Below are 72089 nucleotides of genomic sequence, written 5' to 3' on the forward strand. Positions count from 1 at the left end.
TTTGAATGGTGTGTTTTATGGTTCAGCACAACAAGAAAACGGTCTATATGTGCTAGATACGAGCAAACACATTTATAACATAAATACCAAAAAGGCTAAAACACAAAGCGCATGGAATTACTTCAACGGAAAGGAATTCTACAATCATTTGACTTAAAGAAATTGATCAATGCGAATCTTGTTTACTTGGCAAAATGACAAAGCAACCTTTCTCAAAGGTGGGAGAAAGAGCAAGCGAACTACTAAGGCTAATACATACGGACGTATGTGAGCCTATGAGTACAAAAGATAGAGGTGAGTTCAACTATTTCATAACGTTTACAGACGACTTCAGTAGATATGGCTATATTTACTTAATGAAGCACAAGTCTGAATCGTTTGAGAAATTCCGAGAATTTCAAAATGAAGTAGAGAATCAACATGGCAAGAAAATCAAATCTCTAAGATCGGATCGAGGAGGTGAATATCTTAGCCACGAGTTTGATGACCATCTATAAGAATGCGGTATTCTTTCTGAATGGACTGCTCCGGGGACACCTCAATGGAATGGAGTGTCGGAACGGAGAAACAGGACCTTACTCGATATGGTCAGGTCAATGATGGGTCAGGTCGAACTTCCTTTACAGTTCTGGGGACATGCGTTGCAAACTGCAGCACTCACACTGAATCGTGCTCCGTCAAAAGCTGTTGAAAAGACTCCATACGAATTATGGACTGGGAAACTTCCAAAGTTGTCTTTTCTGAAGATTTGGGGTTGCGAAGCATATGTCAAGCGATTAATTTCGGACAAGCTACCACCAAAATCTGACAAATGTTTCTTCGTTCACTACAACAAAAACATTAATTAACAGCACCTATTTAATAGCGTTTATCAAAAAGCGCTATTATTTGAATGAATTAACAACACTTAATTTATTTTACACTGTTGTTATTGAAAGCAATCTTAATTTCCACTAAATATAATACAGGGCTTTTCTGTAAATGATTTTAGCTTGTTATTAGTATTTATCAAAAGTATTATGAAATCATGCATAAAAACAATCATCACTTTTCTTTAACTATACAGATTAGTATTTATCAAAAGCACTCCACCCCTAAAACCAAAACCCTTCCCACGTTCTACGACTTCTACCTCTTCCCTCCTTCTCCCACCACGATTTACACGGTTAAGGATCTATTGCCAATCGAATTCAAGAGTTTAATCCCAATCCGAATTCAAAAGTTTAATCCCAATCCAACTCGACTCAAAGCGAAATTTCTCAAATCCAAATTTACAGATTTCACTTCAATCTAAATCCAGATATTTTCATATTTATCTTCTTCTCCAGCGAATGTTTCTCGGCGGAGATTAATATCTGGCGAACATTTTTCCCGGCTTCTTGTGGTTGAATTATCAATTGTGAGTTTGAATTATCAATTGTTTAAGGTTTCTTACTGTTCTTTGTTAGGGTTTGTGTTTTGCTGTTTTCCCCCAACTTTTATTTGTTCGATTTAGAGTTTGAACTAATTTGTACTTGATTAAATTCTCAAATTATGTTCATTCTTGTTGATTAAGGTTTCCCACCATTACCGATTTAGGAGTTTGTTCAGCATCTAACACCTTCTCAATCGAGTGTCCTGCACAAGGTAAGAATTACGTTTCAGAGCTTCCATTTTTATGCGACTACTGCATTCTTATAAATGCTGATTAGAATTTTTTTCCCCTTTTTCTTTTGCCTGTGATGGTAAATTTAGGAAAGCATGTTAATTATTTCGTATTTTTCTTTGGTATTTCTTGAGTAAAAAAACAGTCTTGAACTACGATTCATGGAAGAAATTGGGGAAAACAATAAGACTGAGTACTGTTTTGTATCAACAGATTATGATTGTCGATTCATCGAATGATTACTTAAATTGATTTTAAGTTGTTTGATGGTATTTGTATTTATCTTGTCTCACTAGCATATGTTATTCCATTTTTCATTCTTTAGTTTTCTGTTGTATACATTTGGATTTTATATGCTAACTTGAATAGTGCTTATTATTTTGACTCATAGGTATTACGGCTTGCTCGTCAAAAAAAGAAAAAACCTACTAACTCATGTCACATCTATTTTTGACTAAAATAACAATTTGATAACCAAACAACCAAGTACCATCAAAGACTATGTTCAAAGATGAGTGTAACAAGTATTTTGGAAGATATGGTGTATAACAGGTGATTAGACATATGACTTGCAAATATTTCTATCTGGATTCTGGTATACAACATACTGTAGTAAATTCTTTGTGCATTTGTGCTTATATCGACACAAACTGAATTTTAGTTTGATGCCTTACTGAATTCTTGTGTACATATTAGGAATTACGTAAAGGGATTACTGCAGGGAAAGTTAATTTGAGCGAGAAACCAACCAATGATGAACCTTTGGTTTTTGCCAACAAGCAGGTATGATACCTTCAGATGACTTAGTCTAGCATGTTCTGTTGCTTTTTCTTTGGCATTCATCTTGTATTTTTTGAGTTTGTTTCTGCACGTCTGTATGATTATTTCTGCACTCACCCATTTTTTCTTTTCTTAGGAAGCAAAAGGCGCGTTTAAGTCACTTCTTGAGTCTGCAAATGTCCACTCTGACTGGAATTGAGATCAGGTATGGAGCTGATTTTTTTTGTGAATAAATGAAATAGTGTTAGGTTATGATACATATGACAAAACATAAATCATGCGGAAAAACCTTAATGCCAAGAAACATATTATTTACACATAATCAGTTAGCATAATTTAGGTGCATACACTTTGTAGCGTGCCCTCCCTAGCTGCGCCCGAACCGAACAAGAACAAGTCTTTAGGACTCCAAGTGTCGTCCCTCCGTAGAAAGTCCATAGCACGTCCGGATCCGCCTTAAGATTGACCAACTAGAATCCCCCTAAAGGTACTATAATTTTCGGCTAATTATGGGCAAAAATGTGGCTGCTTTTTCTGCTCAAAAATCATTTTTTATTGTATGAATACTTGTTGAAAAACTCGTGTATAAATTAATGACCCTAGGCATATATTTATAGAACCTTGGAAAAGATTTCGAATCCTGTTAGAATACTAATTAATTAATTAGAATCCTTTTAGAATTCTAAATAATTAATTTAATCTTTTAGGATTAGGATTTAATCAATGCACGAATTCCGAAAAGGTTTAGGATTCGTATAGCACACACACACGTAGCGCACGAGCACCGCACGCCCATGCGCAACCCTCGCGGCCCACGCTGAGCGCACGGCACACAGGCCCACTGCACGCGGCCCATTTGCTGATCCGTGTGCGCGCGCCAAGCCTTGGCTGGGCCTGGCCTTGCGCTGGGCCTAGTCGAGGCCTTGGCGTGTTTGCTTGATGCGTGTGGCTTGCTGGGCGACGACCTGGCTTCGTGCTGGGCCTTCGTCTAGCAAGCCTCGTCCGATGCTAATTCGTACGATACGTTTCCGATTAAATTCCCGATTCCGGAATTCATTTCCGATACGAACAATATTTAACATTTCCGATTCCGGAATTAATTTCCGTTTCGAACAAATATTTAATATTTCCGTTTCCGGAATTATTTTCCGATTCCGATAATATTTCCGATTCTGACAATATTTCCGTTTCCGGCAATATTTCCGATTCTGGCAATATTTCCATTTCCGATAATATTTTCCGATATGTACCATGTTTCCGTTTCTGGCAACATCTACGACTTGGATAATATTTATATTTCCGATACGATCCATATTTCCGTTTCCGGCAATATCATCGTTTCCGGAGTATTCATTTACTTGCCTTTGACGATCTCAGCTCCCACTGAAACCAAGATCCGTCGATTCCGAATATCCATAGATGGAGTATTTAATGCCATTAAATACTTGATCCGTTTACGTACTATTTGTGTGACCCTACGGGTTCAGTCAAAAGTAAGCTGTGGATTAATATCATTAATTCCACTTGAACTGAAGCGGCCTATAGCTAGGCATTCAGCTCACTTGATCTCACTGAATTATTAACTTGTTAATTAATACTGAACCGCATTTATTAGACTTATCATTAAATGTATACTTGGACTAAGGGCATTATTTCCTTCAGTCTCCCACTTGTCCTTAGGGACAAGTGTGCATGTCCTAATTCCTTTGTCGCTCGATGCTTGCTCTTGAGCATAAGGTAAGATTTGTCATCCTTATTATGTCCAGAGGTGTTTCTCGGTTTCAGAGTTCAACTGATCAAATAAACAGATAATCATAGCCTATGATTCATCTGAGCACGGCCATGCATTTTACAGTTTCTAGCTCTCCGAGTTGCCTTGTGCAACTTTCAGCATCTCATCCCGATTCATGGGAGGACAATCCCAATCTCGCGATCTTGAGATTAGACTTCGTCTGATAGGTGATTACCTGAGCGTTGCCTTTATAGCCTCCTTTTACGGTGCGCCGGTTGTCAACGTCAAAGTAAGCAGTTCTCAAACAAGTAATCTCAAATCACTCAGGTATTGTGGATTAGTGTCTAATAATTTTAATGAAATTTACTTATGACAGATTTCATCTCTTACAGTAAAGTTTCATAGGTCTATCCGATACTAGTCTTCCCAAAGTAAGTATCTATGCAAATGATTATGACATTGCCATGTCCACATAGTTCAAGAAACAGAACTACTAGTCATCTTGCATTCTAGTCGTCTAACGTTTTCTATGCGTCCATCTTTATAGAAAACTCCGACCAGGGACCATTTTCAACTTTTGACATTCAAGTTCACTTGATAGATATTTCTTAGTCACAGGACTGGTCCTGAAAATCTATCTTGAATATTTCGCCAAATTGAAGGGACTCGTCATTTAATACTAAACCAAGATTAAATGGAATATGAAAATACATTTCATATATGATAAATGTTCAACCCTAATGTTTTACAACCATGGGCCTCAAACCCATCTTTAAAACAACTAATGGAATTCAAAGTTATGCTTGATTTCCAGTGCCACAATGTGAGTGTTGTTTCTCACTTGTTGCATAGGTTTAGTTATCATGCTTTGCCAATCTTAATATCCTTTTTATCGAATGTTCTTCGAAATAGATGATAAGATCTTTTGAGTTTGTTTATTATGTGATCTAGTCTTTCTTACTTTGATAGTGGTTATACGCATTTTGCAATGAAGAACCATCAAGTCAGCAAACATGTGATCCACCCAAGTTCAGTGGAGAACTCTTTAACTTAAACAACCCTGTTTTATTGCTTCTTAGGCAATAAGTACTTTTACTTCAACTGTTTAGGTTGCTAGCGATGCTTTGTTTGGATTTACTTATCCATGCAATTCACAGATATGCGGAAGACTTTCCAACTATATCTTGGAACATAGAAATTATTATTTTAATTTGCCACGCAACAACTCATGGTCTCCAATCCATGTTTCCATTTCAAGAAACAATGCATATAGCTCGTTCTTGCCAATGGTTAACTCCAAAGGGATCTTGCTTGATCCTTTGCCAGTGTTTATGCGTGAAGCATCAATATTTAGCATATCTTTATTTCCTTGAATCAAGAACTACTCTTATGTACCTTTTCAAGTACCATAAGATTTTCTTGATCTCAATCTAGTTGATCTTCACTTAGATCAATAGAGATTGGTATATGTTCGTCATGCCCAAAGTCATACGATATGTTTTTGGAGATCCTCATATTATATCATACATGATAAATTCTTTTACAGAATTATCCTCAATTGAATTCTATTCATGTAACTTTAGCTCTTTCAATTTCAGCAGATACTGAATCCAGCTAAATTCTTTGACATATAATATAGGTTTAAGAATCTCACTTGGATCCTTTGATGTTTAACTTAGTAAATGCTTATACATAGTTCAAACATTATTTACTTCGATTTATTCACATGGGTCGAATATCTCCATTGGAGTCTTTCGTGTTTGATTTGGTAAATGCCATTACTTAATCTAAAACAATATTATAAGATCTTAAATAGATCTTAATACCCAGTATGTACTAAGTTTCGCCATGGTCCATCATTGATGAATAATTTCAAATCTAAGTCATTAGCATTTGAATGTTATTTCATAATAGAGAGATATGTGTGTGATACACATAGGACCAATTAAGTTTTACGTACTCCCACTAAACTTCTTATATATCTTTAAGAATTATGTGCATTTATGGAACTAAAATACTTATTAGCTTCACTAAAATACAATTCCAATTCCCAATTTCTTGCTTAAATTTGTACTTAGATTTCATAAGCTAGCTTTCCTTTTCAAGCATTATTTGGATCCACAAATCCTATGACTTGCCATATACATAGTTTCTTCCAACATTTGATTGAGGAATACGTTTTGTCATCCAATTGCCATATGTACCAATATGCAATCATTGCATGAATTATAGACTTGAGCATTACGATTATGCATGAGGTTTCAACACAATCCACGCCGTGAATTTTCTTGTAACCTTTAGCAACTAATCTAGCTTTGTGCGTGAACACAATTTCATGTTTGATGGTTTTTATCCTTAAAACAAACTTGCAACCAATATGTGTGAAACTATTCTTGCAAATCAACAAAATGTCAATTTTGTCATCAAAACATTGATTATGTTTTATGGTCTTTAACCATCTAAAACATTTGAGTCTGTATATGGCCTCTAACCATTTTAGGGAATCTAGGTTCGTCATAGCTTTCTTATAAGTTCACAAACTCATTAATCTACATGATAATAGTTTGACTATAAATTGTAGGTTTCTTCACTATCTAATAGAAGAATTGCATAGCTTCAGTGACCTAAACTCCATGCCTACTAGGGTATAGAACATCAAACAATAGAATATCAACAGCCACTTGAAAGTCCTTTGAATACTCTGTTCTCCTTGAAGCACTTGTAAAGTCTTCTAAGAGATGTCTATTCTTTAAAGCCACTTCTAAAATCCTTAAAGGATAAGTGTTCGGATTTTCTGAAGAACTTTGAAAAGCCTCCTGAATGTCCGTTTATGTTTGTTGTTCGCCTCGAAGACTTTCGAGGTCTATTTTCTCCCACTTGTCATTTTGGAAACGAATCTCCAAAAGGACACTATTTCGAGCAAACAAACATTATGTTCTCAAAAATTCGTGGTAGAAACAATACCATTGTGTCTCATTTGAATAAATCACAATGAAACATATATCTATACTTGGGCCTTAGTTTGTTGAATAACAAACACTAAGCTCCCACTGAGTTTAGGAACTCTTTAGATATATTATGAAAAGATATTCTGAAATTACTTTTCAATAGCTTTGACGAATTTGGTTTAGTTTGGTGGTAGTTGAGCATTTTGTTTAGAAATTATAGGAAAATTCTTTATGATTAATCATTGATCGAATCAAGTACTAATTGACTTCGATTATTCCAACTTATATATGCCATATCTTATGGAGCTAGATCGTGAAATTACAACACACAATCATTCATGATCATTTTTGTTCTTAAAGTAATCATCGTCATGATATAACCTAGATCTTTATGATTTCTTGCCATGTGGATTTTATACTTCTGAATCTTTGAACTAGACGAACGGATTCAAACTTATATCACTTTGAGTAAATAAACCAATATTCACTCAAATATAGGTGAAATAATAAAGTCATAAAATCTTTCTTTAGCTTTGAACTCTATTGTCTAGGCGTTCTAACAATAGTTCATATCTTTTGTTACTTTAAACAAGTGAGACTAGCTTGTCTTGAATTGATCTAGAAATCAATCAACTTTCAAAAGTCCATCAAAATAGAGCTTTAGAACGTTAACTTGTTGATATGGTCTAAGTAACAATGCCAAAGATTTGTGGAACTCAAATCAAGAGATTGATTTGAACCTAGTAAAGTTCTTATTGTTAAAGAGTTGTTTGTTTTTAATCAAGCATATTGACTGAACCAGTAAATGACCATTTCATTCAAATAAACAAACAAACAAGCATTGTTTTTGTTCTTCTGAATGTGAGTCTTTCTGTGTTTGAAGCAGAAATTTAGGTATGCTGATTATGGAACAAAATAGCCATTAGGTTCCAGCCTTTGAAAGGACTTAAAACAAACTAGATGACCCTACAACTAATGTAGCATTGCCATGCTTCATTTCCATTTGTAGGTCATTAGTGTATCCTAGCTTCCATTGTTTGAGTTATTACTGAAGTAAGAACCTCAAGCGGTATATGATACCAAGGAAGTTTGATTGCTAGGTCACTTCTCTTTAAATATAAACTTATAGGTAGAAACGGAATCGTAAATTCCTTTCATTTGTTCCTTGTTTTCCTATTTCTTGTATCCTTTCATATAGCCTTAAGAATTGAATTCTCTGGTATTTGACTTTTATACTTTGTTTAGACATGTCCAATGTCACTTCAACAAAGTTCTTACCATTTTATGTTGAATATTTTGCTTCAACTAGATGATCTTACCAGAAGCTTCTAAAGTTCTCTAAGCATCGATATATTCGAATGTCTAGGGACTAGACTCATTCGAGAATTAAATGGTCAAAGATATTGGGTTGTTAACCATTGGTAAAGCTGAGCGTTTAAACTTAGTGCTTTATGATCTCAAAACTACATTGTATTTTGAATTCACAAGCACCAATCTGTTTTCCATTAGATTTTGATACTTGAAAACAACCATAAAAGTCGCTAAAAGAAACGTACATTTTTTTAATTTCTCACTTTCTCTCATTTCCGTGAATCGTTCTTGGATTCACTACCAATCGAGGAAATTTACTGTTACCTTTCTAAAAGGATTTATTGCAGTGCAAGATATTTAATTATAAACAATAATTAAACCATACATTGAAGCATGCAAAGTCTAAACATTTATCATGAGTAATAACTTGAAAATTAAAGCAATCATGCAATTTAAACAAGTCATTAGCATTTTATTCGAATTATGTGTTCCGGCAGGTGTGAATAAAATGATCCCAAGACCCTAAAAACCATTGAAGAATTAAGAACATTATGTATTTTGACTCAATTCTAAAATCTTTTAGGTAAGCAAAAGCCTTTTGCTAATAGTCTAGAAACTACTCTTGGTTGATAGGTACGTCTAAGAACTTTATTAGGTAAACCTATCGAATTTTCCACGACATAAAAGGACTACTTACTCATATCATTGAGTTTCACCAAAACTAACATGTACTCACAATTGTTTGTGTACCTTACCCCTTTAGGATCAATAAGTAACACCTCGCTGAGCGTAAAACTATTACTAGATTGATGTAAAGGTTATCCAAGTAAGTGTTATTTTGGCATGGCACCTTTTAACTCAATTTTTAAACTTTGGAACTTAAGGCTCTTACTATGTTGGTTAGATTTTAAGTGAACTAAAATCCTTAATCATGCAACATAATCAAGCCACAATCTCATGCATATTTAAGACATATTTAAAACCAATAAATAACTTAAAGCATGCATAAGATAAATGTGATCTAGTATGGCCCGACTTCATCTTGAAGCTTCAACTTCAAAGTCCGTCTTGAAAATGGATTGGAAACTCCGTCTTGAATTTCACCGTGGGAGGCGCCATTTTCTTCAAATAGGATCAGCTATAATTAAACTAATTACAACTATTTGATGGTACGCAGACCATTTGAAAAACAAACTTTGGTGCATTAGACCAATTACATTCAAATTAATGGTACGCAAACCATATTTTCTATCCTATTTGGGCCATACTAGTCACTTCATAACCTGCAAAACAGTACATATACAATATATACCATTCATCCATTCATTATCATGAATGGCCCACATAGACATGTTAGTAAAACACATTGTATGCATCACATAAATATTTGCAGCAATTAATCAAGGGCACCAATAATCTACCAATTATTCAGTCCTTATTAATTCTAATCAAGTTGTTTAACCTTAAAGGATTTGTAGACCTAATCAAGAGTTTATGACTAAAGGCTCCCACTTAAACCAATAACTTTATATGCTTTACTAATTTTAAACATAAAAATGTATTTCTAGTCTAACCGGAAACATACAAGTTTAATTAAAATTTAAAGCTCATATAAAATTATAATCTAATCCATTTAGTTTAATTTATTTTTCAGTTGATTTAAACGAATTTAAATTAATCCAAGGTTTAATTTTAGTAAAATAATTAGTATAAATTGAAATTTATAACAATTCTAATATTCAAAATTAAAATCCATGAAAACAATTTAAATTATTAATTTTAAAATTAATTAAAATTATTTCCGAACTGAAAATTCAAATCAAAATTCAAAATGACTCAATCGCAACACGACGAGGACCTTGGGCTTGTCAAGCCCCATCGAGTGCACGACTGATCGCACGGCCATGGCACAATGCAGCAGCAGCTACACGCAAGAGATGCACCGCTCGCTAGGCGCGAGCAATCTCTCGTGACGAGGCAGGGCTCGTTGGTGCGCGGAGCAGTGCTCGCTGGGCGACCCAGCTTGCGCTCTCCCGCGCGCGCGCCTCGACCTTATGCCACGCCCCTTCGCCCACCGCCCATCAACACAGTACACACGCCCAGGCTCCTTGCCTCGCGCGCTCGCCATGACTTGGTTGCTCGCTGCATTCGTACCGCACGGGCGACGAGCTCCCTTGCTCGTCGTCGCGTGCCCGAACTATACAACACCCCTTAAGGGTAACACGTAGCTTCCATTGCTTTGTGCGTGCAACATTTATGGGTGTTTTTCATAAAAATATAAAATTTTTAATTCAAAATTAATGACAAATTCATAAACATATTAATTTCATAATTTTAGGGCAAAAAATCGAAAATTTATTAATCAATTAATTTCCGATTAACATGGATTCAAATCTAGGTCATAAAAATTTAAAATTTAACATAAATTAACAATTTTTATGGTGGTTTTTAATCATTGATACCTAATTAAATTATTAATTAATTATGAAAATCAAATTAATTCTAAATTATTCGAATTTCAACAAATTAATCATAATTACAAATTAGGTTGTATAATTAACAAGTCTACGCATTCAAAGTTGTTAAACATATACTGTAGGTTAATCAAAAACTCAATATTTATCAACAAGAATCGCAAATATTCAATTTAACATCTTAAATTTACAAACTTTTGCGTTCGAAAAACTAAAACCTCAGAAAAGTCATAGTTAGGCTTCGAATTTGGGAATTCTGGGTTTGGCGAAAAATAGTAATTTTGTCAAAATTTGAGAATGCCTTTTACATGCGGAATTGACACAAAAATCACTCGATTTCGTTGAATAACGAATAAACTGCCAAAAATTGCGTAGATATAATTAAATAAACGCAATTTGCAATTAATTAACAATTACGAAAATTAATCACCCCTTTTTAATTCTTTGCAAATTTGAAAATTTTAACCATGTCATGCAATTTAGATTATGAAAATAATAAGAGGCTCGTGATACCACTGTTAGGTTATGATACATATGACAAAACATAAATCATGCGGAAAAACCTTAATGCCAGGAAACATATTATTTACACATAATCAGTTAGCATAATTTAGGTGCATACACTTTATAGCGTGCCCTCCCTAGGTGCGCCCGAACCGAACAAGAACAAGTCTTTAGGACTCCAAGTGTCGTCCCTCCGTAGATAGTCCACAACACGTCTGGATCCGCCTTAAGATTGACCAACTAGAATCGCCCTTAAGGTACTAATTTTCGGCTAATTATGGGCAATAATGTGACTGATTTTTCTGCTCAAAAATAAATGTTTTATTGTATGAATACTTGTTGAAAAACTCGTGTATAAATTTATGACCCTAGGCATATATTTATAGAACCTTGGAAAGGATTTCGAATCCTGTTAGAATACTAATTAATTAATTAGAATCCTTTTAGAACTCTAAATAATTAACTTAATCGTTTAGTATTAGGATTTAATCACTGCACGAATTCCGATAGCTTTAGGATTCGTATAGCACACACACAGGCCCACTGCACGCAGCCCATTTGCTGATCTGTGTGCGCGCGCCAAGCCTTGGCTGGGCCTGGCCTTGTGCTGGGCCTGGTCGAGGCCTTGGCGTGTTTGCTTGATGTGTGTGGCTTGCTGGGCGACGGCCTGGCTTCTTGCTGGGCCTTCATCTAGCAAGCCTCGTCCGATGTTAATTCGTACGATACGCTTCCGATTAAATTCCCGATTCCGGAATTCATTTTCCGATACGAACAATATTTAACATTTCTGATTCCGGAATTAATTTCCGTTTCGAACAAATATTTAATATTTCCGTTTCCGGAATTATTTTCCGATTCCGATAATATTTCCGATTCTGACAATATTTCCGTTTCCGGCAATATTTCCATTTCCGATAATATTTTCCGATATGTACCATGTTTCCGTTTCCGGCAACATCTTCGACATGGATAATATTTATATTTCCGATACGATCCATATTTCCGTTTCCGGCAATATCATCGTTTCTGGAGTATTCATTTACTTGCCTTTGACGATCTCAGCTCCCACTGAAAACAATATCCGTCGATTCCGAATATCCATAGATGGAGTATTTAATGCCATTAAATATTTGATCCGTTTACGTACTATTTGTGTGACCCTACGAGTTCAGTCAAAAGTAAGCTGTGGATTAATATCATTAATTCCACTTGAACTGAAGCGTCCTCTAGCTAGGCATTCAGCTCACTTGATCTCACTGAATTATTAACTTGTTAATTAATACTGAACCGCATTTATTAGACTTATCATTAAATGCATACTTGGACCAAGGGCATTATTTCCTTCAAATAGCACAAACTATGTCCGGTTAGCTTGTCTATGGTTTAATGTTTTATTTAAATATATTACCAGGTTATGAGGGTGATAGTCAATGACAAGAGGTATGGTGCTCTGAAAACATTAGGGGAGCGGAAGCAAACTTTTAACGAGTAGTATTACATTGATAATGCTTTTCTGCAACCTGTATTGCTTTTCTTGGTTTGTTTAGATCTCTAGGTTATCTTTCTGTTTATTTTGTGTTCAGAAGACACTTTTTATTGTTATTAATATCAAGTTTGTTCACGACTTCCTTTTTAACAGGAGGCTGAGGAGCGACGCTTGAGGCAGAAGAAAGCAAAGGAAGAGTTTACAAAAATGTTGGAAGTATGCTGCTTTCCTTCGATGCTTTTTCTCCTGATTTTTTCCATTGCATTGTTTCCTTTTATCATTTTGTTTGCTATGTTGGGGAACGGGCTGTGAGTTTGATAATAACATAATTTTTTTATTTGCTTTAAAGGAGTCAGAGGTACTTACATCATCGATAAAATGGAGGTATATGTTTTGTGAGTGTACCCTTCACAATTAACTTGCAAGCTTGATCTGCTTCCTCTGAATTGAAGCAGATGTTGTGATTCTTATTTAGATTCGTTCTGGTCTGTTTAATTGTTCTGATTAGAGTTTGATGTCATCAGTAAAGCTGTTACTATGTTTGAAGATGATGAGCGGTTCAAAGCTGTCGAAAAGCCGAAAGATCGGCAGGAGCTTTTCGATAATTACTTGGTGGAACTCCAAAAAAGGCAAGTATTGGATTTAAATAGCATCTTGTGAAGGATAAAAGTTCCGAAATAATGTGACTAACAGTTACTATAACGGAGAATGCTAAATATGCTTCCCTTAAACACTTATGCTGTCATGTGGATGATGTGTCACTTTAGCAAACAACATTTAATACCCTTTTTCAATATCAATCTAAAAATCATGCGGTGATTTGAAGAAGTTGAAGTAGTCTGTCTCTTATATAAACCAAACCAAAGAAAAGAGGAGATTGCTTCATGGTACTATCTTATTAAACCAAAGAACACAATAGTAAAATTCTTCCATTTTCTTTTTGTGTTATCTTCGTTCCTCCTCTAGAAATTGAGGCTGAATCAAAAGTTCAACCTAAGCTAATCCCAGGTCTTGGGCGTCAAATATTCAAAACTAATTGATTGTATTTTGCCTGTGTAGTGTCCTCGGCAAAAGAATGTTAAGGATTCTGGTTATTATGTCATGAGATATATGAAGATGTATGTACTTTTCTTTGTTCAATTAAGCCTAGACATTATTATATGCATTGTCACTAATTATGTTAATTTTCTCATTTTGTAGTACTTTCATGATTGCAATGTTCTGAATTATGATCAAGGACAAATTTATGAAGTCAGAGCTCAATTGACGCGTCATGTTCTTCTCGTGTGAATATTGTGATGCATAATTATGTTTTTCGACTAGAATTTCTCTAGAACATTTTAATTTTATTTTATTGGTTTGAAATTAAAAGAAGTACTATATGACAACGATACTTCTTTCTGTTTTCTAGTGTGTTTTTATTGTACTGTGTATTTAGGCATATATGATTTTAAGTTATGTACGAGACATCGAGACGTTTATTTGATATGATAGAAATGAAGTTGGATCTTATATATATTCAATTTGATTACTCTGTGTATGTTCTAAAATGATTTAATATTTTATTACAGGTATTTAATAATTAAAAATTAAAATTTAAAAAGAGTCCGACAAAAATTAAAAAATGCACTTAATCAACAGCGCTTTTTAGTTACACGCTATTAATTAATTTAAATTAAATTAATCACAAAATTTCCCGCCATACTGAAGCTTTAATAGCGCTTATATATTGAATGCCGTTAAATGAGGAAAAAATGACAGCGCTTTTAAAAAGTGCTGTCATTCTTTTAACAGCGCTGCTAATTAATAACGCTTTAAAAGCGATGTCTTTCATTGAAAAAAGCGCTATTAAAAGCTTATTTTGTTGTAGTGGTTGGGTATCCAAAAGAAACAAAGGGGTATTATTTCTACAACAAGTCAGACAACAAGGTTTTCGCTGCTCGTGACGGTGTCTTTTTGGAAAGAAATCATATTTCCAAATTGACAAGTGTGAGAATAATAGACCTCGAAGAGATTCGAGACGAACAACGAACTCAGAACTCTTTAGAAGAAGTTCAGGTTGATGAACCTCCAAGGTCTTTAGAAGAGCTAGTGGGAGTAGTTCCTCAAAACGTTGTTGCCCCTCGTAAGTCAAGTAGAACTATTTTTCAGCCGGACAGATGGACAGGCGTCCTCTTGACTGAAAAATTAGACGTTCTCATATTGGATAGTGATGAACCTATGACTTACAAGCAAGCTATGACGAGCCCAAGCTCCACTAAATGGTTAGAGGCCATGCAATCTGAAATAGACTCCATGTCTGAAAATCAAGCCTGGGATTTGGTTGATTTGTCGGATGGGTTCACACCTATCGGATGCAATTGGGTCTTCAAGTTGAAGAAAGACAAAGATGGAATTGTATACATATACAAAGATAGATTGGTAGCAAAAGGTTACAGGCAAGTTCACGGCGTTGACTACGATGAAACCTTTTCTCCAGTCGCGATGCTTAAGTCTATTTAGATAATCCTTGCGATTGCCGCTTTTCATGACTATGAAATATGGCGAATGGATGTCCAAACTTCCTTCTTGAATAGTGTTCTTGAAGAGACTGTGTTTATGACACAGCCGGAGGGTTTTGTCGATCAAAAGAACCAAGGAAAGGTATGCAAGCTTAAAAAGTCCATCTACGGACTAAAGCAGGCATCAAGGAGTTGGAATAAACGATTTGATGAAGCAGTCAATAAGTTTGGCTTCATCAAGAATCAGGGCGAATCTTGTGTATACAAGAAGGTCAATGGGAGTAAAATTGCATTCCTAGTCTTGTATGTTGATGACATACTGCTTATTGGAAACGACATTCCTATGTTGGAGTCTGTAAAGACTTGGCTTGGGAAGTGTTTCTCAATGAAGGACTTAGGAGAGGCACAGTACATATTGGGTATCAAGATCTATAGGGATAGATCTAAGAGGATGATTGGACTAAGCCAAAGCACTTACATTTACAAAGTGCTAGCTAGGTTCAATATGATGGAAGCCAAGAGAGGCCATCTACCCATGTCACATGGCACATATCTAAGCAAGAATCAGTGTCCCAAAACATTTGATGAGCGTAGAAAGATGAGTGGAACTCCATACGCTTCGGCTATTGGGTCCATCATGTATGTTATGATTTGTACAAGGCCGGATGTTTCGTTCGCACTCAGTGCAACGAGCAGGTACCAGTCAGAACCACGTGAGGCGCATTGGACTGCTGCCAAGAACATCCTAAAGTACTTGAAAAGGACTAAGGATCAGTTTCTGTTTTATGGTGGTACAAATGAGTTGATTGTTAAGGGCTATACGGACGCAAGCTTTCAAACCGACAGAGATGATTTCAGATCACAGTCTGGGTTTGTGTTCTGCCTCAACGGCGGAGCAGTAAGCTGGAAAAGTGCTAAGCAAAGCACTATTGCGGATTCTATAACTGAAGCCGAGTACATTGCTACCTCAGAAGCAGCAAAGGAAGCTGTTTGGATTCGAAAGTTCATCAAAGAACTCGGTGTTGTCCCCTCCATTAAAGGACCAGTGGCTTTGTATTGTGACAATAGCGGAGCCATTGCCCAGGCAAAGGAGCCTAGGAGCCACCAGAAGTCCAAGCACGTACTGCGGCGATTTCATATACTTCGAGAGATCGTTGAAAGAAAGGAAATCGAGATTTGGAAGGTTGGAACTGACGACAACGTCGCGAATCCATTGACTAAACCGTTGCCACAAGTGAAAGACAACACACATGTAGCAACCATGGGAATCAAGCATGTTGGAGAATGGCTTTGATTTTCTAAGTATTGTTTTAGAACATCTGTTAGATCTATGTTTAAAACAATAGGTTTAACCATTTCATATTTATGAAATTTATTATTTCATATTTATTTAATTGTGGTTTAGAATTAAATGATAAGTCCATGTGATTCAAATCATTCAAATGGGATGTCAAGATGGATTCTTCGACAAAGAAACACCCACAAGTGAACTTGAATATTGAAGTCACAAAGGATCCCTAATCCAGGTCATTGAAAGGTGGATGACCAATCACTAATGAAGATTAGATTGCAAGTAGATTACTTAGTTCTATTTCTTGAACTAGAGTGACTGGATGTCATAATCTTTTGCATAGATACTTATTGGATCTTGTATCGGATTGACCATGAGAACACTTTAAGAGATTAAAGTCATGTCATAGGAGTTCTCATTAATGGTGATTAGAAACCATTCCTCAGAACATGAGCGATTATGTCTGCTCGTTTGAGAATTAGTTCGCCTTGATGCTCGCTAAACGTCGCACCGTAAAAGGAGGCTATAAAAGCAGTTATTGGGCGTACTATGAATCAAAGTGAGTGTTCATAGATTGCAAGAATGGATTATCCTCCTATCTTTGATAGGATATGGTGTTGTTGTGTAACAAGGCCTCTCGGAGAGTTAGATACTGTATAATGCATGGCCGTGCTCGGAATGGTTAAGGCTTAACCTTCTGCAAAAGTTTGACAGTTGAACTCTGTAATCCGAGAAACACTTCTGGACCTAATAAGGATGGCTTGGATCTTACCTTATGTTCAGTAAGTAACACTAAGTGACAAAGGAATGTGAATGCACACTTGTCTGAATGACAAGTGGGAGACTGAAGGAAATATCCCTTCACCCAAGGTGCATTAAGTCTAATATCAAGGTTCAGATTAATTGCGAACAATTAATTCAGTGAGATCAAGTGATCGGAACAGCTAGCTGGAGAAATGCTTCCGATCAATGAGTTCTAATGAATATTAAACTCACAGCTTACTCTTGACTGAACCTACAAGGTCACACCAACGACAAGTAACAGATCACCGGATTAAATGAATTGGAAATTCATTTAATAGCTTTTCGGGAATTAGTTGGAAAACGTATTATACGATACGACCTTGCATCGGAATCGTATATCGTATCGCGGATATTCGTAAGCTGGGCGAGACGAATAATCGTATCGTACGACGGTGATTTGTCGTATACGAAACGATAAATAATATATCGGAAATATATTAAATCGCGAATACGAAGGGCATCGGAGTTGCCGACCCGTCGAGCCAAGCACGTAAGCGTGCAAGGCCCAACGAGCCAGAAAGCTCGCGAGCAAAGGAGAGCAAGGCCAGCCCATTGGGAACGAGCACGCAACAAGCAACACGCAGCGACGAGCGAGCAGGCCCATGGCCCGGCTGCTCAGCGCGCGCGCGCTGTGGGCTTCAGCCTGCAGTGTGTGTTGCTGGGCGGCGGGCTGTGTGGTCCGTGTGCTCGTATGTGGCCGGTCAAGGCTTGCTAAGTGTTGACCGGTTACATCACTTAATATAATAGGTCAATTGTATTATTCCAACACACACAATTCAATACTCAAACCCTAGAGTCACAGAGAACCCTAATTCTCTCTATGCCTCCAAAGTGAGTTCTTCCCAAAAGCAAAGTATCTTGATCGATTGTCTAAGCTACGATAATCAAGACGGATCTGGTCGTTTCGGTGAACCAAGTAGAGGAACGACAAGTGGAGTTCTAAGTTTGTGTTCGTTGACAATTTGTGGATAACACGCTTCAAACATAAGTATGCTTAATCTGTGCTTTATACATGCTTCCTGGCTTTGGGGATTGTTTCCGCACATGTTATTATGTTCAACTGTATTCCCCTACAATTCCATGCATTCTTGGACAAGTTTGTAGAGGTTTTCATAGATGATATTCTGGCCTACTATAAGAATGAGGAGGATCATGCAGAACACTTAAGGTCAGTGCTGAGTACCCTAAGAGACAATCAGTTGTATGCCAAATTCTCGAAGTTTGAATTCTGGCTGGAAAGGGTTGCGTTCTTAGGACATGTTGTATCCAAGGAAGGAGTTGCAGTGGATCCTGCAAAGATAAAAGCTGTTAGTGAGTGGCCTACACCTAAGAGTGTCACCGATATTCGGAGTTTTCTTGGTTTAGCGGGTTATTATAGACGCTTTGTGCAAGACTTTTCCAGAATCGCCAAACCAATGACAACCTTTATGAAGAAAGAAGCGAAGTTTGAGTGGAATGACCAGTGTGAGGAAGCGTTCCAAGCCTTAAAGACGCGATTGACAACCGCGCCGGTGTTAACTTTGCCAGATGAGAGCGGTACTTATGATGTGTATAGTGATGCCTCTAAGAATGGTTTAGGGTGTGTGTTGATGCAGAACAGGAAAGTGATTGCGTATGCATCGAGGCAGTTGAAGCCATATGAATCCAATTACCCTACCCATGATTTAGAGTTAGCCGCCATAGTGTTTGCATTGAAGATATGGAGACATTATCTGTATGGTGTGAAATGTAGGATATTCACGGATCATAAGAGCTTGAAGTACAATTTCACACAGAAGGACTTAAATATGCGCCAACGAAGGTGGTTGGAGTTAATCAAGGACTATGATCTGGATATTCAATACCATGAGGGAAAAGCCAATGTAGTTGTAGATGCCTTGAGTAGGAAATCAAGTCATGGTGTGAATGCGTTAGTAGTTGCTAACGAGCTGTGTTAGGACATGCGGCGATTGAATTTGGAAATAGTGAGTGGAGAATGCCTTGAAAGTATGATGAATGCCTTAACCATCCAGTCGTCAGTATTTGATGAAATTAGGGAGAATCAGGCTGGTGATGTTAAGTTAGAGCGGATCAAGGAAAAGATTTCGCAAGGAAAGGAGGTTGATTTTAAGATCCACGAAGATGGAAGTTTGAGGTATAAAGGACGATGGTGCGTACCTCAAAAGTGTGGTGAACTAAAGGAGAAGTTGATGAGAGAAGGTCACAATACACCATATTCTGTTCACCCGGGAGGTGACAAGCTGTATAATGATCTGAAGAAGATCTATTGGTGGCCAAGGATGAAAAACGAAGTGGCTGAATTCGTGGCAAGATGTTTGACTTGTCAGAAGGTTAAGATTGAGCATAGGAGACCTCGGGGAAAATTCCAACCTTTAGAGATTCCAAGTTGGAAGTGGGACTGTATTTCAATGGACTTTGTCACTTGTTTACCCAAGTCAAAAGGTGGAAATGACACCATTTGGGTAGTGGTCGATAGGTTGACTAAGTCGGCAGTGTTCATACCAATGAGAGAAACCAGGAAAATGGAACAACTTGCCAAAGCCTACATCAAGCATGTAGTGAGATTACATGGAGTTCCTAAGGAAATCGTATCAGATAGAGATTCTAGGTTCCTTTCGAATTTCTGGAAGAGTGTGCAGAAGAACTTTGGTACGACATTGAAAATGAGTACAGCGTTCCACCCAGCCACAGATGGACAAACCGAAAGAACTATTCAAACCTTAGAGGATATGCTAAGAGCTTGTGTGATCGATTTCCAAGGTGGATGGGAAGATAGCCTAGATCTAATTGAGTTCTCATACAACAATAGCTATCATGCCAGTATTGGAATGGCACCACTCGAAGCCTTGTATGAACGAAAATGCAGAAGTCCACTATGTTGTAGTGACATTAGTGAAACCGTTGTATTAGGTCCCCAATTGATAGAGGACACTATGAATCAGGTTAGGACTATTCAATCCAAAATCCAAGCCGCGCAAGATCGCCAAAAGAGCTACGCAGATTTAAAGAGTAGGGATGAAGAGTTCCAAATAGGTGACAAAGTGTTGCTAAAGGTTTCACCAATGAAAGGTGTGATGAGATTTGGGAAGAAGGGAAAGCTTAGCCCAAAGTATATAGGCCCATATGAGATCCTAGAACGGATAGGGAAGGTAGCATATAGACTAGCCTTGCCCATGGACTTGCATAGAGTGCATAATGTGTTTCATATATCCCAGTTGAGGAAGTATGTCCCGGATAAGTCTCATGTACTACAACCAGAGACCATAGAGTTAGACCAAAGTTTGACCTTTGAGGAAAGACCTGTCAAGATACTTGATAGCAAAGTGCGTAGCACTCGAACTAAGGATGTTAAGATCGTTAAAGTGTTGTGGTCTAACCAAGAGTCTGAGGAAGCTACTTGGGAAGCGGAGGAGGAAATGAGAAAGAAATATCCCGAGCTTTTTCCCGAGGTTAGTTGAGTTACGGGTCGTAACTCGTTTTCTTTAAGGGGGGTAGAGTGCGGTAGAATTTCGCGTTTTTTTACCTTATTTACCCCAATTTATCCTCTAGGATATGCTTGAATCGTTGTTTCCAGTGAAGTTTCATTGTTTATTGTCATGTTGAATTACTTAAAGAGTACATCAACTAAAACGTTTTGCAAAGAAAACGCACTAAAGTCTCAAAATAGTCTCAAGTTTATTTTTAAAGTTGTGATTTCCGTGCCCAAGTTTCGGGACGAAACTTCTTTTAAGGAGGGTAAACTGTAATACCTCGTATTTTTCTATAATTATAAATATATTTTATTATATTTATAAAGCATTTCGTGTATTTTTATAAATTAATTTCATTTGATGAGAATTAAATGCGCTTTTTATTTTTAATTAATTTAAATATTAATTATTTGGATTATCGTATTTTTATTAAATAAATTCAATAAATTTATTTAATCGAGAATTGTTGGGTCGTATTTCAAAAACCAATTTAATAAACTTAAAGCCCGATCGTTTTGTTTTAATCAAACCCAACAAAGCTTGCAAGGAGTAAACTTAAATGAGCCCGGTAATGAGCTCAACTCATAATTCCCCTAACCTAGCCCACAAGGGAGAGAAAACCTATAAATAGGTCCTCTCATTAAACCCTCACAAAACTTCCAGCACTCCCTCTCTCTCCTCTCTTTCTCTCTCCTTGCGGCGCCCCACACTCCCCCTCGTCCGACTTCTTTCTTGCAGCCCAAGGCACGAGTTTGTGCCGTGTGTGTGTGCCCAGCCCCGTGCGCCCAAGCCTCGCTGCTGCTGTGTGTCGCGTGTGTCGCGTCCCTTCCCGCAGCCCCGCAGCGCTGAGCCTCGTGCTCGCTTATGCTCGTGTGTCGAGTGCCCCGCACCAGCGCCCCTCTCTCTCGCCCTCGTCGCACGCTGCCGCGCTGCCTGCGTGCTGCGGTGCGTGTGTTGTTGTTATTGTTGCGTTGCTTGTTCGACGCACACACGCACAACACAATTAATTGTTGTGTGGGTGTGTGTTGTTAATTGGGATAATCAGATTTTGTTTTCAAAAATATTAAATTTCAGTTTTAAATTGATTTAATTATTGTGATTAGTTTAATTATTTGAATTGTTTAGATTAATTAAAACGGTTGTGAACACCGTATTGGGTTATTATTATGTTTTAATTAAAGAGATTGGTTTTGATGATTGAGTTTATAATTTTCAGATTTAATAAGTTTATAAAGTGTTGATTTTTGAAGTCAAAACATGTTTTCGGATTAAACCACTGTTAGGGTTTCGATTTCAAATTGATTGAGCGATTGATTCACATAATTTGATGACAATTTAAATTATGGGAATCAACTTAAATTTTCAGATTGTTTATAAGCTTTAAAAAGTTGGTTTTTAAGGGTTTTAAAGCTAAAAAGTCAATGTTTTTATGTTAGAACTTGAGTTGACTATTTGAGACTATTAAATTACCAATTAATGAATGATTTCTAATTAAACTAAGAGCTTTAGAATCTTAAATAGTTGCTGGAAATTTAGTAAACATGGATAATAATAGTTATCTTATTTTGTTTATAGGAGTTGATTTCTAGTGAGTCGTGATTCGCACAGTGGCCCCCGTACTTAGGTATTCCAGGTACGTACAAGACTAGGGTGACCACCCATCCCTTGAGGACTTTGTGAAGTGAATTGAATGCGAATCATGTGAACTTATATGTCGTTGTGAATTCATGTTGATGATTGGGAATGAATATATTATTATGGATTCATGTTTAATGTTAAGAACGAGCATGTTGTTATTGTTATTGAATCTATGTGAATGAGCATGTTATGAATTGAATTATGCTTTATAGATTTTATTGAACTATCATGTATGGACTTTTATAATCGTTGAATTATGTCAAGCATGTTGTTCAAGTTGGTTTGCATGTATGAGTAGTGCGCATGCAAGTTGTTATTATTATTATTATGCTATAGTACGGGATGTCTAGCATAATCATTGAGCCAGTTGAATATTGCCAGTGAGCAATATATATTCTACCAAGGGGTAGAATATGTTGAATAGTCTATGTGAATTGAATTAAGGACAATTCGTGTTAAGGGCACACCCCGCTTGTTAATAGGCAATGTCGGGTTATCTCAAACAGTGTTTTTGAGAAGGAACAATGGGAGTAATTTCACTTGAGTCTATGTTTGATCACAAGTCCTAAAAGAAGTAAAATATTGGAGAGTCATCGTTGAATTGTTGAATTGTTTAATTATTTAATTGTTTGTATGTTGTGTCTTGAGTCGCCTTGAACATAATATATTAATTAACGTAAATCGTAACCAAAGGAGCTTCAAAACTCTTGGAACGTATATACCTTGAGTATGAAAAATGGGGGGAGACTTGCCGGAAAACTTGTACTCCTCGAATGATACAATTCAAGACGTTGTTTCATTCTTTCTTTTTAGGCCGTTGTGCATTGTAATTCCGTCGGTAGGATCCGACTGTCGGTAGGAGTCCGACTTATTATTATTTGGTGTATGGTGGGCTCCCATCACCCTTTCTTTCCTTTTGAGGATACTTTATTTTAGCCGTTCGAAGCTATCTTTTTATTAAACTGTGAGTCAAGAGTCGTGTCATGTGTCGAGTCTTGTCTCCATGTTTAATTGTTTATTATATGGCTTTTGCATGTGGATTATTTAAATTGTCGAGTGAAGCATGTTAGGATAGAATGTTATTCTAGCTCGTTGGTACTCAGCTTTTGCTGACTTCGTGCTTAATGTCTTTTGGTCATGGCCTTCGCCTTAATGACCCTATAATGATCCATCAATTGCATTTGAGTTGTTGGGGAGTAGATTTCAATAAAGCAGGTTCGTAGAGATAACTTGCGGGAGAAGTTATCATGGGATTCGAGTTGAGAGTTTATTCTTCCGTAATTTATAAACTTTATTTTTTTATTTAAACTCATGACTACTATTTTCAGTTAATGGATTTCAAATGGTTTAATATTTTGAACTTGGGCCTCATCGGTTCCAATTTGTTTTAATGACCATTAACTATTTATTTATGACGTTTTGAAAGTTAGTTAGTTCCGCTGCGTAATTCTGGTAAATAGCCTTAGGCGTTATCACGGTGGCGGTAATATCTTGGTAATTCCTGTGTTTTAAGTCGGAAAGTGTTTTAAAAAGCAAGGAATTATTAGGGTGTTACAATAGTTGTTACACTTTCCTTTTTCGTCAGTCTCAGATTAGTTGTTACACTTATAAATTAGGAATGACCCCACAATTATTATATTGTCTCTCTCTTCCCACTGATTATTTTTTTGTCCTCACACCCTCTCTCATTCAATTTAAAAAATACCCCACTAACTCCTATCACATCTAATTTTTCAATAATATAAATTGATAACCAAACAACCACGTATCACCTAAAACTTTGTGCAAAGGTAATTGTAACGTCTAAATTGGGACAGAGGGAGTATATAGAAATAGGTCTACAATCGGTCCAAACCGGGCCGTTCCAGTTTTGGACCGATTTTTCTGGTCCGGTTCGGGTTTGGTCCAAGCATAATCGGCCCGATTTTTGGGTCTTGAATTATCAAACTTTCGGTCTTCGGTCCGATCCGGGTCGATCCGGTCTTGTCCGGGTTTGGACCGATGAACACCCCTAATTTAAACTTACATTTCTCTAGTTTAGGCTTAGAAGAACAATTACCTTTCTTCATATTCATTTTTCTTTATACTTGAGCTTTCAACATTTCTCTATTCCTCTTTGTTAGTTTCTCTGTATCACAAAATATCAAGATTTTAAATAATGACGGCAAAAACGTAGGTATTATCGAATATAATATAAATAACATAATTACAAGATAAAGTAACATGGATTTATTCAAATATAACATACAAAAATTATGAAATCAAAATTATGAAATCAATTAGCTTATAAATTAGCGGAAATTACAAACTGGATTATTAGAGTGAAAAAATTAACAAAATTAAGAAATATAATTAGCTTATAATTAACGATAATTACGAAGGTGAAGTAATTTACTTTGTTGCGATTGTGTTGTTAATATCGTTTAGCAACTCTGGATTGATGGTGGTTTCCATTTTCTTTTTTCGAACTCACTAATCCTTTTTTGTTAATCATCAAGGATGCAAGTGTCTCATTGTCTACAATTTCTTAAGCACTGCAATTGTTCAACTAAAAAGAAAAAAAAAGGGTTTATAAGTGAAAAAAATCAAAATTATGAACAAATATTAAGAAGAATTAGTGTTATTCACCTTGTACTTTTGAATACCTTATTTTCTTGATGTTTTTCAGGCTAATTTTCTTCCATTTTACTTTAGAAATATTCAACAATTGTGAGAATAAATGTAAATGGAGAGGAGAGTTTTAAGAAATGTAAATGGAAAGGTAAGAGAAAGCTTACAAATCTTCAAAAATGGCGGTTTGTTACAGTTGTGGAGTGAGAAAGTGGAGAGAGAAAGCGGAAAGGACAGAGAAAGCTTCGAAATGGAAATGAAGCATCGCTGTCATTTTTCTTTATTTTAATGCTATTTATACTTATAATTTTGGCAGTTATGCTATATTATTTTTTTCATTCCATATGTTATTGTAATTTTGAGTGTTACTTCTGCCGTGTCGCATGTTAATTTATGTTACCCATCATCTTTATGTCGCGTGCGTTTTGTTATGTATAAGTTGCGTTTTGCCCCGGAGTACCATTTGGACGGTACTCCATTCAGTAATTGCTTTTTTAACACAGTTCAGGATCGGAAAAAATAGTGACCCGAAACTAACGATTTACCGAAATGAACCATGGTCGGTTTATCGAACTCGATTTTGCACACCCTATTTTAGAGTTGTCAAAACAGGTTATCAGGTCGGGTCCGGGTCAGGTCATCTCGGGTTATGATCAGGTCGGGTCGTGTCGGGTCACTTTATCACTCGGGTGCAGGTGGCCATGGTGTTCGTTGTGGTTGGTTTTCGGTCGGGTCATGTCCGGGTGTTTTTTCCATTTCGGTTACAAGTCGGGTTCGGGTCGAGTCATACTCGGGTCGGGTTCAATTTCGGGTTTGAGTCTTATATTTTTGGGTTTGAATAGGGTTTTCAGCAGTTAATCTTGGGATTGGGTTCAAATTCGCATTGGATAATTTCCGAGTCGGTTAAAATTCAGGTCGGGTACACTCTCGGACACGGGTTAAGATGTTAATTACGGACTTGGTCATCTCAAAATATTCAAGCGTAAAATATTTACTCCACAGGTCGAGTCACTAATAGGTTATGTGGTAAAAATCGGGTTAGTATTGTCGACTTTGGTATCGAATCGGGTTCGGATCATTGTTCGGTTATCAGTCATCTTTCAATCGGACGTCGGGTTTGAGCCATACAACATCGGGCTAAAGTTTGTTATCGATTTTATCGGGTCGGGTATATGTCGAATTTGGAATTACCTAATTTACTAAAATTTCAGATCATCATCGATTAAGGGTTTGGTCGATTCAAATCGGGTTTCCACGTCGGGTCAATTTTTGATGCCCTATTTATACGGGTTGTACAAGGTTGTCAAGTAAACAAAAGGATTTTCTCTCTCCTCAAATTCGGCATCCTCCTCTTAAAAACCTAACATCAAAAGCAGCATCTTGTAGATCTCTGGCCGGCGGTGCCTTTCCCGACCACCTCTCCTTCTCTGTTGCTGCTATCATTGGTAATTATCCTTTTTCTATTGATTTATTTGTATATTTATTATTCTAAAACGTAATTTTCGAAATTGTTGAATACGGAGTATATTTGTTGATGTGTTTTTAATTTGTTTTTTTTTTTAATTTTTTTTTTTAAATTCAATTTGGTTGTATAGTTTGCAGCCAATTGGAAATTTCTGTATTTGATGTAGGAGTAGCTTTTTATAGTTTAGTTTAGCTATTTGGGTTTGGGCTTTGAGATTTCTCTGTGAGGTTGAAGATTTGTCTTTTATCGCTCGGCTAGTCATTCTCCTTTGTAGTCTATTCAATTTCATTTCTATGTGTTGGAGTCATTGTATTTCTTGACACTGGGGCTGGGATAGGCTGAGGCTAGAGTGTCGTTTCTATGTTTTTATATTTTCTTGGGTTTATTTTGGCGTTGTTTCATAATTTTATGATTCGATTCGCTGTTCATCTCTCCATAGGCTAAGGGACGGCTATGTTTTTGGTTGATTTAATTATTATTCCTCAATTTTGTTTATTATCATATTTGTATGGACAAGGAGTTGAGTATAAAATACTCTGTATGTTGTTATCCAATGCAGTCAAGTAGTTGCTGCTTCTGGGCTAATGGGTTGGACATACTCGAGAGATGCTCCGGATACTCTACTGGAGGTATTCTCAGTGAGGATGTATAGTGATGAAATTGATGATATTAGTGCAGCCGAATTTGATGGTGAAGTGCGGGTTACTGACATAGCTACAGATATAAATTTGTATAACCCAAAAGAAGGGGAAAAGCCAGTTCTTCCAGATGGTACATTGCGTTTGACAGGGCCTTTTCGTTGCATAGTTGCCCCATATGCATGCGTGCATCTCAATCTTGTGGAGAAGAGTCGGAACCTTGAAGTTTGTAATGGTGAATTTGAATTGAGTCCTTATGTTAACGTGGTTCCGTATGACGAGCGTTTGAGCACTCTAGTTTCAGGGAAGCATGGCTTTGCTATAATCAACTTCATGTTGTACTCTTGTGCTGTTCAGGCTATTGTCGAGGTTTCACTTGTTACCACTGATCATGTTCATGGGAATGATCTGATTTCCTGTCCTGCATCCCTTTACGGTTATATTCATGCTAGTAACGACTTGCGCAGTTATAATTGTGCTTATGATTTGAAGTTTTTCCAAAGTGTTCTGTTTAATGTTTCAAAGGAGAATCCCAAAGAGCCAAATACTTCTGATGGCTCGAAAATAGTCCCACTGTCAAGAAGTATAGTGGCTGTACCGATCAAGTCCCAACTTATTATCAAGGCACAGTTGTTTGATGCAGGAACTGAGGCTAATATTGCAGATGATACTGCATCTTTTATGGCAGCAACCTCTGGGTCAGAGTCTAGAATTATTGGTGGCATCATGGTTAAGGTAGACTGGCTTATTGATCCTTTTGGTACTCCGGGGACAATTCGACCATGTACTGGAGGGAAATCCACATCAAGAAGAAAGAGGCTGAGTGAAGCCATGTCAAAGTAAGGAATTGAATAATACAGAGTAAAGCCTATAGTTAATATGTATTGCTCTAAGAACTAACTAGTTTATGCCCGTGCATTAGCGCACGGGATATTTATTATTGTATCAGCTAATCCTAATATAATCTTATGGTTATAACATATATAATATCTTATTTATAAAACAAAATTATTGATATACAAAGGGCATGATATGATTTGCAAAAGATTAAGAAATAACATTATTTACATGGGCTATTAAGAGCAACTTTTCTGTTATTTTTATTACTTAAGCAATTTAAATATTTATTGATTAGAGGAAAGTTTAGATTATTTCAGTGAACATCAAACTTCTCAGAAGTTGGTTTTGAAAAGGGATACACCGTTGTTAATTGTAAAGTTCATGAAATCAGTTTGTTTGTCCATGACAATTGGTAATAATAAAGTTCAGTTTAATTGTACATCCTAATATTACAGGACAATGATTTTTTTTTTTTTAATTCTGAAAACAGAAGAAAAGACTCAGCGAGTATACGAAGGAACTAAAAGTCGAAATTTAAAACTACACGATAATTTATCAACCAATTTTTGTGATTGTATAATCTAAATTTCAATTTTAATAATTCATCAAATGTAAACTCTGATTTTTCCCATGGTTTAAGAGAATCTAAGGGTAAAAAAAATCAAGTAAAAAGTAATCAAACATGATATGCATATGTATGGGGAAAATGTGTGCACGACGTATGTACTTGGTGTACCTTAAATGCGTCAGCTAGTCAAATTTAGGTATACGGTTCCATTTTGTTTAATTCACTTTTTTTCAAATAAATTTTAAAATTTTGATTTTTTTTCTCTAGAAAAAACATGTAGCATTGTAGATTAATTTCGTACATACTTATTCTTTTTATTTTTATACTCTTTCAGATATTTGTTTAGGTTTATTTTGGAAATTATATTATTTATTCCTTATTCTTGATGTTTTTAGGCTTATTTTGGAAACTTTGACTTTAATTAAGTTAGATTGAAACCATTTAAGATACTTTATCCTTATTCCCTTGCTTGATTGGTGCATGATTGAATGATTGCCTTTTTAATGGGTTTGACGTAGTATATTATGTGGCATATCTGAGACGGGAGTATTGGGGATTTGCTCACCTCTCATAGCCCACCACTTTGCTTTAATTATACTAGTATTTTATGCACGCGATGCATGCGAAATTATATAAAAACTTAAAATTTTATTGCAACAATTAAATATAAATATTAGATAAAAATAAATATTCACAAAGTTCGTATTTTAAAAAATTAATACTATACGATTATACATCTAAATAGTGAAACCGAGTAATCATGCCTTTACATGACAAAGAATCTAAATCTTAGTACCAAAATATAAATTCCTAAATTCGATCAATCAAACTCAAGTCCTTGGGATATTTGTACCAGTTGGTATTTAGATTAGTACCCTAGTCCATTGGATGCTTAATTACTGTGAAATAATCATGTAAATCAAGGGCCTTCACATCAACAGGGGTATTAAAAACCCAGCCATGCTTATGCTTCATTAACTTATCCAGCCATGCACTACAACTCTGAAATACCTTACTCAAAGAGTTGCTCATCCCAACTGCAGATCCTGACTCCCCGTTCTTCTTCCCCATGCCTTTCAATTTCTTGTTCTGTTCCGTAGGTGGGATCCTGGAACAAATTAAACCCCCAAATATTACAAATTTGAAATCAAAAGGTTCAAGAAATGAAAGAAATTGAGTGACTGTGTACTATTAATGGGAAACTTGCAACATACTTAGTACTCTGTATGCAGATTTGAGAAGCTTCCAATTAAGAATTTCTGAATTCCCCAAAAACAAAACGCAATATTGCAGAAACAACAGAGTGGAACAACCAGCATGAAAACAAACAGCAAAAGGTAAGTAGAAATTCGACACTTCTAAAATCAGGCTTTCCTCTAGTAAAATGACCCAATACAAAAATCAATTACGCCAATCAATCAATTGCCAAATTTCCTGCTATTTGATAGCACAACTATTCAAAAAGCTTCAAACAGTTGGAACATGATATAGAGCTGTTGTATTAATGTGTACCTCCATTAATGTAAGTTAGAAGATTGAAGGATTAGATAGTAGACATAAGCATGCACAATGAGTCAAATTAAGCAGCTCAAGACAGTAGTCATAAGCATGCACAATGAGTCAAATTAAACTATCCCTTTGTTGTCATTGACAAGATGGGGATAGGTTTCAAGTCTTCCGTGGAATTGGAGTCAGCATCAAGAGCAATATTCTTCACTCCCTCTTCAATTCTTCCCTTGTCATCAACCTCTGCCACTGTATCGTCACAGGCTTCGCTATCTTCTGCGTGGACTTGACCAATAGGCACCGAAGGCTCAAGAAGCCGAGGACCTTAACATCTAGCACATAAAAACTGGTATGAGCCTCTAGCGCATAAAAAACGGTACAACCAATTCCCTTCCAATAAAACTGTCATAAAATGACTTCACAAATTACTCACATTAAAAAAGAGGGCGCGCGTTTCTCTCTCTAGTTTTTCTCTCCTGCTTAGCAGTGACGCCATGGCAAGGAAAGCTAGAGCTCGGATGAAGGCAACAAATTCGAACCTCGATAAGAATGGAAGTGACACACAAGCTACTGGATCATCTGCGAGAATCTTGGAGGACCTTGAACAGGAAAGGGAGGTGTTGGCGCCACTAATTGTTAATACCCAGAATGTTGGAGATGGCGGTTTTGGGGATATTTTATCTCCGGCGGCGTCGCTTTTGGCTCTGCAACACCAGTCATCAGCACGAAGGGATTTCTCTGAGTGGCTATCACACATTCACTCGAACTCGAGGCCGATTGCGTGGGTGGATGACATTGAAGGTAACCCTGTTTCTCCGATTAAATTTGGGGATATAAGGAGTAACTTGAACACTGATTTTGACATTGCTGCACATAATACTGTTAATACTGAAGCAACTCCACATAATACTGAGAACATTTTGAATCAATCCATACCTTTCCATAATCTGGAAACAGGGGATTGTGTGACTATTGATTTAGAGGACATTCAGGAGGAAATTGATTATTGGAACTCTGCTGTAATGTGCTATGTGGTGGGTGCTAATCCCCCTATTCATGTCATGGAAGGGTTCATTCGAAGAATTTGGAGGAATATGGGGGTGGACAAGGTGGTATTGGGGGCAAAGGGGGTATACTTGGTGAGATTTGCTACAATGGAGAAGAGAGATGCTGTGCTAAAACTGACTCGACCCTTTTTTGATAGTAAACCAGTTGTACTGAAGCCTTGGACTCAGGACATGGATTTCACAAAGGAGGATTTGAGATCTATCCCAATCTGGGTGAAACTGCACAGGTTGGGATTCATGTATTGGGGGGAGAGAAGTTTGAGCAAGATAGTAGGGAAGCTTGGGGTACTGAAAAGGGTAGATAATGCAACTGCAAAGAGAGATAAATTGCAGTTTGCTAGGGTGAAGGTGGAGGTGCTTGTAGATCAAGAATTTCCTGAGGTGCTCAAGTTTGTAAATGAGAAGGGGGTGATGGTGGAGATTGATGTGGAGTATGAGTGGAAACCACTGGTATGTACTGTCTGTAAGACTATGGGGCATGATGCCAGAAAATGCAGGAAGGGTGGTAGTAGAAAGATGTGGGTTCCTAGACAACAGGCTGCACCTGTTGTTGCACCAATTACCAGAACTGTTTTGGTGCCTGAGAATGGTGGGTTCCAAACTGTTTTGCAATCTAGTAGGAGGAGAGAGCAAAGACCTCCAATTATTCCCATTGTGAACCATTTCCAGGTGCTAGACACTGATGATGCCACAGTGGATGATGCCACAGTGGAGGATGATGGGGGTGAGGATCAACTTGGGGGTGATGATGTAGGAGGTGAGGAGATGTTGCAGAACATTGTTTCTGGGAGGGGGGACTCTCCTGGTCACGATGGATAGGATTGTTAGTTGGAATGTGAGGGGGATCAACACCCAGAGGAAGCAAAATGAGGTGAAGGCTTTTATTCACTCTCATGGAGCTGGGTTAGTTGGTCTCCTTGAGACAAAGGTGCCTCATACAAAAATGGGGGCCTTATATGTTAATATGTTCAATGGTTGGTGTTTCACTACCAACAGTAGCAGTTGTAAGGGAGGGAGAATTGTGTTAGCATGGAATCCAAATGCTTTCACTCTTAGTGTTCTGAAAGTTACCAGTCAATTGATTCACTGTTTGGTTTGTCCAAAAAGTGGGAGTGTGGATTTTTGCTGTACTTTTGTCTATGCTTTTAATCAGAGCAAGGAAAGAGAGGATCTATGGAGGGATCTGTGTGGCTTGGGTATTGGTGTGCACAAGCCTTGGATAGTTCTGGGTGATTTTAATTGTGTTCTAAATATAGATGAAAGGGTGGGAGCTCCTGTGAGGCATCAATCAATGGTTGCCTTTAGGAATTGTGTAGATATATGTGGCCTAGAAGATGTTAAAGCTGCTGGACACTTCTACACTTGGAGTAATAAACAAGCAGGGGAGGCTAGGGTGTTTTCTAAAATTGATAGGGTTCTGGCTAATGACTTGTGGTTTCAGAATTATCCTAATGCTGAAGCTGGTTTTTTGTCTGAAGGAGAATATGATCATTGTCCTATTGTGCTTGTTGTGTACCCCTGTGATAACATTGCAAAGAAGCCTTTTAGGTACTTTGCCATGTGGAAGTATGCTGAAGGCTATACTGATCTGGTCAAGGTGAATTGGTCAAAGGGTGTGGTTGGTACTCTGATGTATCAGGTGGTTCAGAAGCTAAAAAGAATGAAAGGGGTTTTTAAAGAGCTGAATAGAACAGGTTTCAATGATATCCATGCTGCTGACATAAAAGCTAAGCAAGATTTGGATTTGTGTCAGAAGAATCTTCACCTAGCACCTGGTGATAGTGAGCTTGCTGATAGAGAAGTTGAAGCTGCTAAGAGGTATAAATTGATGCATGCTGCTTATATTTCTTTCCTGAAACAGAAAGCAAAAGAAGCCTGGGCAAAGGATGGAGATGAGAACAGCTCTCTCTTCCATAAAAGCATTAGAGCTCGAATTATTCATAACACAGTGCATGCTATCCATGATATGCATGGTAAGTGGGTGTGTGATCCAACATCTGTGTCTGCCGCTTTTCTGGAGTATTACCAGAATCTCTTGGGCACTAAAGCTTCTAGTAGAAGTCATGTTATGATTGATATTGTGCATGCTGGTCCAACACTTGAACAGCTGCAGAAAAACCAATTATTAGGCCCTGTCACTAATGAGGAAGTCAAGTATGCTATGTTCTCTATTAATGGTGACAAAGCCCCTGGCCCAGATGGGTTTGGGAGCCATTTTTTCAGAGAAAACTGGAACATAGTTGGGGAGGATGTAACAAAGGCTGTTCTGGACTTTTTCCACACTGGAAAACTCCTAAAAGAGATTAATTCCACTACTATCACTCTGATTCCCAAGACAAAATGTCCAAAAAATGTTACTGAATTCAGGCCCATATCCTGTTGCAATGTAATTTATAAATGCATCACAAAAATCCTCTGTGAGAGAATGAAATGTGTACTACCTATGTTGATAGCTGAGAATCAAGGGGCCTTTGTGCATGGTAGATTTATCATGCATAACATAATGATGTGTCAAGAAATTGTCAGACAATATGGAAGGAAGAATGCATTACCTGGTTGCTTGATCAAATTAGATATGCAGAAAGCTTATGACACAATTGAGTGGGATTTCTTGGAAGAGATGCTGCTTGCTTTGGGATTTCTAGCTCAGTTTGTTAATTGGATCATGGTTTGTGTTACAACTCCCAAATTCTCAATCATGCTAAATGGTTCAGCTCAAGGATATTTTGCTTCCAGCAGGGGGTTAAGACAAGGGGATCCCTTGTCTCCTTTATTGTTTGTAGTATGTATGGAATATCTGTCTAGAACTCTATACAAGGTGGGTGAGGATAACTGCTTTAAATTTCATCCAAGGTGTAGGTCTACAAAGCTGACTCACCTCTGCTTTGCAGATGATCTCATCTTATGCTGCAAAGGTGAGTTTCACTCTATTCAGCTGCTTCTCCAAGGTTTCAAACTTTTTTCTGACACTTCTGGTCTGAAGGCTAACATTCAAAAGTCAGCTGTGTATTGTGCTGGTATGAAACCAGAGGTAGTTCAGCAGGTAGTGGACTTTTCTGGGTTTGCCTTGGGTTCTTTTCCCTTTAGGTATTTAGGGGTTCCTATTTACTTTAAAAGAATCACTAATGCTGATTGTGAAGGATTAGTTGATAAAATGATGGCAAGAATCAAGACTTGGAGTTCTAGGAACTTGTCTTTTGCAGGAAGGATAACTCTTATCAATTCAGTCCTCTTAAGCATCCACTCTTACTGGGCTCAAGTGTTTATCCTTCCCAAACATGTGCTTAAAAATGTTGAAGCTATCTGTAGAGCCTTTTTATGGCAAGGCACTTACTTCTGTTCTAAACCAGGTTATGTTGCCTGGGATAGAGTTTGCAGACCTAAAAAGGAAGGGGGATTAGGAATAAGGCAAGTTCAGGCATGGAATATTGCAGCTTTAGGGAAATATGTTTGGGCTATAGCTAGAAAACAGGACACAATGTGGGTTAGATGGGTCAATGCAATCTACATTAAGACTGCAGGTTGGTGGAATTATCAGCCAAAAGCTGATAGTGGTTGGTACTGGAGAAAGATTTGTAGTGTGAAGGAGAAACTAAAGAGTTTGTTTAGTGAGGCTGAGTTGGATCAAATGCCTAAATACTCTATCCAGAAGGTATACCAGAAGTTGGTTCAACAGCATGAGAAGGTCCCTTGGGGATCTGCAGTGTGGAATAGAGCCTCTATTCCCAAGATTAGAGTGATTTGCTGGCTGATGGTCCAAGGGAGACTGCAAACAAGAGAAAGGCTACATAAGATTGGGGTCTGTAACACTACTACATGCTTGCTTTGTGAGGCAAAAGATGAAACTCACCCACACCTTTTCTTTGACTGTGAATACAGTAGAAGATGTCTACAGGGGGTTGAGGAATGGCTAGATATTCCTACTAGCAAAGTACATTATATGGGCCTGCTGAGGTGGGTTAAATGGAAGAGCCAGTGCAGCAAATTTCAAAAGACAGCAATACACACTGCTGTCAATGCTACTGTGTATAATCTATGGAGAGCAAGAAATGATGCTCTCTGGAATCAGAAGGTTCCTACTCCTTCAACTACTATCAGATGCATTCAGAGGAGTGTGATTGACAGATTAGCTCAAATCCATATCCTAGTAGGATTATAATTCCTTTTCCATAACTCTATAAATAGGTGCCTAGGGTCACATATTTATATATACAATATAATATTGAAGTATTCAAAGGTAAGATTTTTAAGTAAAAATCAGCCAAACACTTGCAACCTAAATAGCCAAAAATTCTAAGTACCTTAAGGGCGATTCTAGTTGGTCAAGCTTAAGGCGGATCCGGACGTGCTGTGGACTATCTACGGAGGGACGACACTTGGAGTCCTAAAGACTTGTTCTTGTTCGGTTCGGGCGCAGCTAGGGAGGGCACGCTACAAAGTGTATGCATCTGAATTATGCTAAATGATTATGTGTAATAAATATGTTTCCTGGCATTAAGGTTTTCCGCATGATTTATGTTTTGTCATATGTATCGTAACCAAAGAATCAGATTGCATATCCAAATAAAAGGGGGAAATTAATCAATCAGAAACTTTTGAAAGGATCACGCAATTGGACCATTATCATATCCCCTTTTACTTGAATTAATCAATTAGAAAATTGAAATCAAATTGAAAATTAAATAAAGAATGGAAGGGTAAATTGCGATTGGAATTGTAAAATACTCACAATTATTGATTTGGAAACTTCTACTTTCTAGATCTGTGCAGAGCTGCCACGAAGACATAGACAATCAAACTGTTGAAATTTACAACAGAAATAACCCCAAATTAATAGCAAAAAACAAAATTTAAGAAATTTACCTTGGTTCTATAATTTCTGGCGGTTTCATTAGGGTCCATATTCAACGAAGCTGTTAGAGAAGCTATAGTATAGGTAGCTTGCATAAGCTCTCCATACTACGCCCAATTTGGAAGCCTCGTTGGAAATATTGGGGTATTGATTTGCTGGTACAGAGTTTTTAAGCATGCAAATGCAATATAAAGTTAATGTCATGTCATAACTTGAAGTCTAAAACATATAACCAAAGAGAACACCAACAACAAAATATGATTTTCAAACCTGGTTTTCTGAGATGGCCTTCAATAGAGCGCCCCTCTTCTTCTATAATCATGTCAAATTAGCCTGAAAAAATTCACAAATTTCAAGCCAGAATCCGAAATTCAATTAAATCAACAACTCAATTAAATCTGAAATTCTAAAATCAACAACTTCAATCATTCCAATTACATCCACTCCCCACAGCAGTAAGAAGCTAATTAAACTTAATTAATCTCAAATTCCAACCAAAAAATATTCAATTAATCACTCCATAGTCACCAAATCCGAAGAAGCAACAAAACTAATGCAAAATCGAGGAAGAGAAAGAAGGGGGAGAGATACATACAACTTACATATCCCATTGATTACACGGTCAACTATACACATTGCACATTGATTAAAAGGGTAATGATTTTGGGGGAAATATAAGATGTAAACAGAGAATTAAAGTAACAGAAAGCTCTTGGAAATCAAACAATCTTAAATCCCAGAAATGCCAAAGGCAACACCAACTTAAACATTCTAATTTCCACCTTCATTACAGTATAAATCTAAGAAATGCCAACGAAAACACCAGCTTAAACATTCAGGCATTCAGCTATACATAGAAACAATGCAAAACCTTTATGTAAACCGCCCAAAACATATTATAGTCTAACAAAAAAACAAAAACTTAATTACAGTACAAAATTAGAAAGAAGACAACTACAACTACGGAAACGAAAGGTAAGGGAGAGAACAAACCTGTTATTTAGCAAATTTGGACAGCCACATGAGTAATTATCACTCAAAATCCCATGATGAACAATTCCATACCCACCTTCACCAATCAGATTCTCATCACCAAACCCATTTGTACCTTCTTCCAACTCTCTTAACGTGTAACAATGTCCCCAACCCAAATGCGATACTTCCGGACCCGAGAACCCGTTTTGCTCCCCGCTCCCATAAGACGATGATGTGAATGCTATGATGCCCAATCAGACCTCCTCAATTTGTGACCAAACCACCGCCTTCTGGTTCGACGCAGTACCCGTTACCAAGGCCCAGTCGGACCCTTCTCAATTTGTGACCAAACCACCCCCTTCTGGTTCGATGCAGTACTGGATTACACACAAAACTTAAAAATTTTGGATTAAAACGCAAAATTTGAGATCCTTTACTGAAGGGAGGAAGAGAACTGAAGATTTGAGAGGAGATAATGTGAGACAGTGAGAGTGATGAAACGGCGGAGGAAGTAGTGAGGGGGAGACAGAGAACGACGAAGGGTTTGAGGGTAAGAGATAGAGGGTGTTTTAGTATTTTCCAAAGGGGACACGAAAAGTGTTGTTACCAAAACGCCCTCAGCTGTTCCTTTATGTAATAGAGATAAAAATAATTGACATGCTTGCAAGAAGGTTCAGCTAAACAAAACTTGTAGTTAGAAAAATAATTAATTATAAAAACAACTTGTTGAATAATTAAGAGGCTTATTATTTACCGCCCCATATTACTCAAAATCGCCTAATTCATTTATCCATATACCCTTATTTATTTACCCCCCCCCCCCCTCATTCAACATTTACCCATATACCCGCCCCAAATCTAACCACCACCTCCAGCCACCATCGTCGGCCACCACCTCCGACCACCACCATCACGTCGTAGGCGACAAAACGACCGAGTTTTCTCAAGAGTTTTTTTTTTTGTCCGAATTATTTTTAAGAAACTTATGCATTTTTAGCTTGTACCATGGTACATACTTATGACTTTTTAGCTTCGACCATGGTATTGACTTATGCAGTTTAAGCTTGTACCATGGAAGGAGCTAAAAATTCATAAGCCTGCACCATGGTACAAACTAAATATTCATAAGTCTATATTATTTAAGATTTTGATTTGTTGTTACATTTGATTTAATGTAATCGGAAAAAAAAATAGAGACTTATGAATTTTTAGCTCCTTCCACGTTATGAGCTTATGAATTTTAAGCTTCTTCCATGATACAAGCTTAAATTGCATAGGTCAATACCATGGTCGAAGCTAAAAACTCATAAGTCTGTACCATGGTACAAGCTCAAAATTCATAAGCTTGTACCATGGTACAAGTTAAAAATGCATAAGTTTCTAAAAAAAATTCGGACAAAAAACAAACTCTTGTGAAGACTCGGCAATTTTGTCGCCTACGACGTGATGGTGGTGGCGTGGTGGCCGAAGATAGTGGTCGACGATGGTGGCCGGAGGTGGTGCCAGCGGTGGTGGTAGAGAATTGGAAAGTAAGATTAAGTAAGGGTACTAATGGAAAATAAAGGGAAAATAGTGGGTCGGTTTTGAGTAATATGGGGCGGCTTTTAGCGCTTCACATAATTAATGGGTGTAATTTATGCAAGCTAAGGGTAGATGTAGCCAACTATTGTAAGAACTCGTACCTTTAAAGTAGTGTAGCTTCAAAAATTTATGTGAAACTAAACTACAATTTCGAGTAGCTTACCGTTGGAGATCTCAAATGAATACTCGTATCCTCTTTTAGGTTAAAGAAAGAAACTTAAACACATCACATGGCACATGCGGTGATGAGTTAGAAAACAAGAGTGAAATTGATTTTTTTTTTACCAAGAGCGTGCAGACATATTTTATCATACAACTGATTGTATCTTACAAGTTGATATAAAACCAAAAAGATTTTGTTAGACCTTAGGTAACTTTGAAAAATAAATTTTGACACGTCAACTTAAATGTAAATCACGGAAACTATATGTTATAGTGATATGCCAAATCAAATTTTTAGCGTGCAAAAATCATTTCTTGTGAGTCTGTCAAATTTGATTAACATATATTTTTTTCAAAAGGTCTTGCGCGCACAAGGTGTACAATAAATTTATTGTACACCCAGATAACTTTTATGCAGTTTTTCATAACTTTAACCTATTTTTCTGTAACTTTTATATTATAAAATAAAAAAGTTGATAGATAAACATTTTAAAGGGTTAAATGATTAATTTATACATTATTGGTGATTTTGAAGAAATAATATTTATTCAAATGAAAAAATTTATCACTAAAAAATAGATAACTTTTACCTATATAAATGTAACTTTTAAGCATTTTGAGTCAACTTTTACTCCGGTGTACAATATTTATTGTACAACCATTATAAACAAGAATTTGTGTATTTTTTTTGTGTGTTGCTTGTGAGTTGTGATTAGAAACTTTGGTGTAAGAAAAACCAAAATTCGAGTATTTTACCCCCACATATTCTTATTTACAATCGGTGTACAATAAATATTGTATACCTGAGTAAAAGTTAACCCAAAATGCTTAAAAGTTAAGCATATATATGTAAAAGTTATCTATTTTTAAGTGATAAATTTTTTCATTTTAGTAAAACTTATTTCTTCAAAATCACTAATAATGTATAAAATTAATAATTTAACCCTTAAAAATATTTATCTATCAATTTTTTTTACTAATATAAAAGTTAATCAAAACTAAGTTAAAGTTAAAAAAAAAATGGTTAAAATTATCTTGGTGTACAATAAATTTATTGAACACCTTGTGCGCTTAAGACCTTTTATTTTGCCCCCGCACATACAAATATCCCACAAAACAATCCTTACACCATTTCAATTTTCACCTTATCACTTCCTCCCTACTTCGTATTTGTCTCCTCCAACAATGGCGACCCTCTCATTTTCTCTCCTCCCCAAAACCCTAAAAATCCCTTCATCGAACCCCCTTAAACCTTCAACCTCTCTCCTCCCAAATTCCTTCACCCTTCAATCATGGAAGTCGAATCACAACACCCCACATTCAAGAAGACGAAGCCTCGCAATTAGGGCTGCCGGTGATGGGGATTACTCTGCTAAGAGAAGCAACAACAACAACAACAATGGTGAGCAGAGGGAGACGATAATGTTACCGGGCTGTGACTATAACCATTGGTTAATTGTTATGGAGTTTCCTAAAGACCCTGCTCCTAGTAGAGAACAGATGATTGATACTTACCTTAATACCCTTTCTACTGTCTTGGGAAGGTTTGTTCTTGTTCATTGGGTTCTTAATTTAATTTTGTTGTTCAATTTAATTTAATTGTTTATATGCCCTTCTGATTTGTGGGTTTTTATGAAAATTTCCTGGAATTTAGTGTAGATTGTTTGGAGAAAATCGTGGTTGAATTATTGAAGCTTTGTTCTTCATGGTTTAATCCATCTAAAATTTGATTATTTGGTGAAATTATGTGCCTTTTTTCCGGGATTTCGGGTTTTATTTGTATGTTCGTGGGATTCAACGTAAATGGAGTTGCTAAACCATGATTCACATGCTCATTTAGAGAAAACATAATGGTAAACCTCTAGTGGAAAAGTTATTGAAGCTTTGTCCTTATGGGGTGTATTGTGTTGGTTGTTTGGAGAAATTGTGTACCTTTTTCGAGATTTCGGGTTTGATTTAAGTATCTCTGGATTCTGGAATTAGATAGAGATAGAATTGTTTCTGCTCATTTGGAGAAAACAATATGTGTAATTATGGGTTTACGATTGAATTGGTTGTGTTTCTGTTATTGTGATGGGGAATGGTGTGGAACGTAGATGGAGGTTGGGATAGTTAGCCAACGAAAGACTTTGTGAAGTGGTACTTGAGTTACTCAATTAGTTTTGACTTCTGTTAGTGAGAAGTTGCTGCTGGTAACTTGGTGAACTTGGTGAACTTGGTGAGTACACTGTAGTTTGCTTGCTCTTTTTCGGATAGGGTATGGCTATATTATGTGAGAGTGTTATTGCCCTTTTGTAATGCAAAATTGTGGACAAGTAATGACGTCCACTGTAGTGAATTACTGTTGCAAAATTAAGGCTTTCTTATTGTTAGAGGAACTATGAAAGAGTTACCTGAACTACTATTAGCAAATACTTCTAAGTTCTAACTAGGCTCTGGCCTTGGGCGAGTTGGTAAGAGAAGTTTTCAAATGCTACAACTAGGGAGAGGGTTTGCTGATGAAACAATTCGTTTTTTCTATTGCAATTTGAAGCTGAACTTCCCAATTTGATTGTAAATACAGGTGAAAAGGAACAATCAATATCTACAAAATGTAAGAGTTTGCATTGGTTTGTCGTTTAGTCATTCTCCATTGTCAACGAGAGTTCTTAAATTGGGTTTATTGGACTTAACTCATTAATCTAGCTGGAAAAAAAAAAAATATCTAAGGTGGCAATGTGTTTCCTTGTAAAATCTTTCATTTCAAAGTCCATCATTTTCATTTCCTCAAGGTGCATTAGCTGGGTTAGTTTATGTTTGACCTAAGAAAAATGTTGAATGTATTTTTGGTTTAGTTGCTCACTTACTCGGTGAAGTAGCTTTGAAGGAAAAAAGTTCAGTTTGAGCTTTTCAGGACTGGGAATCTTTGGATTTTTGCTATGATATTTGATAATGCTAGTCTGATAAGTTGATTGACTGTTTGCTTTCTGTCACTCCACTCCAGCATGGAAGAGGCAAAGAAGAACATGTATGCGTTTAGTACCACAACCTACACTGGTTTCCAATGTACTGTAGACGAAGAAACGTCTGAAAAATTCAAGGGTAACTGATGAAATTTTCCATTCTCTTGTTTGTGCATGAAAAACTGATCTGATTTTCTTAGCTAAGAATTCAACCCTTCATGACCTGCAGGATTGCCGGGAGTTCTATGGGTATTACCCGATTCTTACATAGATGTTAAAAACAAGGACTATGGAGGTACACTCTCCATTTCGTTTATATAGAAATTTTTCATTTGTGCCTATACAGGATTATAGTCACAAATGGTCTCGATATCTCATTTTCCTCGAAATGTTTTGCTTCAGGGGACAAGTATGTTAATGGTGAGATAATTCCTTGCAAGTATCCCACCTATCAACCTAAGCAACGCAACACTGCAAAGTATGAGAGTAGAAGGTATGAAAGGCGACGAGATGGTCCACCAGGAACTCCTCCCAGAAAACCTAGACAAGAGACTGCACCCTCTGAATCAGCCTCCTCGTAAGGTTAGGAACTCTAAAGGCTTTGCTCCTTTCTTTTTAGGTTTTTTTTGTCAAAACCACCTTTTAAAGACCAAGAATTGTGACAAAGGACCATATAGAAAATTGTTGTGAGATTTGGACCTAAAATTGATTTTTTGTTGTGAGATGGGACCTTTACCCATTTTATGGTTGATTCCACTTTTCCGGCGTTGACTCGCGTGTGATGGTCACGTGCCTGTTCAAAACTACGTGGAGTTATTACAACTTGTGTTTGATAATATGATATTATCTTTGATCCAGGTTAACAATTGCGTAAAGCAAAGCTTTTGGAGATACTGTTTGCATTTTGCTAAATACCGAAGGAGCAGTAATGCGCGCATGGTCAAGTATAAGTTTACACATTGCTGCGGTGGGAGGATGTGTTGCAACAGTATTTTATTGTAAGGCAGTAAGGCCAGCAAGGTAGTTCAGTTCAGTCCACTCTTTGGCTGGTGCTTACAAGAATTTTGTTATCCTTCTTTGCTCTTGTTTGCTGTCAAATAGACTGTACATTTTTGTTCTTAATTAAAGCATGTTTTCATTGTTCTGTCCTTTGTGGTTGCACATCAGGCACCGTCTTCCTCACAGCAGACCTATAACATCGGGTCTTTAGTTAACGCGAGTATGTATGGAATACGAAACTAGAAGTATGATAGCGTCTGATGCTAATGTTGAAACTGATTGTAGAGTTGTAGGTTTTAGGTAGGTGGTATAGAGTATCATGGATCGACTTGGTGGCGATCCATTGCCCATTTTGGCTAGGTATATCTTATATGTGGGCTGATCTGAGCCAAATGTTTAGCTCAAACCCAAAGAATCAGACCTATTTATTTCTGGCCATAAACTTGTTTTTGGTTTTCAGTAAAACTGAAAACTCGCAGCAATAACAAAATCGTATGTTAACAATAAATAAAACCTTGGATAAACTTCATCCAGATTTAGAGTCTGTTTGTTTCTAACTTATTTTGACTTATTTAAACAAAAATTAGTTTATATAACTTCACTTTATTTAATATTTGGGTGTAAGTTGTGCGCATTGGTTGTTTAATGGGGCTCATAGAGATCAAATGGGGAAAACCAATAATTAAGGTATAGGGTAAACTTAAAGGGACACCTCAAAAAATATATACGTACAAGACAAGTTTTTTAGGGACAAAGAAAGTACGGAGTATATAAATTCATATAAGTCTAGCTCAATAAATTAAGTATTTTTAGATAATTTACACACACAAGTAAAAAAAAGTACAGCATCAAACTAAATTTAGACAAGTTCAGATAAGTGGATTTCAATTGAACCGTGAATTTATGTTGAACCAAACAATGTTTAAGAAATGACTTTGAGCTAGCACAAATATAATTGGTAATACCATGTGCATCCTTATCTTTGGTTAAGTGCAAAATAATTTCTCTCATCCTCCCCCTTTATCCAACTCATTTTCCACTATCTTAACATACTTCTTACTCTAACCCATTATTTTTGTGTATCGCTATTCGACGTCCGCATATGCTAAAATCGGCCGCAAAAATTAACGTGAAAGTATGATGTTACCCTTATAAAAGAGAACCTCAATTCTTCACTTTTCACCTCAACTTTTCACTATCAACTTTCCGGCAGCCCCTCCCACCCCGGTTCAATTTTCCGGCAGCCCCACTCAAACTTTCCGGCATCCCCAATTCTACTTTGCGGGCTGACCACAACTTAGCTCCAACCACCATCTTGACCACCGCCACCCTCCACCAATCCCCCGCCACCTACCACCGGCTTGAGCTGACCACCTCATGGACGACTTCGCTCCTTCAACGTCGTAGTCGTCGTCCATGATGGACGCATCGTCGCCGAAGGTATGAATTTTTTTTTTTTTTTTTGAATTTTCCGGCCGCCCAGAGATGGCGGCCGCGACATGGTTCCGACCGCCATCTCTAGGCGGCCCGTACATGGTTTGGGCCGCCATCTCTGGGCGGCCCAAATAATCTGAATTTTTTTTATTATTCTTTTCGGAATTGTAGGCTAATTAAAAAAAATGAAATTGTTATAATTATTTGTTTCAAAATTTATTTGTTTATTTATTAATGTAGATTAAAAAATAATGTGAATTTATTTTATAATTTTTTATATAATGCCTTTATAATTTATATTAATGTCTTAATGAAAAATGAATAATTTTAATTTTTTTGGTGGTGAACGTGATTGGTGGAGGTGTTGGGCGGGAATGGTGGGGGTGGTTGGAGGTGGTGGGGGCTGAATGGGGTGGTGGGGGATGAATGGAGTGGTGGGCGTGAATAGTGTATGGGGTGAGAGAGGAAGGAGGGGAGGTTTCATTTTTGTAAAGGTAATAACGTACTTTTGTCATTAAAACGAGGGCGTTTTTAGCGAAATAGGACGTCGAATAAAAACCCTCTTATTTTTTCTCTACAATCTTGACTCAAGGTGATCTCTTTCACCTATTTTTTATACGAAAATTTCATGAAATACCCCTGAGTTTAGCCATAATTTATCAAACGCCCATCAAATTTTAATAATTGATAAAATACTCCTTACAAATGACTTACATACCCCCAAATACCCCTTCATGACGTCATCATCCTCATAATCAACCAATTACAATCTAATTACCCACCTAATCCCTAATAACCCCCTAATCCCTAATTACCCACATAATTCTCCATTAATCCACCCATTTTGTTTCTTTCTCTCTCCCCTTCCTTCTTCCATTAACCCACCACCCACCTTAAGGATTCCACCAGAGTTTGATTTTCCACCACCGGCGCCCCAATTCCTCTGGTTTAACCCACATCTGACTCTCCTTCTCTCTTCCTTTCCTCCTCACCCCTTCTCTTCCTCACCACCACCACACACCGCCACCGCCACCGACACCCCACAACCCTTCTCTTCCTCACCACCCCACATAGCCACCGCCACCTACAGAAAATCCCAAAATTGTAAAATTAATTAACTACCAATTACATATTAAATTGAATTTAATTGCTAGTTCTTCAAGTTAGGGAAAAAATTGAATTTTCCTCTAATTTTTTGAAGCAAATCATTGCGTGTTGGAGCATTCTTTGATGCCGCTCCTTTGAATTTCTGTTTGAATTGATATTATTTCTTCAATTTCTGTATGAAATTAATTTGATAATCCGGCCACGCTCAACCGTCGGCGCCCGCCAAGACTCACCCCCGTCGAGAACAACACTTGCCGAGAACACCCCCGCCGAGAAGCGCAGAGAACACCACTTGCAGTCAAATTAAAAATAAAATGGAGGAGTGAGAAATCTTGAGCTTAACTTTAATGGTGGAGGAGGTTGCTTTGCCGCCATTGTTGAACTGCGATTGGTGTTCGCGTGTAGCAATTCAACGTCGTTCCGCCACTATTGGCGGTGCTACGCCAGGTTCACTCGACGACAACGGCGGGGATCTAGTTCAGCGGGAATTACAATGGCGGATAAGACAATGGCGAGGGGGTGGCAGAAGAAGAGAGAGGAAGAAGAGGCGGTGACGGAAGAAGGGAGAGGAAGAATATGGGTTAATTAGGAAAGTGGGTAAATGGGTGGGTTAATTAGATGTTAATTAGGGATGATGACGCCATGAAGGGGTATTTGGGGCATTAAGTCATTTGTGAGGGGTATTTTATGAATTATTGAAACTTGATGAGCATTTGGTTAAATATGTCTAAACTCGGGGGTATTTCATGAAATTTACCTTTTTTATATATAATCCTACCCCAATTGTTTTTCTCATATACAATTACTCATTTCAACTACTAATAAATTTATACTCCGTAATTATTTGACTACTGCACGTCTGCACGTATATGAAAGTTCATTTTATTAATTGATATTGTTATTATTAATCATACTAATGAAAATGATATTATTATATATAAAAAAATACGAAGTATTAATATTGAATGGCGCATAATGACGTTCAATATGGCAACAAATTCGTTAAATTTGCAAAATCCCACCATTTTCTACTTCTTGTCCGGTAAAAGAAAAAGAAACATAAAAATAATGCATTTTGTTTTCCAAACAACAAAAGATAAATAGAAAACTAATGATATATTTCTTCATTTGGCAAGAGGAAGCTTGACGGGAGGTCATGTATGTGACTGGTAGACACTAAATTTTGATCCCTAATTTTTGTTATGATCCTTTGTCAAGGAAAATATATATTTCTTTTTGATGTGGCCTAAAAGAATGCCACCTAACTGCACTATCAAAACTCAGAAGAAAGAGCCCAAAAGCTTGCCTACGGGCATTTTTCAAAACTGTACAGAGCCCAGGCCCAAACGATAAAGAGGTCCACATTGGGCCTAAACAAGCCTACAGAACCAATGCAGGACACGTGTCCCAATCTTGCGTAAACACTCAATCATGCGGGACCAGTTCCCGAGTAACCCTAGCACTATAAATAGTGCAGATCCCTAGGTAAAAGGGCAATCAATTCTGGCCCAGCAAAAGAAAACCTATCTTTGCTCTGCCTTCTCTCTACAAATTACTTATCTCTCTAGCTTATACTTACTTAAGCATCAGAGGGAATATTCCTACGAGAATATTCTTGTTTTGCAGGTTGCCAGAAGTTCGTGCCAGGTCATACTTGATACCTCCTAGGAGCGCGTGCCACGTCAGCACCGTAAAAGTTCCCACAACATTTGGCGCCGTCTGTGGGGAGGTACAGTGTCATGGCCGAACTACACCCTGACAGAGAGCATGCTAGTGAAGAAGAGAGACGACACATTGAAGAAACGAATCGAATTGCAAATGCAGGGAACACACCAGGACGAATGCAAGCTGAGGTGGTGGTGGAAGAAGAACCAATAACCGAGGCGTCTCCGCCAGGCGGCCATCTAAGCCCTAGCGTCCGAGACGTCGTGTTGGACGAGAATCTAGATTTGCCAGTATCAGTGGGCTCCCTACGCGAGATTTTAACAGGATTCCAACAGCAAATGAACCAGACCTTCCGACAACAGATGAGCACTACACTGCAAGATGAAATTCGGAAGAACATGTTGATCTACTGCGCTGAGAGGACGGCTCCGCAGAGGCCCCTCAATCTAGGCGTCAATCGGATATGCAGAATGCCGCTCAGGTCCAACGTCTGGAGAGCTGGAGAAGGTTCTCGTCCACAAGCAAGCAGGGGAGTTAGCCCTGTGCCTGAGCACTCAGAATATGGTCGTGACCCGCCCACCTTCTTACCTCAAAGGGACCCGGTCCTACGACCATCATCTAGGGAAGGTCCCCCAGCCGTCTTGCGACCAGCTGCAAGGCGTCAAGAGCACTATGAGGCTGAATCTGAACTGTCAGACACCGGGTCCACCCCTGTGATGGAAGACCCGCCATTTTATCCCACTACACGTGGACCAACCCAGATGACGCCCCATAGGGTAAGCATGCGCCCCGGCCTACTATCAAGCCGCCGTGAGCCAACCTATCATATTCATCAAGGATTCAACAACCTGACGTTAAGGCACATGAGTACCCCTTTTTCTGACGAGATTATGAACACCCCGAAGGAACCCAAAGTAAAAACCCCTACCATTGAAGCTTATGTCGGGACCACTGATCCCGACATGCATCTTGTCGCATACCGCCACCACATGTACGTACAGGGAACCAATGAAACCACCTGGTGCAAACACTTCACAGCCACGCTTAAGGGAGTAGCGTCTAAATGGTTTGAACGGCTGCCTCCAGGATCAATTGCCTCTTTTAGCGAATTACAGACTTTGTTCTCTACAAGGTTCATGGCACACAAGGAAGAAAGGAAAACTAGCATGCATTTAGGACGGATCCAGCAAGGGAAGGACGAGTCCCTAAGAAGCTACGTGAAGCGTTTCAATCTGGAGACAGGACAGATCCCAGACTTGCCCGATGGTGTCTCTTTTGATAACTTTATCAGGGGATTGAAGAAGGGCTCCTTCAAGTTTGACCTAGTTAAGAAGAGTGTAAGGACTATGGCAGAGGTCCTAGACGAGGCTGAAGCATATATCCATGCAACAGAAATATGCAGCGCGTCAAAGGAAGGGAGGATTGGAGAAACAATAGACTCCTCCGGGAAGAAGGATAAGGTGGACCGAAAACCTCCACGGGTTAATGGCACATGGGCTCTCTCTAAAGAGCATGATACCAACTTTCCGGGGCACAAGAGAGAACGGCCGCAAGAGCGGGAATATTTCGAATACAACACAGAACTTCTCACCATACTAAAAGACGTAGGGGCAAAGTACGACCTTGATCGACCCTTTCCCATGAAGTCCCATGCTGAGACTCGAGATCCCAAGTTATATTGCCAGTTCCATGTGAAGGAAATAATACCCTTGGTCCAAGTATGAATTCTATGTTAAGTCTAATAAGTGCGGTTCAGTATTAATTAACAAGTTAATAATTCAGTGAGATCAAGTGAGCTGAATGCCTAGCTAGAGGCCGCTTCAGTTCAAGTGGAATTAATGATATTAATCCACAGCTTACTCTTGACTGAACCCGTAGGGTCACACAAATAGTACGTAAACGGATCAAGTATTTAATGGCATTAAATACTCCATCTATGGATATTCGGAATCGACGGATCTTGGTTCAGTGGGAGCTGAGATCGTCACAGGCAAGAAATGAATACTCCGGAAACGATGATATTGCCGGAAACGGAAATATGGATCGTATCGGAAATATAAATATTATCCAAGTCGTAGATGTTGCCGGAAACGGAAACATGGTACGTATCGGAAAATATTATCGGAAATGAAAATATTGTCGGAATCGGAAATATTGCCGGAAACGAAAATATTGTCAGAATCGGAAATATTATCGGAATCGGAAAATAATTCCGGAAACGGAAATATTAAATATTTGTTCGAAACGGAAATTAATTCCGGAATCAGAAATATTAAATGTTGTTCGTATCGGAAATGAATTCCGGAATCGGGAATTTAACCGGAAGCGTATCGTACGAATTAGCATCGGACGAGGCCCGCTAGACGAAGGCCCAGCACGAAGCTAGGCCATCGCCCAGCGAGCCGCACGCAGCAACACACGCCTCGACCAGGCCCAGCGCAAGGCCAGGCCCAGCCAAGGGCGCGCGCGCGCGCAGCACCGCACATGGGCTGTGCGCTTGTCGTGGGCCGCAAGGCCTGCGCGGGTGCACGGCTTGTACGATGCGTGTGCGGGAAATCCTAATCCTATTAGGATTTGTGCGAAGATTAAAATCCTAATCCTATTAGATTTGCTTTTTTATTTAGAGTCCTAATAAAGTTCTAATTAACAAATCCACATCCTAGTAGGATTACAATTCCTTTTCCATACCTCTATAAATAAGGGCCTAGGGTCATTATTTGTACAGACAATTCAAGTATTCAAAGTGATTTTTGAGAGCAAAAATTCAGTCACATAATTGCCTATAATAACCGAAAATTCTAAGTACCTTAAGGGCGATCCTAGTTGGTCAAGCTTAAGGCGGATCCGGACGTGCTGTGGACTATCTACGGAGGGACGACACTTGGAGTCCTAAAGACTTGTTCTTGTTCGGTTCGGGCGCAGCTAGGGAAGGCACGCAACAAAGTGTATGCATCTAAACTATGCTAAATGATTATGTGTAAATAATATGTTTTCATGGCTTTATGGTTTTTCCGCATGATTTATGAATTGTCATATGTATCATAACCTAACAGTGGTATCACGAGCCTCTTATTATTTTCATAATCTAAATTGCATGAACATGATTAAATATTACAAATTTGCAAGAATTAAAAGGGGTGATTAATTTTCGTAATTGTTAATTAATTGCAAATTGCGTTTATTTAATTATACGTACGCAGTTTTTCGGCAGTTTCTTCGTTACTCATCCAAATCGAGTGATTTTTGTGTCAATTCCGCATGTAAAAGGCATTCTAAAATTTTGACAAAAAGAGTTTTTTTCGGCCGAACCCAGAATTCTCAAATTCGAAGCTTAACTATGTCCTTTCGGAGGTTTTAGTTTTTCGAATGCAAAATTTCGTAAATTTAAGATGTTAAATTAAATATTTGCGATTCTTGTTGATAAATCTTGAATTTTTGATTGACCTACTGTATATGTTTAACAAGTTTGAATGCCTAGCCTTGTTAATTATGCAATCTAATTTGTAATTATGATTAATTTGTTGAAAATTGAAATAATTTAGAATTAATTTGATTTTCATAATTAGTTATAATTTAATTAGATACCTATGATTAAAAACCACCTTAAAAATTGTAAATTTATGTTAAATTTTAAATTTTTATGACCTAGACTTGAATCCATGTTAATTGGAAATCAATTAAATAATAAATTTTTGATTTTTCGCCCTAAAATTATGAAATTAATATTATTTATTAATTTGTCATTAATTTTGAATATAAATTTTTAATTTTTATGCGACTCGCTCATATAACTTGCACGCACAAAGCAATGGACGCTACGTGTTACCCTTAAGGGGTGTTGTATAGTGCGGGCATGCGACGACGAGCAAGGGAGCTCGTCGCCCATGCGGTACGAATGCAGCGAGCAAGGGCATGGTGCACGAGCACAAGGCAGCAGCCCTGCCTTGTGTCGTGGGCTGTGAGCAATGGGCGTGTGGGCAGGGGCGAGAGCAAGGCACGAGCAGTCGCGTGTGGGCAGCAAGCGTGCTGCGCCACAGCGCACACTGCCTCGCGCAAGCGTGCGGAGCCTCGCGCGCAGCGAGCGCAAGCGACGTGCGACGAGCGCTGCGCCCAGCGATGGCGTGCAGCGTGCTTGTTGCGACGTGCGACGAGCGCTGCGCCCAGCGATGGCGTGCAGCGTGCTTGTTGCGACGTGCGACGTGCGCTGCGCCCAGCGATGGCGTGCAGCGTGCTTGTTGCGACGTGCGACGAGCGCTGCGCCCAGCGATGGCGAGCAGCGTGCGACGAGCGCTGCGCCCAGCGATGGGCTGCGGCAGCATGCTTGTTGGGTCGAGCGCTGGCGCGCGCAGCGAGCACTGGCTCGCGTGTTCGATTGATGCCTTGCGATGGGGAGCAGCAGCGATGCGACGCAGCGCATGGGCTGCGCGCACATGGCCAGCAATGGCTGTGTGCGCATGGCCCATGGGCGTGCGTTGCGTGGGATTGTTGCGTTGCGATTAGATCGTTTTGAAATTTTAATTTGAAATTTTCAGTTTACGTAATTTTAATTAATTTTAAAATTAATAATTTAAATTATTTTCTTGGATTTTAATTTTGAATATTGTATTTATAATAAATTTTATTTATTCTAATTATTTTACTAAAATTAAAATCATGAATTAATTTAAATACGACTGAAATTAAATTAAACTTTTTGGATTCAATTATAAATTTACATGAGCTTTAAATTTTAATTAAATTTGTATGTTTCCGGTTAGACTAGAAATACACTTTTATGTTTAAAATTAGTAAAGCATATGAATTTATTGGTTTAAGTGGGAGCCCTTTTTAGTCATAAACTCTTGATTAGGTCTACAAATCCTTAAGGTTAAAACAACTTGATTAGAATTAATAAGGACTGAATAATTTGTAGATTATTGGCGCCCTTGATTAATTGCTGCAAATGTTTATGTGATGCATAATGTGTTTTACTAACCAGCTATGTGGGCCATTCATGATAATGAATGGGTGAATGGTATATATTGTATATGTACTGTTTTGCAGGTTATGAAGTGACTAGTGTGGCCCAAATTGAATAGAAAATATGGTCTGCGTACCATTAATTTGAATGTAATTGGTCTAAAGTACCAAAGTTGTTTTTCAATTCAAATATGGTCTGCGTACCATCAAATAGTTGTAATTAGTTCTAATTATAGCTTATTCTATTTGAAGAAAATGGTGCCTCCCACGGAGATTTTCAAGACGGACTTTGAAGTTGAAACTTCAAGATCTTATGCATGTTTTAAGTTATTTATTGCTTTAAATATGTCTTAAAATGCTCATACGGCTTGATTATGTTGCATGATTAAGGATTTTAGTTCACTTAAAATCTAACCAACATAGTAAGAGCCTTAAGTTCCAAACTTAAAAATTGAGTTAAAAGGTGCCATGCCAAAATATACACTTGCTTGGATATCCTTTACATCAATCTAGTAATAGTTTTCGCTCAGCGAGGTGTTACTTATTGGTCCTAAAGGGGCAAGGTACACAAATAATTGTGAGTACATGTTAGTTTTGGTGAAACTCAACGATATAAGTAAGGAGTCCTTTTATGTCGTGGCAAAATCGATAGGTTTACCTAATAAGTTCTTAGACGTACCTATCAACCAAGAGTAGTTTCTAGACTATTAGCAAAAGGCTTTTGCTTACCTAAAATGTTTTAGAATTGAGTCGACAAACTGTGCTTAATTCTTCAATGGTTTTAGGATCTTGGAATCATTTTATTCACACCTGCCGGAACAATAAATTCGAATAAAATGCTAATAACTTGTTTAAATTGCATGATTGCTTTTCAAGTTATTACTCATGATAAATGTTTAGACTTTGCATACTTCAATGTATGTTTTAATTATTGTTTATAATTAAATATCTTGCACTGCAGTAAATCCTTTTAGAAAGGTAACAGTAAATTTCCTCGATTGGTAGTGAATCCAAGAACGATTCACGGAAATGAGAGAAAATGAGCAATTTAAAATGTACGTTTCTTTTCGCAACTTTTATGGTTGTTTTCGAATATCAAAATCGAATGGCAAACCAATTGGTGCTTGTGAATTCAAAATACAATGTAGTTTTGAGATCATAAAACATTGAGTTTAAACGCTCAACTTTACCAATGGTTAACAACCTAAAATCTTTTTTTCCATTTAATTCTCGAATGAGTCTAGTCCCTAGACATTCGAATAGATCGATGCTTAGAGAACTTTAGAAGCTTCTGGTAAGATCATCTAGTTGAAACAAAATATTCAACATAAATTAAAATGGTAAAGAACCTTGTTGGTGACATTGGACATGTCTAACAAAGTATAAAAGTCAACACTAAAGAATTCAATTCTTAAGACTATAAGAAAGGGTACAAGAAATAGGAAAACAAGAAACAAATGAAAGGAGTTTACGATTCCGTTTCTACCTATAAGTTTATGTTTAAAGAAAAGTGACCTAGCAATCAAACTTCCTTGGTATCATATACCGCTTGAGGTTCTTACTTCGGTAATAACTCAAACAATGGAAGCTAGGCTACACTAATGACCTACAAGTGGGAAATGAAGCATGGCAATGCTACATTAGTTGTAGGGTCATCTAGTTTGTTTTAAGTCCTTTCAAGGCTGGAACTAAATGGTTATTTTGTTCCATAATCAGCATACCTAAATTTCTGTTTTCAAACACAGAAAGACTCACATTCAAGAAAACAAAAACAATGTTTGTTTGTTTATTTGAATGAAATGGTCAATTACGGGTTGAGTCAATATGCTTGATTAAAACAAACAACTCTTTAACAATAAAACTTTACTAGGTTCAAATCAAACCCTTGATTTGAGTTCCACTAATCTTTGGCATTGTTGCTTAGACCATATCAACAAGTTAACATTCAAGAGCTCTATTTTAATGGACTTTTGAAAGTTCATTGATTTCTAGATCAATTTAAGACAACTAGTCTTACTTGTTGAAAGTAACAAAAGATATGAACTATTGTTAGAACGCCTAGACAATAGAGTTCAAAGCTAAAGAAAGATTTTATGACTTTATTATTTCACATAGATTTGAGTGAATATAAGTTTATTTACTCAAAGTGATATAAGTTTAAATCTGTTTGGCTAGTTCAAAGATTCAGAAGTATAAAATCCACTTGGCAAGAAATCATAAAGATCTAGGTTAGATCATGTTGATGATTACTTGAGACCAAATATGATCATCAATGATTGTGTGTTGTAATTTCAAAATCTAGGTCCATAAGATATGGCATATCTTAGTTGGAATAATCGAAGTCAATTAGTACTTGATTCGATCAATGATGAATCATAGAGACTTTTCCTATAATTTCTAAAACAAAATGCTCAACTACCACCAAACTAAACCAAATTCCTCAAAGCTATTGAAAAGTAATTTCAGGATATCTTTTCAATTATATATATCTAAAGAGTTGCTAAACTCAGTGGGAGCTTAGTGTTTGTTATTCAACAAACTAAGGCCCAAGTCTAGATATATGTTTCATTGTGATTTATTCAAATGAGACACAAGGGTATTGTTTCTACCACGAATTTTTGAGAACATAATGTTTGTTTGCTCGAAATAATGTCCTTTTGGAGATTCGTTTCCAAAATGACAAGTGGGAGAAAATAGACCTCGAAAGTCTTCGAGGCGAACAACAAACATAAACGGACATTCCGGAGGCTTTTCGAAGTGCTTCAGAAAATCCGAGCTTATTCTTTAAGGACTTTAGAAGTGGCTTTAAAGAATAGACATCTCTTAGAAGACTTTACAAGTGCTTCAAGGAGAACAGAATATTCAAAGGACTTTCAAATGGCTATTGATATTCTATTGTTTGATGTTCTATACCCAAGTAGGCAAAGAGTTCAAGTCACTGGAACTATGAGATTCTTCTATTAGATAGTAAAGAAACATAGAGTTCTGGTCAATGAAACTATGAGATTCTTCTATTAGATAGTGAAGAAACCTACAACTTGCAGTCAAACTATTATCATGTAGATTAATGAGTTTGTGACCTGTAAGAAAGCTATGACGAAACCTAGATTCCCTAAAATGGTTAGAGGCCATATATAGACTCAAATGTTTTAAATGGTTAGAGCCATAAAACATACTCAATGCTTTGATGACAAAATTGAAATTTTGTTGATTTACAAGAATAGTTTCACACCTATTGGTTGCAAGTTTGTTTTAAGGATAAAAACCATCAAACATGAAATTGTGTTCACACACAAATCTAGATTAGTTGCTAAAGGTTACAAGCAAATTCACGATGTGGATTGTGTTGAAACCTCATGCAAAATCGTAATGCTTCAAGTCTATAATTCAAGCAATGATTGCATATTGGTACATATGGCAATTGAATGACAAAACTTATTCCTCAATCAAATGTTGGAATAACTATGTACATGGTATGTCATGGGATTTGTGGATCCAAATAAATGCTTGAAAAGGAAAGCTAGCTCATGAAATCTAAGTACGGATTTAAGCAAGCAATTGGGAATTGGAAGTGTATTTTAGTGAAGCTAATAAGTATTTTGGTTTCATAAAATGTACATAATTCTTATAGATATATAAGAAGTTTAGTGGGAGTACGTGAAACTTAATTGGTCCTATGTGTATCACACACATGTCTCTCTATTGTGAAATAACATTCAAATGCTATTAACTTAGGTTTGAAATTATTCATCAATAATGGACCATGGCGAAACTTAGTACATACTGGGTATTAAGATCTATTTACAAAGATCTTATAATATTGTTTTGGATTAAGTAATGGCATTTACTAAATCAAACACGAAAGACTCCATTGGAGATATTCGACCCATATGAATAAATCTGAGTAAAGAATGTTTGAACTATGTATAAGCATTTACTAAGTTAAACATCAAAGGATCTAAGTAAGATTCTTAACCTATATTATATGTCAAAGAATTTAGTTGGATTTAGTATCTACTGAAACTAGATGAGCTAAACTTATATGAATAGAATTCAATTGGGAATTATTCTGCAAAAGAATTTATCATATATAATATAATTTGAGGATCGCCAAAAACGTATCGTATGACTTTAGGCATGACGAACATATACCAATCTCTATTGATCTAAGTGAAGATAAACTAGATTGAGATCAAGAACACTTATGGTACTTGAAAAGGTACATAGGAATAGTTCTTGATTCAAGGAAATAAAGATATGCTAAATATTGATGCTACACGCATAAACACTAAGCAAGACCCTTTGGAGTTAACCATTGACAAGGACGAGCTAAAGAGCATCTTGTTTTGAAATGGCAACATGGATTGAAGACCATGAGTTGTTGCGTGGGAAATTAAAATAATAATTTCTATGTTCTAAGATATAGTTGGAGAGTCTTCCACATATCTGTGAACTGCTTGGATAAGCAAATCTAAACAAAGCATCACTAGCAACCTAAACAGTTGAAGTAAAAGTACTTATTGCCTAAGAAGCAATAAAACAGAGTTGTTTATATTAATGAGTTCTTCATTGAACTTGGGAAGATCACATGTCTGTTGACTTAATGGTTCTTCATTGCAAAATGCGTAGTACCACTAATGTAGCAAGAAAGACTAGATCACAAAATAAACATACTCAAAAGATCTTATCATCATATCTCGAAGAACATTCGATGAAAAGGATATTAAGATTGGCAAAGCATGATAACTAAACCTATGCAACAAGTGAGAAGCAACACTTACATTGTAGCACTGGAAATCAAGCATAGCTTTGAAATTCCATGAACTGTTTTAGAAGATGGGTTTGAGGCCCATGGTTGTAAAACATTGGGGTTGAACATTTATCATATATGAAATGTATTTTCATATTCCATTTAATCTTGGTTTAGTATTAAATGATGAGTCCCTTCAATTTGACGAAATATTCAAGATAGACTGTCAGGACCAGTCCTGTGACTAAGAAATGTCTATCAAGTGAACTTGAATGTCAAAAGTTGAAAATGGTCCCTGGTCGGAGTTTTCTATAAAATTGGACGCATAGAAAACGTTAGACGACTAGAATGCAAGATGACTAGTAGTTCTGTTTCTTGAACTATGTGGACATGGCAATGTCATAATCATTTGCATAGATACTTACTTTGGGAAGACTAGTATCGGACAAGACCTATGAAACTTTACTGTAAGAGATGAAAATCTGTCATAAGTAAATTTCATTAAAATTATTAGACACTAAATCCTCAATACCTGGGTGATTTGAGATTACTTGTTTGAGAACTGGTTGCTTTGACGTTGACCAACCTTCGCACCGTAAAAGGAGGCTATAAAGGCAACGCTCAGGTAATCACCTATCAAACGAAGTCTAATCTCAAGATCGCAAGATTGGGATTGTCCTCCCATAAATCGGGATGAGATGCTTAAAAGTTGTACAAGGCCACTCGGAGAGCTAGAAACTGTGAAATGCATGGCCGTGCTCGGATGAATCATAGGCTATGATTATCTGTTTATTTGATCAGTTGAACTCTGAAACCGAGGAACACCTCTGGACATAATAAGGATGACAACTCTTACCTTATGTTCAAGAGCAAGCATCGAGCGACAAAGGAATTAGGAAATGCACACTTGTCCCTAAGGACAAGTGGGAGACTGAAGGAAATAATGCCCTTGGTCCAAGTATGCATTCTATGTTAAGTCTAATAAGTGCGGTTCAGTATTAATTAACAAGTTAATAATTCAGTGAGATCAAGTGAGCTGAATGCCTAGCTAGAGGCCGCTTCAGTTCAAGTGGAATTAATGATATTAATCCACAGCTTACTCTTGACTGAACCCGTAGGGTCACACAAATAGTACGTAAACGGATCAAGTATTTAATGGCATTAAATACTCCATCTATGGATATTCGGAATCGACGGATCTTGGTTTCAGTGGGAGCTGAGATCGTCACAGGCAAGAAATGAATACTCCGGAAACGATGATATTGCCGGAAATGGAAATATGGATCGTATCGGAAATATAAATACACTAGTAGAAAAACCCCCTTTTGCAGCCCCCTTGTTGCAGCGTACAAAGATTAATACGCTTCAACAACCTGTAGGTCAACGCGGGTCAAACCCTTTAAAGGGTTATTGCAGCGTACAAATTAATTGCCCCCTGCAAAAGAGTTTGTTGCAGCGTACATAGTAAAAGCCCCCTGCAATAGACCTTTCATTTTGCAGCGTACATAGTAAAAGCCCCCTGCAATAGCCCGGGTAAAAAATTAGTTTGCTGCAATATTGGTTTTTCTTTTCTTTCCTCTCTATCCTCCTCTCTATCCTTTTCTTTCCTCCTACGAAATTCACTGACGAGTCCCTCCTCCTACGAACTTCCTCAGTCCCTCCTCCTCCTACGAACTTCCTCAGTCCCTCCTCCTCCTACGAACTTCGTTTCTTCATGATTTCCTCTCTCCTTCCTTCAGTTATGCTCTCAACCTCTCACCATATGTACTAGGTAAGTTCTTCAAATTTTACATCTTCTTTTTCTCTGTAGAATTTGAATTTATACAAGTTGTTCCATTATTGGCTTAGTGACTAAAAATTTTCGATGAATTTAATTGTATATTAGGGTTTTCTTTTCTATAATTTGGGGCTGAATTTGATTTTTAGAATTTTCGATTTTTTTAGGGTTTTTGGTGTTTCAGATTCGCTTCTCTCAATTTCTGCATTGTCTAGGGTCTTGATATTTTAAATTCGAATTTTAGGGGTTTTAGTTGTTTCAAATTCCTACCTTCTGTCAATTTACGAATTTTCTAAGTCTAGGTACTTTTAGGGGTTTTTGGTGTTCAGATTTTATCTTCTTTTGATATCTGAAAATTCTTTTCCTGCTCTTAAGATTCGCAGCAACCTGAAGATTCATGATGTCTTTTCCTGCTCACAATTCCTATACAACTTTTCTGGGGTGAAAACTAACTTTTCAATGTTGTTTTGTTGTTGTTCAGAACACTAACAAGTATGGATTTGACAGGTCAGCTAACTGGAGACCCGGATTCATTGTCTGAACTGCAGATTCTGTAGGTTTTCATAACTTTTTAACCACATTATACATGTAATGCATCTGAAATATGCCCATGTTCAATCGAACAAGTTGATAGGCTTGAAGGTATTTTACTTGTCCTGTTGAGATTCTGATTCATTCTCTTTAATTAATGCAGTGATATATCCTTCTATAAAGGGATTACAGGTTCACTTCCAACGACTATCGGAAAACTGTCAAAGCTTACAACCTTGTAATAAACCTTCAGTAGTTCTCTGAGTAAATTCTCATGCATTCACACACAATTCCACTGCTGTTCTCTGCTAACTACACCCAATTTTCTGTTGGGATATTTTACGGGGGAAATGGTTTGACATAATTACAGTTTAGCTTTTGGTCTCTACCTTAAGCACCTTGTATTCATGTAACCACTAACCTTACAATGATTGTTAAATGCGGCATTTGAACATGTTGGTCACATTAATAACTCATGGAATAAATGTGTACATGTTGAATTATTAAAAAAGCTATGGGTTTGATGTTGCACAAAGTAGGAATTAAATGATACACATGAATTACAATATACACACTTCATGAAATCTCTTCTTATCTTTTCTCCATTTTATCTGCAAGAACTCTTGAATTGTTTCAGTTTTGAGTTGAAAATGGATCTAACTCAGAGTTCAGCCTCCAAAAGATGATGGCCATATTTGATTCTTCATTCTTGATCTCTTTTTTTCTTTTCTGGTTGAATTCTTGATCTTTTTATTGTACCAGTGTTGTTGATATTGGTGCTTGATATTACTTCGTAGATAGCCTTAGTTATAGGCTTAAGAAATATAAATATGAAGCATTAGGTCACGTGTAATTTAGTTGAGAGTCCTAGTGGTGGATATTTTCCAGAGGATATCTCCACAAGAAAAGTTGTTTGTTTGATTCTCTTATTGAGCTTTATTTAGACTTTCTAGCTCGCTTCTTTAATTGTATTTTTCTGATTTAGTGTCTTAGGAGGGTTCACTATCCCTTTTCTGTATTCAGTCTGTGAAAATTTGATTTGGATTTGAACAGATATTTGTCTGTCTAAACCTGGTTCGTTGGCTGATCACTGACCTTCTCCCTGTTCCCAAAATGCAACACTCTGTCTCACTGTTGGTCTGGATGCCTGGTATTGATTTCTTGGCTCCTTTCTTGCCTTGGCCTGCAAGAAAAAACATATTTTTGAGGAAATAGATAAAATACAGATCTAGCTGCTACTCTTGCAATTGACTGAATTTTGTTAGTTTTTGTTTCTTCGTTGATAAATGTGGTTGGTGAATTTAATTTAGTGATGGGTTTTACTTGAAATTGCAAATAAAAATCAAGGTAAAAGTCTTAGGAACTATTGTGTTTATGCAGGTCGTCATAGCAGATGAGTCGCATTATTTGAAGAATGCTCAAGCAAAGAGGACATTTGCCTCTCTTCCGGTTATAGAGGTCCTTGAAGGAAATAATGCCCTTGGTCCAAGTATGCATTCTATGTTAAGTCTAATAAATGCGGTTCAGTATTAATTAACAAGTTAATAATTCAGTGAGATCAAGTGAGCTGAATGCCTAGCTAGAGGCCGCTTCAGTTCAAGTGGAATTAATGATATTAATCCACAGCTTACTCTTGACTGAACCCGTAGGGTCACACAAATAGTACGTAAACGGATCAAGTATTTAATGGCATTAAATACTCCATCTATGAATATTCGGAACCGACGGATCTTGGTTTCAGTGGGAGCTAAGATCGTCACAGGCAAGAAATGAATACTCCGGAAACGATGATATTGCCGGAAACGGAAATATGGATCGTATCGGAAATATGAATATTATCCAAGTCGTAGATGTTGCCGGAAACGGAAACATGGTACGTATCGGAAAATATTATTGGAAATGGAAATATTACCAGAATCGGAAATATTGCCGGAAACGGAAATATTGTCAGAATCGGAAATATTACCGGAATCGGAAAATAATTCCGGAAACGGAAATATTAAATATTTGTTCGAAACGGAAATTAATTCCGGAATCGGAAATATTAAATATTGTTCGTATCGGAAATAGATTCCGGAAATGGAAATTTAAACGGAAGCGTATCGTACGAATTAGCATCGGACGAGGCTTGCCGGACGAAGGCCCAGCACGAAGCTGGGGCCATCGCCCAGCAAGCATGCGCGCCACAAGCCCAGCCAAGGCAGCGCCCAGGCCTACCGCAAGGCAGGCCCAGCGCGCGCCAAGGGCCACGGATGCGTGGGCCGTGCTGCGCGGGGCTGCTGCTCGCACGCGCATGGGCAGCCCTTGTGGCTGCCGTGTGTGTGTGAGTTTGTGCTCATGCGTGATTCCTGAATCTACAAGAGTCAGTGTATGATTAAATTTCTATTCCTAATTGGATAAATTAATTAAATAGAATTCATGTAGGATTCTAATTTCAATTAATTCGTATCCTACTAGGATTACGATTCCTTTTCCATAACTCTATAAATAAAGGCCTAGGGGTCATAATTTATACACAAGTTTCAAAGTATTCAAAAAGTGAGTTTTTGAGAGAAAATTAAAACACACATCTTGCTCATAAAGTGCCGAAATTTTCTAGTACCTTAAGGGCGATTCTAGTTGGTCAATCTTAAGGCGGATCCGGACGTGCTGTGGACTATCTACGGAGGGACGACACTTGGAGTCCTAAAAGACTTGTTCTTGTTCGGTTCGGGCGCAGCTAGGGAGGGCACGCAACAAAGAGTATGCATCTAAATTATGCTATATGATTATGTGTAAATAATATGTTGTCCTGGGTTAATGGTTGTTTCCGCATGATCTATGTAATGTCATATGTATCATAACCTAACAGTGGTATCACGAGCCCCTTATTATTTTCATAATCTAAATTGCATGAACATGGTTAAATATTACAAATTTGCAAGAATTAAAAGGGGTGATTAATTTTCGTAATTGTTAATTAATTGCAAATTGCGTTTATTTAATTATACGTACGCAGTTTTTCGGCAGTTTCTTCATTTCTCATCCGAATTGAGTGATTTTTGTGTCAATTCCGCATGTAAAAGGCATTCTAAAATTTTGACATGCGAATCCTAACTATGACTTTTCGAAGGTTTTAGTTTTTCGAATGCAAAATTTCGTAAATTTAAGATGTTAAATTAAATATTTGCGATTCTTGTTGATAAATCTTGAATTTTTGATTGACCTACTGCATATGTTTAACAAGTTTGAATGCCTAGTCTTGTTAATTATGCAATCTAATTTGTAATTATGATTAATTTGTTGAAAATTAGAATAATTTAGAATTAATTTGATTTTCATAATTAATTGTAATTTAATTAGAAACCTATGATTAAAAACCACCATAAAAATTGTAAATTTACGATAAATTTTAAATTTTTATGACCTAGACTTGAATCCATAACAATCGGAAATCAATTGGATAATAAATTTTCGATTTTTCGCCCTAAAATTATGAAATTAATAATATTTATTAATTTGTCATTAATTTTAAATATAAATTTTAAATTTTTATGCGATTCGTTCATATAACTTGCACGCACGAAGCAATGGACGCTTCGTGTTACCCTTAAGGGGTGTTGTATAATGCGGGCATGCGACGACGAGCAAGGGAGCTCGTCGCCCGTGCGGCACGAATGCAATGAGCAAGGGCGTAGTGCACGAGCACAAGGCAGCAGCCCTGCCTTGTGTCGTGTGCCACGAGCAATGAACGAATGGGCATGGGCGAGGGGCGAGCCAAGGCAGTCGCGTGTGGGCAGCAAGCGAGCTGCGCCACAACGCGCGCTGCCTCGCACAAGTGCGCGCAGCCTCGCGCGCAGCGAGCGCAAGCTCGCGTGCCACGAGCGCTGCGCCCAGCACTACTCGCGCGCACAGCGCGCGATGTCGCTCGCCCAGCGAGCGATGTCGCGCCCCAGCGAGCGATGGCTCGCGCGCACAGCGCGCGATGTCGCCCGCCCAGCGAGCGATGTCGCGCCCCAGCGAGCGATGGCTCGCGCGCACAGCGAGCGAGCCAGCGCGCCCAGCGAGCGATGTCGCGCGCCCAGCGAGCGATCTCGCGCGCGCGCACTGCGAGCGATAGCTCGCGTGCGATGGGGCGCTGTGCGGAGGCTTGCGATAGGACAGCAGCAGCTATGCGACGAGCGCATGGGGTGCGCGCACATGGCCAGCAATGGCTGTGTGCGTACGGCCCATGGGCGTGCAACGCGTAGGGTGTTTGCGTTACGATTAGATCGTTTTGAATGTTTAATTTGAAAATTTCAGTTCACGTAATTTTAATTAATTTTAAAATTAATAATTTGAATTAATTTCTTGGATTTTAATTTTGAATATTATAATTATAATAAATGGAATTTATTCTAATTATTTTACTAAAATTAAAATCATGAATTAATTTAAATGCGACTGAAATTAAATTAAATTTTTGGATTCAATTATAAATTTATATGAGCTTTAAATTTTAATTAAATTTGTATGTTTCCGGTTAGACTAGAAATACAATTTTATGTTTAAAATTAGTAAAGCATATGAATTTATTGGTTTAAGTGGGAGCGCTTTTTAGTCATAAACTCTTGATTAGGTCTACAAATCCTTAAGGTTAAAACAACTTGATTAGAATTAATAAGGACTGAATAATTGGTAGATTATTGGTGCCCTTGATTAATTGCTGCAAATGTTTACGTGATGCATAATGTGTTTTACTAACCAGCTATGTGGGCCATTCATGATAATGAATGGGTGAATGGTATATATTGTATATGTACTGTTTTGCAGGTTATGAAGTGACTAGTATGGCCCAAATAGGATAGAAAATATGGTCTGCGTACCATTAATTTGAATGTAATTGGTCTAAAGCACCAAAGTTATTTTTCAATTCAAATATGGTCTGCGTACCATCAAATAGTTGTAATTAGTTATAGCTTATCCTATTTGAAGAAAATGGTGCCTCCCACGGAGATTTTCAAGACGGACTTTGAAGTCAAAGCTTCAAGATGAAGTCGGGCCATACTAGATCACAAATATCTTATGCATGTTTTAAGTTATTTACTGTTTTAAATATGTCTTAAAATGCATGAGATCAAAAGCTTGATTATGTTGCATGATTAAGGATTTTAGTTCACTTAAAATCTAACCAACATAGTAAGAGCCTTAAGTTCCAAACTTAAAAATTGAGTTAAAAGGTGCCATGCCAAAATATACACTTGCTTGGATATCCTTTACATCAATCTAGTAATAGTTTTCGCTCAGCGAGGTGTTACTTATTGGTCCTAAAGGGGCAAGGTACACAAATAGTTGTGAGTACATGTTAGTTTTGGTGAAACTCAACGATATAAGTAAGGAGTCCTTTTATGTCGTGGCAAATTCGATAGGTTTACCTAATAAGTTCTTAGACGTACCTATCAACCAAGAATAGTTTCTAGACTATTAGCAAAAGGCTTTTGCTTACCTAAGATGTTCTAGGATTAAGTCGACAAACTGTGCTTAGTTCTTCAATGATTTTAGGATCTTGGAATCATTTTATTCACACCTGCCGGAACACATAACTTGAATAAAATGCTTAATAAACATTGAATTATGCATGTATGCTAGAATTTAAGTTTATTAAGAGAAACTGTGAATGGTTATTTATTTGTTTATTCTTTTCAATTGTAGTTTTTAATATGGCAAACAACAATTCATTCAACATTCGATCAATTCTCGAAAAGGAGAAGTTGAACGGGAAAAACTTCCTTGACTGGCAAAGGAACTTGCAAATAGTTCTTATGCAGGAAGAAAAGGAGTATGTCCTAGATGAGGCGATGCCCGAAGCTCCAGGCGACGGGGTCACTCAGGCAGCCCTCAATCGTTGGATTGATGCCAACAAGGATGTGAAATGTCTAATGCTCGCCACCATGAGTGCGGATCTGCAGAAAACGTTCATCAACTCAGATGCTTTCACAATCATCAGTGAGTTGAAGAACATGTTCCAAGATCTGGCTCGAGTCGAAAGATTCGAGACTCATAGGCAAATTCTTGAGACCAAGCTTAAGAAAGGCGAGCCCGTAAGTCCACATGTTCTCAAAATGATTGGACTCATTGAGAATATGAGTCGGCTGGATCAGCAATTTTCTCAGGAAATGGCTATAGACACCATCCTCCATTCTCTTCATAGCGGGTATGATCAGTTCAAACTGAACTACAGTATGAATAGTCTGGACAAAACGCTCACTGAGCTTCACGGTATGCTGAAGACCGCTGAAAAGACGCTCAAAAGTGATAAGCAGGATGTGCTTATGGTGCGTGGGGGCAAGTTCAAGAAATCTGGAAAGAAGAGGAATGCTAAGAAAGGTGGCAACAAGGCCAACCCAACTAAGCAAACTGGCGCCAAATCTGCAAAGAGGAAGTTCAGTCAACCCACTTCTGAATCCGAATGCTTCTACTGCAAGAAGAAGGGGCATTGGAAGAGAGATTGCTTGAAGCTAAAGGAAGATCAGAAGAACGGAACAGTCGTTCCATCTTCAGGTATTTTCGTTATAGACTGTATACTTGCTAATTCAACTTCTTGGGTATTAGATACAGGTTGTGGCTCACACTTATGTTCCAATCCACAGGGACTAAGAAGAAGTAGAAAGTTAAGCAAGGGTGAAGTCGACCTACGAGTGGGAAATGGAGCACGGATTGCTGCATTAGCTGTAGGAACTTACTATTTATCGTTGCCCTCCGGGCTAGTTTTGGAACTGGAAGAATGTTTCCATGTTCCAAGTCTTACTAAAAACATCATTTCAGTTTCTTGCTTAGATGCTAAGGGATTTTCCTTTATAATAAAAGACAATAGTTGTTCGTTTTATTTTAAAGAGATGTTTTATGGATCTGCTAGATTAGTCAATGGACTTTATTTATTAGATCACGACAAACAAGTATATAACATAAATACCAAAAAGGCCAAAAAGGATGATTCAGATCTCACCTATCTGTGGCATTGTCGATTAGGCCATATAAACTTGAAACGCTTAGAAAGACTTCAAAGAGAAGGAATTCTAGAACCATTTGACTTAGAGGATTATGGTAAATGCGAATCATGTTTACTTGGCAAAATGACAAAGCAACCTTTCTCTAAAGTTGGAGAAAGAGCAAATGAACTATTGGGTTTAATCCATACAGATGTATGTGGACCAATGAGTACAAATGCTAGAGGTGGTTTCAGCTACTTTATCACTTTCACTGATGACTTCAGTAGGTATGGTTATGTCTACCTAATGAAGCATAAGTCTGAATCCTTTGACAAATTCAAGGAATTTCAGAGTGAAGTAGAGAATCAATTAGGCAAGAAGATCAAGGCACTGCGGTCTGATAGAGGCGGTGAATATCTGAGCTATGAATTTGATGACCATCTGAAAGAATGTGGAATTCTATCAGAATTGACTCCTCCTGGAACACCACAATGGAACGGTGTGTCAGAACGGAGGAACAGAACCTTGCTAGACATGGTCAGGTCAATGATGGGTCAAGCCGAACTTCCATTAGAATTTTGGGGACATGCACTAAATACAGCTGCACTCACTATAAATAGAGCTCCGTCTAAAGCTGTCGAAAAGACTCCATACGAATTATGGTTTGGAAAGCCTCCAAATGTGTCTTTTCTTAAGATTTGGGGATGTGAAGTATACGTCAAACGATTAATTTCAGACAAACTTCATCCAAAATCTGACAAATGTATCCTTGTGGGCTATCCAAAGGAAACAAAGGGGTATTACTTCTACAATACATCTGAGAACAAAGTGTTTGTTGCTCGAGATGGTGTCTTTTTGGAGAAAGATCACATTTCCAAAATGACAAGTGGGAGAAAAGTAGACCTCGAAGAAATTCGAGTCGAACAACAAACTCTAGAGAATGCTCAAGATGACATTCAGGATGAAACTCAGAGATCTTTAGAAGAATCTGGTGAGAATCATGGTCAATCTAGAAATGTTACCCCGCGTAGATCGCAAAGATATAGATCTCAACCGGAAAGGTACTTAGGTATTTTGACGAACGAGAGCTATGACGTTCTATTACTTGAAAGTGATGAACCTGCGACTTACAAGCAAGCTATGACGAGCCCTAGCTCCAAGCAATGGCAAGAAGCCATGCAATCTGAATTAGACTCCATGTCTGAAAACCAAGTATGGGATTTAGTCGATTTGCCAGATGGCTACCAAGCCATTGGAAGCAAATGGGTTTTCAAACTGAAAAAGGACAAGGATGGGAAACTTGAAGTTTTCAAAGCTAGATTGGTTGCAAAAGGTTACAGGCAAGTCCACGGTGTGGATTACGATGAAACCTTTTCACCAGTTGCAATGCTAAAGTCTATTCGAATAATGTTAGCAATCGCTGCATATTACGATTACGAAATATGGCAGATGGATGTCAAAACTGCTTTCTTAAACGGCGTTTTAACAGAAACTGTGTTTATGACACAGCCTGAAGGTTTTGAGGATCCAAAGAATGCTAAAAAGGTATGCAAGCTAAAGAAGTCAATCTACGGATTGAAGCAGGCATCCAGGAGCTGGAATATACGTTTTGATGAAGCAGTCAGTGACTTTGGTTTCATCAAGAACGCGGACGAATCTTGTGTATACAAGAAGGTCAGTGGGAGCAAAATTGCTTTCCTAGTATTATATGTCGACGACATATTGCTTATCGGAAATGACATTCCTATGTTGAACTCTGTCAAGATTTGGCTTGGGAAATGTTTTTCGATGAAGGATCTAGGAGAAGCACAGTACATATTGGGCATCAAGATTTACAGGGATAGATCTCAAAAGATGATTGGACTTAGTCAAAGCACTTATATCAATAAGGTGCTTGATAGGTTCAAGATGGCGGACTCCAAGCGAGGCTACCTACCCATGTCTCATGGAATGACTCTAAGCAAGACTCAGTGCCCAAAAACACTTGATGAGCGTAGACGAATGAATGGGATTCCATATGCATCATTGATTGGTTCAATAATGTATGCTATGATATGTACACGCCCGGATGTTGCGTACGCACTCAGTGCTACGAGCAGATACCAGTCAGACCCAGGAGAGGCGCATTGGACTGCTGCCAAGAACATTCTGAAGTACCTGAAAAGGCACAAAGATGACTTCCTGGTCTATGGTGGAGATGATGAATTAATTGTTAAAGGCTATACGGACGCAAGTTTCCAAACCGACAAAGATGATTTCAGATCACAGTCTGGGTTTGTCTTCTGCCTCAACGGAGGAGCAGTAAGCTGGAAAAGTGCTAAGCAAAGCACCATTGCGGATTCTACAACTGAAGCGGAGTACATTGCTGCACATGAAGCAGCAAAGGAAGCTATATGGCTAAGGAAGTTCATAGGAGAACTTGGTGTAGTCCCCTCCATTAAAGGACCAATAGCCCTGTATTGTGATAATAACGGAGCTATTGCACAGGCAAAAGAGCCTAGACACCACCAGAGAGTCAAGCATGTACTTCGTAGATTTCACCTTCTACGAGAGTTCGTTGAAAGAAAAGAAGTCGAGATAAGCAAAATTGGAACTGATGACAACATATCAGATCCATTAACTAAACCTCTGCCGCAAGCGAAGCACAACTCGCACACTGCAGCTATGGGAATCAAGCATATTGGAGAATGGCTTTGATGTCTCTGTTTAATGTTTTAAAGTTTTAGAGTTTAAATCTTTGTAAAACATTATTGGTTAATCATTCACAATAAATGAAAGAAATTCATTTTTCCATTTAATTTGTGGTTTATTAAATGATGAGTCCCTTCAACTTGACGATATATTCAAGATAGACTGTCAGGACCAGTCCTGTGACTAAGAAATGTCTATCAAGTGAACTTGAATGTCAAAGGTTGAAAATGGTCCCTAATCGGAGTTTTCTATAAAATTGGACGCATAGAAAACGTTAGACGATTAGAATGCAAGATGACTAGTAGTTCTGTTTCTTGAACTATGTGGACATGGCAATGTCATAATCATTTGCATAGATACTTACTTTGGGAAGACTAGTATCGGACAAGACCTATGAAACTTTACTGTAAGAGATGAAAATCTGTCATGAGTAAATTTCATTAAATTATTAGACACTAAATCCTCAATACCTGAGTGATTTGAGATTACTTGTTTGAGAACTGGTTGCTTTGACGTTGACCAACCGTCGCACCGTAAAAGGAGGCTATAAAGGCAACGCTCAGGTAATCACCTATCAAACGAAGTCTAATCTCAAGATCGCAAGATTGGGATTGTCCTCCCATAAATCGGGAAGAGATGCTTAAAAGTTGTACAAGGCCACTCGGAGAGCTAGAAACTGTGAAATGCATGGCCGTGCTCGGATGAATCATAGGCTATGATTATCTGTTTATTTGATCAGTTGAACTCTGAAACCGAGGAACACCTCTGGACATAATAAGGATGACAACTCTTACCTTATGTTCAAGAGCAAGCATCGAGCGACAAAGGAATTAGGAAATGCACACTTGTCCCTAAGGACAAGTGGGAGACTGAAGGAAATAATGCCCTTGGTCCAAGTATGCATTCTATGTTAAGTCTAATAAATGCGGTTCAGTATTAATTAACAAGTTAATAATTCAGTGAGATCAAGTGAGCTGAATGCCTAGCTAGAGGCCGCTTCAGTTCAAGTGGAATTAATGATATTAATCCACAGCTTACTCTTGACTGAACCCGTAGGGTCACACAAATAGTACGTAAACGGATCAAGTATTTAATGGCATTAAATACTCCATCTATGAATATTCGGAACCGACGGATCTTGGTTTCAGTGGGAGCTAAGATCGTCACAGGCAAGAAATGAATACTCCGGAAACGATGATATTGCCGGAAACGGAAATATGGATCGTATCGGAAATATGAATATTATCCAAGTCGTAGATGTTGCCGGAAACGGAAACATGGTACGTATCGGAAAATATTATTGGAAATGGAAATATTACCAGAATCGGAAATATTGCCGGAAACGGAAATATTGTCAGAATCGGAAATATTACCGGAATCGGAAAATAATTCCGGAAACGGAAATATTAAATATTTGTTCGAAACGGAAATTAATTCCGGAATCGGAAATATTAAATATTGTTCGTATCGGAAATAGATTCCGGAAATGGAAATTTAAACGGAAGCGTATCGTACGAATTAGCATCGGACGAGGCTTGCCGGACGAAGGCCCAGCACGAAGCTGGGGCCATCGCCCAGCAAGCATGCGCGCCACAAGCCCAGCCAAGGCAGCGCCCAGGCCTACCGCAAGGCAGGCCCAACGCGCGCCAAGGGCCACGGATGCGTGGGCCGTGCTGCGCGGGGCTGCTGCTCGCACGCGCATGGGCAGCCCTTGTGGCTGCCGTGTGTGTGTGAGTTTGTGCTCATGCGTGATTCCTGAATCTACAAGAGTCAGTGTATGATTAAATTTCTATTCCTAATTGGATAAATTAATTAAATAGAATTCATGTAGGATTCTAATTTCAATTAATTCGTATCCTACTAGGATTACGATTCCTTTTCCATAACTCTATAAATAAAGGCCTAGGGGTCATAATTTATACACAAGTTTCAAAGTATTCAAAAAGTGAGTTTTTGAGAGAAAATTAAAACACACATCTTGCTCATAAAGTGCCGAAATTTTCTAGTACCTTAAGGGCGATTCTAGTTGGTCAATCTTAAGGCGGATCCGGACGTGCTGTGGACTATCTACGGAGGGACGACACTTGGAGTCCTAAAAGACTTGTTCTTGTTCGGTTCGGGCGCAGCTAGGGAGGGCACGCAACAAAGAGTATGCATCTAAATTATGCTATATGATTATGTGTAAATAATATGTTGTCCTGGGTTAATGGTTGTTTCCGCATGATCTATGTAATGTCATATGTATCATAACCTAACAGTCCTCTCTATCTCTCTGAGCTGCATCTTTTCTCCCTGGGTGTGTTCTCTTTCTACAGTTTTTGACCTATAAAACTTCTCCGTGCAATTTCAGAAAGCGCAGTATGCAATTGAGATTCGTATTAACATGAATCTGGCGCAAAGCGTATGAAGATAATTGGAGTGATGGGCCTGAAGACTTGACAGGTCATTCTCGGTTTGGAGTCAGCTTGATCACCTCTTGCTGCTTGCAGTATAGTACAACTTTGATTGGTATGCTTTCTACTGTAATCGGCTTTAAAGTACGAGTAGACTGCTTTTGAAGTTTGCTAAAGATTAACTGTAGAACTTTGTTATTAAATCATTGTATTGGCTACAAAATCTCCAAAAAGAAATACACTCTGAAGAAGCAGGTTTGTATATCCCATAGCAGTTGAATGTGATTCTATGGAATAAATATAAGAGAACCTGATTAATTGTGAGTGTCTGCCTTGTCATTCTCAGTGTGTTCATTAGAAAAATATTAAGCAACTTTGAGCATTGCATTTCTCCTCCTTTTCACAGATAAAGAAGTTGAAGTGCTCATACGTCTTGTAGTAGGAGAGTTGAGAGATCTCCAGAACTTTGGTTGACTTACTGGTGTTGAGGTATACTCGTGGTCTCTTGTTTTTTTTCCTGAAAGCTCTTGTTTTTTTGGTGTCTCTCTTGCTGTAGCTCCTCTGTTGTCGATTCTGCCATGTTTTTCGATTCTTCTATCCTTTTTACTTCTTCTAGCTTCAGTTCTCCAATTTTTCTCTCCACTAGTGCAGTTTTTATGTTGATCTCTCTCTCACTGGCCTTTAATGCTTCTACCCATGCATGAGCTGCTGACACTTTCTTGTCAGCAATCTCTCGAGCTCCGGCCGCACATCCAGTTAAATAATCATACTCCAATTTTGATTTCGCCTTTTCCTCAAAAGCATTCTGTTACTGATTCTTTTTTAGCTCAAGATGTTTTTGAGAAAGCACATTTGCTGAATAACTTATGGTTAGCCTGTGAGCATTTTAGCTCTTTAGATTGCCATGATTCTCATAAGGTTCCTATCCGTTTGCGCGCTAGCAGATCAAACTACAGTCTTTTCACTTATTTAGTGACCATTTCTTTAATGCTTTAAAATATGTTGGTGCTGTCATTATGAGATGATAATGGCTTTGTAATGATTCT

The 72089-nt window shown here is 37.7% G+C and overlaps 3 protein-coding genes and 2 long non-coding RNA genes across 5 annotated transcripts; all 5 read left to right on the forward strand.

The window, feature by feature from the left end:
• The first annotated feature begins 12823 nt into the window (after positions 1-12823).
• LOC110793763 (uncharacterized) lies at positions 12824-13509 on the forward strand. Its single transcript, XR_002534788.2, has 4 exons — positions 12824-12931; positions 13034-13096; positions 13230-13264; positions 13405-13509. It is a non-coding gene; the product is annotated as an uncharacterized lncRNA (long non-coding RNA).
• A 6-nt stretch (positions 13510-13515) lies between these two features.
• Positions 13516-14411, forward strand: LOC110793764 (uncharacterized). The gene is made up of 3 exons (XR_002534789.2): positions 13516-13767; positions 13940-13998; positions 14081-14411. It is a non-coding gene; the product is annotated as an uncharacterized lncRNA (long non-coding RNA).
• Positions 14412-26480: 12069 nt separating this feature from the next.
• LOC110793765 (uncharacterized) lies at positions 26481-28320 on the forward strand. Its single transcript, XM_021998663.2, has 2 exons — positions 26481-26639; positions 27219-28320. The coding sequence occupies exon 2, from the start codon at positions 27244-27246 to the stop codon at positions 28138-28140; it is 897 nt and encodes a 298-aa protein (XP_021854355.1). The 5' UTR covers positions 26481-26639; positions 27219-27243; the 3' UTR covers positions 28141-28320.
• Positions 28321-39971: 11651 nt separating this feature from the next.
• Positions 39972-42938, forward strand: LOC110798722 (DAG protein, chloroplastic). The gene is made up of 5 exons (XM_022003907.2): positions 39972-40392; positions 41832-41929; positions 42020-42085; positions 42193-42372; positions 42649-42938. Exons 1-4 carry the CDS (start codon positions 40034-40036, stop codon positions 42369-42371), a joined length of 702 nt encoding a protein of 233 aa, XP_021859599.1. The 5' UTR covers positions 39972-40033; the 3' UTR covers position 42372; positions 42649-42938.
• A 22261-nt stretch (positions 42939-65199) lies between these two features.
• Positions 65200-65770, forward strand: LOC130462453 (uncharacterized). The gene is made up of 2 exons (XM_056830665.1): positions 65200-65531; positions 65621-65770. Exons 1-2 carry the CDS (start codon positions 65213-65215, stop codon positions 65635-65637), a joined length of 336 nt encoding a protein of 111 aa, XP_056686643.1. The 5' UTR covers positions 65200-65212; the 3' UTR covers positions 65638-65770.
• The last annotated feature ends 6319 nt before the right edge of the window (positions 65771-72089 follow it).

This window comes from Spinacia oleracea, chromosome 6 (assembly GCF_020520425.1).
Source record: "Spinacia oleracea cultivar Varoflay chromosome 6, BTI_SOV_V1, whole genome shotgun sequence".
NCBI classification, from domain to species: Eukaryota; Viridiplantae; Streptophyta; class Magnoliopsida; order Caryophyllales; family Amaranthaceae; genus Spinacia; species Spinacia oleracea.

Coding starts and splice junctions, on each gene's coding strand:
- LOC130462453 (XM_056830665.1), top strand. CDS start 65,213: ATGAATAGTCTGGACAAAACGCTCACTGAGCTTCACGGTATGCTGAAG.
- LOC110793765 (XM_021998663.2), top strand. CDS start 27,244: ATGGGTTGGACATACTCGAGAGATGCTCCGGATACTCTACTGGAGGTA.
- LOC110798722 (XM_022003907.2), top strand. CDS start 40,034: ATGGCGACCCTCTCATTTTCTCTCCTCCCCAAAACCCTAAAAATCCCT. Junction 40,393..41,831: donor CTTTCTACTGTCTTGGGAAG/GTTTGTTCTTGT, acceptor ACTCCACTCCAG/CATGGAAGAGGCAAAGAAGA. Junction 41,930..42,019: donor AACGTCTGAAAAATTCAAGG/GTAACTGATGAA, acceptor CATGACCTGCAG/GATTGCCGGGAGTTCTATGG.